This window comes from Muntiacus reevesi, chromosome 9 (genome assembly GCF_963930625.1).
Source record: "Muntiacus reevesi chromosome 9, mMunRee1.1, whole genome shotgun sequence".
Taxonomy (NCBI): Eukaryota; Metazoa; Chordata; class Mammalia; order Artiodactyla; family Cervidae; genus Muntiacus; species Muntiacus reevesi.
This window is the reverse complement of record NC_089257.1, coordinates 33198763-33270851: the sequence shown is the minus strand read 5'-3', so window position 1 is coordinate 33270851 and position 72089 is coordinate 33198763. Positions and strand designations below refer to the sequence as shown.

The following is a 72089-nucleotide window of genomic DNA, read 5'->3' as shown; positions in this document are numbered from 1 at the left end:
TTTTTCATCAAAGAATTACTTATCACATGTGGCATCATCAGCTCTTGATTATACCTGTTAGTGGAGGGGACTGGTGACCCAGATCATCAAGAAATCATTTATTTGATTTTGGAATGTGATGCCTTTTTTTTTCTTTTTTGATCTTGGATATATCTGGAGTTCTCAGGATTAGAAATGGAAACAAAGGAGGAGGTCACACTGACTCAAGGAACCAGGAAAAGCCACCCAGATCCTCGACCTTGAACTTGTCTCCAGCTTTGCTTTCAGTTCTGCCAGAAGTTAAGATTTCTTTGCCAGACTACCAACTTGCCATTTTTCAGCCTGCAATGTTTCTGGCTTATATCTTTCATTAAGTGAAGGAGAAAATACTGTTTAAGAGTAGAAAAACTTCCCTTTCTAGTGCTAATAGGAAGACCACATGATGTATGAAATAAGGGGGAAAAAAGGTACTGAATGATCTTAAATGGGTTACTGCATTCTGTACCCTCACTTTTCTTCCTGCACAAGTTGATTCTAATGAAGGTGAAATGTGATCCAGGGACAAAGCCCTTAGCCTTTATACATATTTAGTACATATTTAGTTCTATATAAATGACAGCTCCATTTTATTGACTTGAGGTTGAAGGAAGCTTTACTTCTGCTAAATCATATGGTGAATTATCAATCTATAAGAGAAGAATTAAATATAATCCTACAGGAAAAATGTAAACATTTTTGCGGAATAAATGAAAGGCACCATTGCTCCACTACCCAAGTGAAACATTTACAAGTGATGTATTTTAAAACTGCAAGATGTCAAAAGGTCACGAGGGAGGAAAACATTGTAATGCAGATGAAAAACACCAGAAAACTCCTGGTTTTTCAAACAGAAAGCCCTCTCTGCTGCTTGTAGTTATTTCCTTTTATTATCCTAAATGTAACATACTTGTTTCATTTTAATTACTGGCTACAGCAAGCAATGTACTGTGTCACTTTTGTTTGGTGATCATTTCATTACACTGCTGGATTACTTATTAATGGTTTATTAATTCCCTGACATAAACGTCTGCATTATCTGAATGCAATACCTCTCAAGTCATCCCAGAACTTGTTCACAATAGCAATAAATGATGCAGAGTTTTTAAAATATCTGTAAACACTAACTATAAATTGGAAGGTGTCATGCAGTAATTCTTCAATTGCATTTTCTGCTTTTGGAAGAGAAAGTAGCATTTAATAATCTAATTATGTCCTAGCAGTAACTTGTGTTGATCATAGACAGTGGTATTTTTTTGATGATTTTATTGTTTCACCTCAGTAATTCTCAGGTTAGTTGGGATTTGTTATGCTTCTACGATATTAACTCCACACCATTAAAACTATACAACATCTGTAATATTCATTTATAGATTCATGCCAAAAGATTAACTTCCCAAATATCAAATTGAAATGATCATTCATTAACCACATGGTTTCATTGTGTACTATCCCTGTATCCAGCTTAAGTTCAACTTCAAAATTAACCTGAATTATTCCAAATGAAGGTATTAGCTTCTTACCAAACATTCTCAGAGGTTCTCAAATTTTACAGTACATAACAGTCCAGGAGAGTTTTTTTAAAAATGCAGATTCCTGGGTTCAACCATCAGACTATATTGGTATATACATTCAGGGGTGGGGATTAAGGGTCTCTGTTTTTAACCAACACCATAGACAATTCTCATTAAGATGGTTTGCAACACATTTTTAGAATCACCAACTTATACATCTATTACTTGTGAAAAGGAACTTAGTTGCCATACCTATAATACAAAACTGTTTTTGAACTTGCTGTTTATTAATCCTAAGGGTAAGTACTACACTGAAATGAATTTAAACACTTTTAAACTTGCTCAGCTTAACACTGAGAAGTTAACCATGCTTAAAGAGACTTTTTTACTTCGTGAGTCACTACTTCAAATATTTATTACATACGCTCTGCACTGAAGCATATAAAAAATAAACAAAACTAGATTCTGTTCAGCAGCGCTTTATAATCTAGTTAGGGAGGTGAGATACAGCTATAAATTACTTAGAGCGCATGATTAAATGGCAAATAAGGGGAATTCAGAGGGGCGCTGGGAGGGATTGAAGTGGGGGAAAAAAGGCCTTCCCATGAGTAGCGGGGAGGAGAGAGGGTGGTAACACAGACCTTGAGGTTAAAGAAAGTCAGAGGAATGTCTATACATTGGAGTGATTATACTCTTGCACTGCTAGAAACACATGACATCTTTGCAATGCATATTTTGCTTCAGAGCTTAGAAATGCCAACCATAATTAAACCCAGATGCATATATCCAGTCGCTGCTTACTGTAAAAGGGGAAAAGTTCTAGGCCCAATTTTAAATTTTCTCAAACTGCCCAATTTTTTAATGTCAAAGAAGAAAATAAAAACCCTCATCCTTAATCAATATTTATCAGAGAATGAAAAGATTGAGGAAGAAAAGGCCAAGAAGTGCAGTGTAGAGACAAGTTTTTAAGAAAAATTAAAAGTTTTCATTAATTCAAGTTTTGTGCAAAGAATGTGTTAGAATGGAGGGGAGATGAATATATCCAACCCCAGGATAGACCAGAAAAGGTAAATGCAGAAGTCAGTGCGGGCAAAGTGAGAAAGCAAATCAGTGAAGCAGGCCAGGGTGGGAAGCAACAGGCAGTGTTAAGACCTTTGGCTGAAATAACCCTAGTGTCCATAGAAAATATCAAAAAAATATATTCATTCAAACAAAACCCTAGATACAAATGTTCTTGGCAGCATTACTCATAATATTGTAGTCAAAAGGTTCAGTTCAGTCAGTTCAGTTCAGTCGCTCAGTTGTATCCGACTCTTTGCGACCTCATGGACTGCAGCATGCCAGGCCTCCCTGTCCATCACCAACTCCCGGAGTTTACTCAAACTCATGCCCATCGAGTTAGTGATGCCATCCAGCCATCTCATCCTCTGTCGTCCCCTTCTCCTCCTGCCCCTGATCCCTCTCAGTATCAGGGTCTTTTCCAATGAGTCAACTCTTCACATGAGGTGGCCAAAGTATTAGAGTTTCAGCTTCAGCATCAGTCCTTCCAGTGAACACCCAGGACTGATCTCCTTTAGGATAGACTGGTTGGATCTCCTTGTCAAAAGGTTAGAAACAGGCAAATGTCCATAACAACATATGAATGGATAAACAAAACCTGGTATGTCCACACAATGGAGTATTATTCAGCCAGAGAAAGGACTGGTGTAGGCTATAACATTGACGGACCTTGAAAAAGTATACTATGTGAAAAAATCCAAACATAAAAAGGCATATATGATATTATTACATTTATATGAAATGTCCAGAAGAGGTAAATCCAAGGAGACAGACAGCAGATTTGCAGATGCTGGGGAAAGCAAGTGATGGGGAGCAACTGCTTAATGGGAAAAGTTATACTATGGGGGGATAAAAAGTTATTTTGGAAATAAAGGTGGTGGTTGCACCATTATGAATTTGGCACGTTGTAAATATACTAAAAGCAACTGAACTGTTCACTTTGAAATGGTTACTTTTGTCATATGAGTTTCATCGCAATTTTGAAAGACTTGTATACAACCACAGGCTTCCCTGGTGGCTCAGATGGTAAAGAATTTGCCTGCAATGCAGAAGACCTGGCTTCAATCCCTGGGTTGGAAAGATCCCCTGGAGGAGGGCATGGCAACCCACTCCAGTAGTCTTGCCTGGAGAATCCCCATGGACAGAAGAGCTGGTGGGCTAGAGTCCATGGGGTCGCAAGGAGACGGACACGACTGAGCGACTCAGCACAGCGTGGTGGACAACCCCAGCATCAACCCAGGAGCAGTGGCGTATCTCATAGCAGGCATCTAACTCCCAGTCCTTGCCAAGTGCTGCCATGTTCCAAAGTCTTCTTGGTGCTGGCAGATCTTACTATTTGAAAGAGACTAGAAACTCAGACTTTTATATAAAAACTCACTATTTTAAATATTGGCAACCGATTCAAAAAATTTGAACTATACCAGCCAATGAAAACATACCCCAGGGCTAAATGCAGTCCATGGATCACCAATTTGTCAGTTCTGGCATTGCCCACTCCGATTTAAATCTGGATATTTTTAATAGTCTGTAAACTCACTATATTGTTTCACTATACAATTAGATATTGTATATTTAATTATTAGAGATGGGTTAATTTAAAAAAAACAATTGAGTTTCCTGAATATATATAAAAATATGTGTGGACTTTTTAAATAGAAGATACTATAATATTAAAAAATGGACTTTTTTCCCTCCCAATGACACCATGAAATTATAGTGCCCTTTCATGTCTTTAATCTGAAATTATGCATTTTTTTTCCTCCGTGGATGATATTCTGTTGGAAATATTCCAAACACAAGTTCTTATCTGCTCAGCAAAAGTATTATGTTGAATGAAATGCAACCATCCATGTGCACTTAAAAACTGACTTCTTAACCTTGATCATTATTCAATTTGATCTTGGTTCTGTTTGACCTACAAATAGAGTAAAGCCCTTATTTTAAATAAATTACAGGTATATATGTGTGTGTGCTCAGTTGTGTCTGACTCTTTGCAACCCCATGGACTATATATAGCCCACCAGGTTCCTCTGGTCCAGGTATTTATAACTATGTTTAAATGTTCTCCTACCAAGTGACAAGCTATCATGTTAAAATATAAGAATAACAAAGCATACAATATTTAGAAGAATAAACCAAAAATTACAAAAGCACTGAATTTATAAGCATGAATCTCAGAGGCCACATATATTTTAATTTTTATGTTAAAACAATTTCAGGTGAGCTTTTCTATATATGCTCCACCCATCTTTTCCTTAGATATAACCACAGTATATTTATCCAACTATTTTAAACATTTATATAACCATGGTACACTTACCAAAACTAAAATATTAACCTTGGTACAACACTGTGAACTCAGGAAATCAGCTATAGATTTTATTCAGATTTTGTTCCAAGGTCTAATCCAGTTCAGTTCAGTCACTCAGTCATGTCTGACTCTTTGTAACTCCATGGACTGCAGCACGCCAGGCATCCCTGTCCATCATCAACTTCTGGAGTTTACTCAAACTCATGTCCATTGAGTAGGTGATGCCATCCAACCATCTCATCCTCTGTTGTCCTCTTCTCCTCCCACCCTCAATTGTCCCCAGCATCAGGGTCTTTTCAAATGAGTCAGCTTTTCGCATCAGATGGCCAAAGTATTGGAGTTTCAGCTTCAACATCAGTCCTTCCAAAGAATACTCAGGACTGATCTCCTTTAGGTTGGACTGGTTGGATCTCCTTGCAGTCCAAGGGACTCAAGAGTCTTCTACAACACCACAGTTCAAAAGCATCAGTTCTTCGGCACACAGCTTTCTTTGTAGTCTAACTCTCACATCCATATGTGACTACTGGAAAAACCATAGCCTTGACTAGATGGACCTTTGCTGGCAGAGTAATGTCTCTGCTTTTTAATATGCTGTCTAAGTTGATCATAACTTTCCTTCCAAGGAGTAAGCGTCTTTTAATTTCATGGCTGCAGTCACCATCTGCAGTGATTTTGGAGCCCAAGAAATAAAGTCTACCACTGTTTCCACTGTTTCCCCATCTATTTCCCATGAAGTGATGGGACCAGATGCCATGATCTTAGTTTTCTGAATGTTGAGCTTTAAACCAACTTTTTTACTCTCTTCTTCCACTTTCATCAAGAGGCTTTCTAGTTCTTCTTCACTTTCTGCCATAAGGGTGGTGTCATCTGCATATCTGAGGTTATTGATGTTTCTACCAGCAATCTTGATTTCAGTTTGTGCTTCATCCAGCCCAGTGTTTCTCATGATGTACTCTGCATATAAGTTAAATAAGTACAGTGACAATGTACAGCCTTGACATACTCCTTTTCCTATTTGGAACCAGTCTGTTGTTCCATGTACAGTTCTAACTGTTGCGTTGTGACCTGCATACAGATTTCTCAAGAGGCAGGTTAGGTGGTCTGGTATGCCCATCTCTTTCAGAATTTTCCACAGTTTATTGTGATCCACACAGTCAAAGGCTTTGGCATAGTCAATAAAGCAGAAATAGATGTTTTTCTGGAACTCTCTTGCTTTTTCGATGATCCAGTGGATATTGGCAATTTGATCTCTGGTTCCTCTGCCTTTTCTAAAACCAGCTTGAACAACTGGAAGTTCACAGTTCATGTACTGCTGAAGCCTGGCTTGGAGAATTTTGAGCATTACTTTACTAACGTGTGAGATGAGTGCAATTGTGTGGTAGTTTGAGTATTCTTTGGCATTGCCTTTCTTAGGGATTGGAATGAAAACTGACCTTTTCCAGTCCTCACAGCATCATCTGTTAGGATTTGAAATAGCTCAACTGGAATTCCATCACCTCCACTAGCTTTGTTTGTAGTGATGCTTCCTAAGGCCCACTTGACTTTGCATTCCAGGATGTCTGGCTCTAGGTGAGTAATCACACCATTGTGTTTATCTGGGTCGTGAAGATCTTTTTTGTACAGTTCTTCTGTGTATTCTTGCCACCTCTTCTTAATATCTTCTGTTTCTGTTAGGTCCATACCATTTCTGTCCTTTATTGAGCCCATCTTTGCATGAAATGTTCCCTTAGTATCTCTAATTTTCTTGAAGAGATCTCTAGTCTTTCCCACTCTATTGTTTTCCCCTATTTCTTTGCACTGATCACTGAGGAAGGTTTTCTTATTCAAATTCAAATGGGTATATTTTTCCTTTTCTCCTTTGATTTTCACTTCTCTTCTTTTCACAGCTATTTGTAAGACTTCTTCAGACAGCCATTTTGCTTTTTTGCATTTCTTTTCCTTGGGGATGGTCTTGATCCCTGTCTCCTGTACAATGTAATGAACCTCTGCCCATAGTTCATCAGGCACTCTGTCTATCAGATCTAGTCCCTTAAATCTATCTCTCACTTCTACTATATAATCATAAGGGATTTGATTTAGGTCATACCTGAATGGTCTAGTGGTTTCCCCTACTCTCTTCAATTTAAGTCTGAATTTGGCAATAAGGAGTTGATCTGAGCCACAGTCAGCTCCCGGTCTTGCTTTACTGACTTCTCCATCTTTGGCAGCATAGAATATAATCAATCTGATTTTGGTATTGACCATCTGGTGATGTCCATGTGTAGAGTCTTCTCTTGTGTTGTTGGAAGAGGGTGTTTGCTATGACCAGTGCATTCTCTTGGCAAAATTCTATTAGCCTTTGCCCTGCTTCATTCTGTATTCCAAGGCTGTTATTCCAGGTGTTTCTTGACTTCCTACTTTTGCATTCCAGTCCCCTATAATGAAAAGGACATCTTTTTTGGGTGTTAGTTCTAGAAGGTCTTGTAGATCTTCATACAACCTCTCAACTTCAGCTTCTTCAGCATTACTGGTGGAGGCATAGGCTTTGATTACCGTGATATTGAATGGTTTGCCTTGGAAATGAACAGAGATCATTTGGTCATTTTTGAGATTGCATCCAAGTACTGCATTTCAGATTCTTGTTGACTATGGGGCCCACTCCATTTCCTCTAAGGGATTTTTGCCCACAGTAGTAGATATAATGGTCTTCTGAGTTAAATTCACCCATTCTAGTCCATTTTAGTTCACTGATTCCTAAAATGCCGATGTTCACTCTTGCCATCTCCTGTTTGAATACTTCCAATTTGCCTTGACTTGTGGATCTAACATTCCAGGTTCCTATGCAGTATTGCTCTTTACAGCATTGGACCAGTCTCAATCACAACTGGGTGTTGTTCTTGCTTTGGCTCCGTCTCTTCATTCTTTTCGGGGTTGTTTCTCCACTGATCTCCAGTAGCATATTGGGCACCTACCACCCTGGGGAGTTCATCTTTCAGTGTCCTACCTTTTTTTGCCTTTTCATACTGTTCATGGAGTTCTAAAGGCAAGAATACTGAAATGGTTTGCCATTCCCTCCTCCAGTGGACCACATTTTGTCAGAACTCTCCACCATTACCCGTCCATCTTGGGTGGCCCTACACAGCATGGCTCATAGTTTCATTGAGTTAGACAAGGCTGTGGTTCATGTGATTAGATTGGTTAGTTTTCTGTGATTGTGGTTTTCAGTCTGTCTGATGGAGAAGGATAAGAGGCTTATGGAAACTTCCTGATGGGAGAGACTGACTGAGGAGGAAACTAATGTTCTGGTGTTCTGATGGGGCCATGCTCCGTACAATACCATGGTACAATACCATGAACTCAGGAACTCAGCTATAGATTTTATTCAGATTTTTGTTCCAAGATCTAACCCAGGATACTGCAATTGTGTTTAGGCTCCTCCCACTTTCCTTGCGTTTTATAACTTCCACTGTTTTGAGACGTGCTCAGGTTTTTGTACCATGTCCCTTTATGAAGGTCTGTCCAACATTTTCTCATGAGGAGACTGTAGTTACTGATGTGAGGGGAAAATGCCACAGAGATGAAGTGCCCTTCCAGTTGTCTAGTTGTATCATTATCAAGGAGTCCATGATGTCAACTTATGTCATTACTGGTGATATTAACCTTGATCACTTGATTAAGGTGCAGTCAGATGTCTTTATATTCTCCTCCCCAAAAGTGAGATGCCAAGACCTGCCCACACTCAGTGGGAGAGGAATTAAGCGGTACATTCTGGAGGGGATTCCCTAGTGGCTCAGAGGTTAAAGCGTCTGCCTGCAATGTGGGAGACCTGGGTTTGATCCCTGGTTTGGGAAGATCCCATGGAGAAGGAAATGGCAACCCACTCCAGTATTCTTGCCTGGAGAATCCCATGGATGGAGGAGCCTGGTGGGCTACAGTCCATGGGGTCGCAGAATTGGACTCAACTGAGCGACTTCACTTTCACTCTGGAGGGAAGGGTATTAAAACATTTATAACTACTACAGTAATGAATGACACTTTGTGGGGAGATAGTGTAAAACTATGCAAATATCCTGTTTCTCCTAAAAGTTCATCTACTCACATTAGCAATCAGCAGTGGATCTTGCCTGTAGCAATTGCTACTGTGGTGTTCTAATGGGAATTTTCTGTTTCCCTCATTCCTTCTATATTTATTAACTGGCATTCCTTTTCGGTGCATGTATGATCAGTTGAGTCTAACACTTTGCAACCCTTTGGTTCCCCTGTCCATGGGATTTTTTAGGTGAGAACACTGGAGTGGGTTGCCATTTTTCCTTCCCTCAGGGAATCTTCCTGATACAGGGGTTGAGCCCATGCCTCCTGAGTCTCCTGCATTGCATGCAGATTCTTTACTTGCTGAGCCACTTTTTAAAATTGAAGTATATTTGATAAATAAGTTATAGGTGTGCAGTATAGTGATTCATAATTTTTAAAGGTTATATTCCATTTCTAGTTATTATAAATAATTAATTATAACCAAGCAATTATATTAAAACCCAGATGCAGCTAATAATATATTTCCCTTGTCCCATGTTGTATCCTTGTAGCTTATTTTATGGGCTTCCCGGGTGTCTCATGGAAAAGTGAACAGCTACCCACTCCAGTATTCTGGCCTAGAGAATTCCATGGACTGTATAGTTCATGGGGTTGCAAAGAGTTGGAAATGACTGAGCAACTTTCACTTTCACTGGTGGCTCAGATGGTAAAAAATCCTCCTGCAATATGGAGGACCTGGGTTTCGATTCCTGGGTTGGAAAGATACTCTGGAGGAGATTACCCACTCCGATATACTTGCCTGGAGAATTCCCCATGGACATGGAGCCTGGCAGGCTACAGTCCATGAGGTCGCAAAGAGTCAGACATGACTAAGCGACTAAGCACAGGACACAGCTTATTTTATACATAATAGTTGGTACCTCTTACTCCCCTCCCCCTTATAATGCCCCTCCCACTTCCCTCTCCTTACTGGTAACCAGTAGCTTGTTCTCTATATGTGAGTCTGCTTCTTTTTTGTTATATTCACTAGTTTGTTGTAATTTTTAGATTCCACATATAAGTCATTCTCTGACTTATTTCACTTGGCATAATGCCCTCCAAATCCATCCATGGACACTTAGGTTGCTTTCATATCTTGGCAATTATAAATAATGCTGTTGTGAATACTGGGGTGCATATGGTGCATATATCTTTTTAATTAGTATTTTTGCTTGCTTCAGATATATACGCAGGAATGGAATTGTTGGGTATTATGGCAGTCTTATTTTAAGTTTTTTGAGAAACCTCTGTACTGCTTTCCACAGTTGCTACACCAATTTACATTCTCACCAACAGTGTATGAGGGTTCTCCTTTCTCAGCATCCTCACCAACATTTGCTATTTGTGTTCTTTTGAGGATAGCTATTTGGACAGGTGTGAGGTGATATATCATTGTGATTTTAATTTGCATTTCCCTGATGATGACTAATGTTGAGCATCTTTTCATGTTCCTGTTGACTATCTGTATGTCCTCTTTGGAAAAATGTTTATTCATTTCTTTTGCCCATTTTTTTGATCAGTTTTTTTTCTTAGTTGTATGGACTATTTACACATTTTGGATATTAACCCCTTATTTGTCATATCATTTGCAAATATTTTCATCAGTTGTGTTTTTATCTGGTGATAGTTGCTGTGCAAAAGTTTTTAAGTTTAATTAGGTCCCATTTGTTTATTTTTGCTTTTATTTCCTTTGTTTCAGGATATGGATCCAAAAAATATTCCCACAATTTATGTGAAAGAGTGTCCTGTCGATGTTTCTCCCTAGGATTTTTATATTTCTAGACTTACACTTAGGTCTTTAATCCATTTTTAGTTTATTTTTGTATATAGTATTAGAGAATGTTCTAATTTCATTCTTTTACATGTAACTGACCAGTTTTTCCAGCACCTCTTATTGAACAGACTGTGTTTTCTCCATTGCATGTTGTTGTCTCCTTTGTCATAGATTAACTATAAGTGTGTGGGTTTATTTCGAGGCTCTCTATTCTGTTCTATTGATCTATTAATATGCGTCTGTTTTTGCGCCAGTACCATACTGTTTTGATTACTGTAGCTTTGTAGTATAGTTTGAAATCAGGGAACTTGATTCCTACAGCTCTGTTCTTCTTTCTCAAGACTGACTCAGCTATTTAGGACTTTATGTGTTCCCATACAAATTTTTAAATTATTTGTTCTGGTTCTGTGAAAAATACCATTAGTATTTTGATAGGTATTGCATTGAATCTGTAGATTTCCTTGGGTAGTATGGTTATTTTAACAATATCAATTCTTGTAATCTAGGAACGTGGTATAGCTTTCCATGTGTTTGTGTCATCTTCAATTTCCTTCATCAGTATCTTATAGTTTTCTGAATATAGGACTTTTATCTGCTTAGGGAGGTTTGTTCCTAGGTATTTTATTTATTTTGATGTGATGGTAAATGGGACTGTCTCCTTAATTTCTCTGAGAGGTTTTTGTTAGTGTGTAGAAATGCAACACTTTTCTGTATATTAATATCGTATGAACTTTACTGAATTCATTGAGTCCTAACAGTTTTCTGTTGACCTCTTAAGAATTTCTAAGTATAGTATCTGCCATCTTACAGAAAAGGGCAGTTTTACTTTCTTTCCAATTTAGATTCCTTTTATTTCTTTCACTTATCTGATTGCTGTGACTAAAAGTGGTGAGTGGCATCTTTGTCTTGTTGCTGATCTTAGAGGGAATATTTTTGGCTTTTCAATATTGAGTATGATGTTAGTTGTGGGTTTCTCATATATGACTTTTATTATGTTGAGGTGTATTCCCTCTATGCCCATGTTCTGGAATTTTTTTTTATAAACAGATGTTGAATTTTTTCAGATTTTTGCATCTACTGAAATGATCGTATGGGTTGTATTCATCAACTTGTTAATGTGGTGTATCATATTGACTTATTTGCATACACTGAAAAATCCTTGGATCCCTGGGATAAATCCTACTCAGCCATAGTATATGAGCTCTTAATGTATAGTTTGATTTGGTTTGCTAATATTTTGTTACAGATCTCAGCATATACGTTCATCAGTTATATTGGCCTATAATTTTCTCTCTTTTTTTTTTTTTTGTATCAGTGTGATACAGATGTCATAGAATGAGTTCAGAAGTGTTTCTTCCTCTGTAGTTTTTTTTTTTGAATAGTGTGAGGAGCATAGGTTTTAACACTTTTCTAAATGTTTGGTAGAATTCACCTGTGAATCTGGTCCTGCACTTTTATTTGTTGGGAGTTTTTAAAGTACTGATTCAATTTCACTACTGGCAATTGGTTTATTCATATTTTCTATTTCTTTCTGGTACAGTCTTGGAATATAGTACCTTTTGAAGAACTTGTCCATCTCTTCTAGGTTGTCCATTTTATTGGCTTATAGCTGGTTCATAATAGTGTCTTATGATCCTTTGTATTTCTGTGGTATTTGTTGTAAGTTTTTTTTCATTTCTGATTTCATTGATTTGGGCCCTCCCCCTTTTCTTGATTCTGGCTAAATATTTATCAATTTTCTTTATCTTTTCAAAGAATTGGCTTGTAGTTTCATTGATCTTTTCTGTTTTTTTTTTTTTAAACCTCTATTTCATTTATTTCTACTCTTATCTTCATGATTTCTTTCCATCTACTAACTTTTGATTTTGTTTGGTCATCTTTCTTTAGTTTCTTTAGGTGTAAGATTAGGTTGTTTGAGATTTTCTTGTTTCCCGAGCTAATCTTCCCTCTTAGAACTGCTTTTGTTGCATCCCATATGTTTTGGATCATTGTGTTTTTGTTTCATTTGTCTCTAGGTATTTTTTAAATTTCCTCTTTGACTTCTTCACTGATCCATTAGTTGTTTAGTAGCATATTGTTTAGCCTTCATATGTTGGTGTTTCTTGCAGTTATTTTCTTGTAGTTTATTTCTTGTCTCATAGCATTGTGGGTTAGAAATGATGCTTGATATGATTTCAGTTTTTGTAAATTTATGGAGGTTTGTTTTGTGGCCTAGCATGTGTTCTCTCCTGGAGAATGTTCCATATGCACTTGATAAGAACATGTATTCTGCTGCTCTGGGATAGAATGTTCTATTACATATCAATTAAGCTTACCTGATCTAATGCATCATTTAAGGCCAGAGTCTCCTTACTGATTTTCTATCTGAATGACCATCTGTCCATTGGTATAAGTGGAGTGTATAAGTCCCCTACTATTATTGTGTTACTGTTGATTTCTCCTTTATGTCAGCTAATATTTATTTGTAACTGGAATTCTTTCATAGGGATATTTCTCCATCCCACCCTGCACATTTATTTATTTACTTAGTAATCTGTTATGCATATAGATCCATGGATATTTAGTCTCTAGATTATAATTCAATGTTATTTTCATTTACTTTGTCATTCACATTGTTCCAGTTTTGGCCATCAGCAGCTCTCTAAGGTTAGCCCCTGTGTCCTTCTGACATGCTCTCATCTCTTCCTCACCCTTTTACTTTGTAATACTATGTGGTGTTCCAGGCTTCTCTAGTATGCTTTTTGCCCTAGCCCTGAAATCAAACAGCCATTTCTCCAAGGAATTTTGGCTTTTTAAAATTGCTGAATGGCATTCAGAAACCAAGGTATTGGGTGTGTTCATTGCTACTGGGTGTCAGTGCTCCTCAGCCCTCTCAAGGAACAGGGTTGGGAATTACATCTATTGTACTAACCAATGCAAACACACCTATCTACATTTATATATATACCTATTTGTTTGTATAGTAAACTCTAATTCTCACCTTCATCCCACTTATTTATCATTTCCTTCTCTACTTCTTTCTCTTAAAAAAAAAACAAAACAACCCAAACCTGGCACCTGGCTCCCATTATCTACAATTACTGGTCCAACCCTGGCAAATACGTAAGGTGTCAGAATTGCCAAACTCTACCCCCAAGAGAAGAAATTTTTACTAGTGTTTTTGTACAGTTCTTTTTTGTCTTCATCCTTACAGGATCTATGCAAAACACTGTTTTCCAGTTATTTAGGCCAACTCCTTTCACTCAACTTCCACTTCAGAGAGACTCTGTCCTGTATTTGTAACATAGTTAGATTCATTTTTCACAGTCTGCATTCCATCTGGATTCCCCTGGTATTCTGAGTTTTTGTGTTTTTATTGCATGCAGTAATAATTTTTCTTATGGTGTATAATTCTATGAGTTTTGAAAAATGTACATAGCGATATTATCTAATACCATAGTACTATACAGACCAGGCCCATCATCCTAAAAATTCTGTTGTGCTGTGGGGGCAGCATTTTTAATTATTTATCTAGACTCATGCCTCTTAAAAATCAAATATGCAAGTGGCTAAAATCATTTTTAGACTAATATTTTTTCATAATATCTTTAGTTTTTTCTACCCAAAGTTGATGTTATACTTTAAGAAATCTCCATTATTTATCAAACTCTAAAATTCTCTCTTGAAGAGATATTAAACCTCAGTTGCTAGTGACACATATGGATTAACCAAAGTACATTCTATAACCCAAGTCCATTTCCCAATGTGCCTCATCCATTCTCCGTAATCAGTGCAAAAACCTTTCCATGGTGAGTCAAAGAATATCAGAAAAATAGGTACAAAAATAACTTTATAAATTATAAATACAGTATTTTTAAAAATTCTCCAGTATTTTTTTGAAGTTTTCATATTGCTGCTCTTCTTTTGGGCTGAGATTGGCAAAAGTTGATTTAACACTGCTCCCTTTCCTCATAAAATTTTAACAACCATGTTTCTATTTCTGAAAGCTGAAGTGTTTTCATTGCTTTCCTAAATTCTTTAATTTGAAAAAGGAATAAATGAGGGTGAGCCATTTAAAAGAGGTAGAAGTCAGAAGCCAGACGGGTAGAAATGAGGTTAAGTCATGCTTGCTGATTAAAATTCTACAAGAGGACTTTTCAGAAGCCAAGGCACAGAGAAGTACAGTGGCTAGCTGGCCTGAATTAGTGACTTGGTTAGTCAACAGAGAGGAATCCAGAAAATATTCAATTGTTTAGAATGGGCAAATTAAAAGCACCAAGGAAAACCTCCACTCAACCTATTGCTCCTAAGATGGGTAAAGTAGAATATTTCTACTAGAAATCTTAGACCAGCTAAGATATGAGTAGGGGGAGGAATAACTCTTAGTCCTCAAATATATCACCTGTCCTCACTGCCTGAGCAAGCTGTGGTAACTGACAGTGGAACTATGCATGCTTATCTGGGAATTCATGTATACACTTGAGTGGGGGATGCATGTAGGGGGTGGTAGAGTGGACTAGGAGAGGTTGTATATAAAATTGTGTGTGCCTGTGTGCGTTTTTCTGAGGACTCATCAGACCTGATGGATTCATCAGATTATCAAAAGTTTCTGAGTCGTGTAAAAAATGTTAAGAAATACATGAGTTTAAGTTCTGGCTGGAGGGGTTGGGATCTCCATAAAGGTGTCCAATCTGATTCTTCCTGGGATGCTACTTCCCAGGAGCAGGTGTGCCACCTGAACTTACAGGAATATCCCAGGACCACTATAGTCTGAGCTTTCCTGGAGAACTGGCCCCATAGCCACTCCCTGCTTCTTAAAACACTCCTGACTCTGATTTTTATAACACTCCTTCTGCAAACCTTCTGTCTCTTGAACTGGCATCTCTTAACCACTTCATGTTTCCTGAAAGCTGAAGTTGTCTGTTAAGTCGCTTCAGTAGCGTCAGACTGTTTGCAACCCTATGGACTGTATCCCTCTAGCTCCTCTGTCCATGGATTCTCCAGGTAAGAATACTGAAGTGGGTTGCTATTTCCTTCTCCAGGGGATCTTACCAACTAAGGGATCAAACCCACATCTCTCATGTCTCCTGTATTTGCAGATGGGTTCTTTACCACTAGCACCAGTCACCTGGGAAGCCCAATGTTGTCTAGCATTGGGTTATCTATCCTTTTTCTTTCTACACTTTTCCCTTGGAGCATTTATCCATCCTTCTCTGTCAGTTTCTCCAGCATGTGCTGTAATTTTGTATTTCCATGCTGGGATATTTCCATCTGGATACATTGCACCTTCCTCAAGTTCACTAAATGTAAAACAACAATAAAATTCTCTGATTGAATAAAATTACCTTTCAGTCAGTTCAGTTCACTCAGTTGTGTCCAACTCTTTGCGACCCCATGGACTGCAGCACGCCAGGCCTCCCTGTCCATCACCAACTCCTGGAGTTTACCCAAACTCATGTCCATTGAGTCGGTGATGCCATCCAACCATCTCATCCTCTGTCATCCCCTTCTCCTCTTGCCGTCAATCTTTCCCAGCATCAGGGTCTTTTAAAGTGAGTCAGCTTTACATATCAAGTGGCCAAAGTATTGGAGTTTCAGCTTCAACATCAGTCCTTCCAATGAACACTCAGGACTGATCTCCTTTAGAATGAACTGGCTGGATCTCCTTGCAGTCCAAGAGACTCTCAAGAGTCTTCTCCAATACCACAGTTCAAATGCATCAATTCTTTGGCACTCAGCTTTCTTTATAGTCCAACTCTAACATTCATACATGACTAATGGAAAAACCAGAGCCTTGAGTAGATGGACCTTTGCTGGCAGAGTAATGTCTCTGCTTTTTAATATGCTGTAAAATCTCCCAATATTGATATTTTATGATTCTAGTTTCTGTTAATTATAATGCCCTATTCTGAATGACTTGGGTTCTTTCAATCTGAGTAAATGACATCAAAGTATTTTAAGAATTTTAAATCAAGAAAACATACAGAATGGTGAATTGAGACCCCTTAAAACATCTAATGACAGCAAAACATTGCAAGATTGAGATAAGTACACAGGGTGCTGGATGATGAAAGAAGGGTCCCAACTCAGCCAAATTGGGGGTCAAGGGAGGCTTTGCTGCTATACCCCCAGAGTTGAGATTTAATGGCTGCTTTCAAAACTTGAAGTCAGTTTAAGGAACAGCATTGCAAGGGAAAGTAAAAGGTGAGGCATTCTTTTAAAAAAAAAAAGGTGGGGGTGATGAAATAATCAAAGGCATAAAAGATAGGAATAACATGGTTTATACTGGGAACTTTCAGAAGTTGGGAGTATAAGGAGTAAAAGTACGAAGGTGAAAGATGAGACTAAGGAGATAGGGCAAGATGAAAAGGTGGTCCTGTAGTCTGTACTAAGGGTTAAACCTCTTGGATGGAAAACACACATAAGGATGGCAGAAGGGGTCGCTCTTGTTGTTCAGTCGCTAAGTCATGTCGGACTCTTTGCGACCCCATGAACTGCAGCACGTCAGACCTCCCTGTCCCTCACTGGCTTCTGGAGTTTACCCAAGTTCATGTGCATTAAGTTGGTGATGCTATCCAACCATATCATCCTCTGTTGTCCTCTTCTCCTCCTGTCCTCAATCTTTCCCAGCATCAGGGAAAGATTTTCCAGTGGGTTGGCTCTTTACATCAGGTAGCCAAAGTACTGGAGCTTCAGCTTTAGCATCAGTCCTTCCAATGGGTATTCAGGGTTGACTTCCTTAAGGATTGACTGGTTTGGTTTCCTTGCTGTCCAAGGGACTCTCAGGGGTCTTCTCCAGTACCACAATTTGAAACCATCTGGAGTTTTTTGATTCAAGTACTGTTGAAGCAGCTTGAAGGGTTTTGACCATTACCTTACTAGCATGGGAAATGAGCACCATTGTCTGTAGTCTGAACATTCTTGAGCACTGTCCTTCTTTAGGATGGGAATGAAAACTGACTTTCTTCAGTCTTGTGGCCACTGTTGGGTTTCCCAAATTTGCTGACATATTGAATGCAACACTTTAACAGCATCATCTTTTAGGATTTTTAAATAGCTCAGCTGGCATTCCATCACCCCCACTAGTTTTATTGACAGCAATGCTTCCTAAGGCCCACTTGACTTCCGAAGTCAAGTGGGAAGGGGACAGGGAGAAAAAGCAGTGGTGTGGCAAACGCATTCCCCAAATTGCCCACGTGGAATGCTTTTCCAATACTCTGACACTCTTCTTCCAGGGGGAACATGTCCAAATAGGTTGCAAATCACCACATACATTGCTCACTGAAGGACATGTCTCATGCGATGAACACTACAGAGGCAGTGGTGATGGTGGGAGTTGGAGGGAGTCAAAGGCAATGCTGGAAGTACGGGGGCCCATGGGAGAGCTAGAAGCAGACCTATGACATGGTCAGATTTGCACTTCTGAGAGGTAAACAGTCACTGAGGATAAGATAAACAGGAGGGGATAAGACTACAAGCACTGTGAGCAGATAGGAAACTGGTGGGTACAGTCATTCACATGAGAAATGACTGGAAGAAGGGATGAGAGATGTCAGATTGGAAAAATATTCAAGACAGTGGTTTCCAAACTTTTCTTCATATTGGAATATTGGGGGGAGCTTCAGAAAAAGCTTATGATTTCATTGGTCTGGACTTTGGAATTTTTAAAATCTCCCTGGATGATTCCAATGTACAGACACAAGACGGGAATGGTTGATTCATGGAGTAAAATCAGCAGAAATCAGTGACCGATTAGACAGAGATGAGAATGTGGGAGAGGCATGTGAGGGATGGCTGAAGCCTGGGATTCTAGCACTGGGCCCCTGGCAGAGCTGGGAGAATAGGACCAAGGCCTGACCCCTACCCAAGCCTCAGCTTGCAATTGAAAGTGCTTTTAGAATATTGTCAAGCATGTCACAATACAGCAATGTATGTTCCTTTTCAATTGTGTTGTGACTCTAACACTTGGGAAAAACAGTAACTGCCGAGGCCACCCTTCCCACATGCTGGTCCCTCCTGACCAAACATGGCAGGGCTTCTAAGGCAGATGAGTAACCGCAGCTGTGGACTCCTCTGCAGGGCAGTTAGGAGTGGGGGATTCGTTGTCCTCACTGAACTTTTCTTAGAACTGCAGTGCAACCTAAGATCCTTCCTTCCCTCTCTCCTCCACAGCGGTCAGACCTACATCATGGTGTGATAGCTTTCCTGGCCAACTCTGAATCCTTCCCTGTTTTCTCTCATAGGCTATTACTCAAATAATCCCTTGCTTAATTATGTCTTGGTGTCTATTTCTCAGAATCCAAACTAACATAAGATTATAACTTTATTGAATTTTAATTTTTCTCTTTGTATCTTAATGAAATACGGGAAACAACTCCCCCTCATTTCAGCCAAAGACAACCTAAATAAGTTTCCAAGGAGCACACTGGCAGCACTTCAAATTTAATTAAGCCAACCAACCTAGCCAGAAAAAAGCCAAGACATACCAAGACTTTCCCTCATCAGAGTCACATGGAAGATTTCTGCAGTCTTAACAAAGAAACCAATTACATTAAAGTCTCCACATCTTGAAACGACTGACATCCCATAAAACATACACGTATCTGAAAGTACTTCTGCAACTTTCAAAGACCAAATGTTTCATAAAGCGCTGGCAAAAAACCACAATGCAGAAAACATCACAGGGAGAATTCCACGAAGAATTCTCCTTAATTATGCAGCTTGTTAGAAAATTTGTAGCCTCATATACTGCCAGGAAGTATGTTACTTCTACCCATAAGTAAGTACACATAAGTAAATGATATATGAAGCATCTTCCATGTGTCAAACATTGTACAAGGTACTTTACATGGTATACTAATCTTAGCAACCAACTTATGGAGAAAGGATTATTAAGTCCTTTCTTTTCTTTTTTTTTTTTTTTTAAAGAAGAAAATACTGAGGCTTAGAGAGGTGGAGATACACCTAGTTCCCATGGCCTAGGTACCAGACCATATATTCAAACTCAGGGGGATCTCTATTGCTCCCTGCAGTCAGGCTGCCTTCTGGCAGAAGTTGGACATAGCCCATAGGAAGACTTCCTGAAAGCAGTTGTTTCTAGGTCACATTCTAAGAGGGAAGGGACGTTGCCCTCATCATCCTTACCAGGGAATAAGCAGTGATCTAGGTCCACACTCTAAAAATACAAAAATGAACCACACAGAATAATAGAAGCCTGGAGCAGAAAAGAGCCTTCAAGATCATCTAATGTTAGACAGTGAAAGAATCTGAGAATTTCCTCTAGATTATGAGACAGACATCTTTTAGATTTACCTCTGTGAACACTTTGCATCTCAGTCTGTACCCAGAGGGGAAAGCCCTTGGCTGGTGGAGTGGGAGGTACAAACCGGTAGGCGCTGGATGGCTGTTTGGGTAAATTTATTCAAACTAAGGAAACATTCTGCTCCCACGCTACCGGTACTGCATGGTGGCCACCAAAGAGAAACAAAGATGGCTCCAATCTCCTTCTGGCCCTTGGGTGGTTCTCAGGACTCTGGAGTTGGTGGCAGGGAACAAGCTCCTCCTTTTTTCCAGGTTCCTGTGCTACTTCTATCAGCTGAGAGCATAAGAGTGAGAAGAGGAAGGGAGGTGGCTCTGTGGTTTCAGGGAAAGAAAAGGGCAGTGTTCCTTGCTGACTTTTTTCTCCTGCCCATGGGCTTTCTCCCTACTGACAGATAATTGAGCATTTTCCCTTCTCCACTGCTCCTTCCTCCCCTTCCAATTTTAAAAGGAAATTCAAGATACCACCACCCTTTCTGAAAAAGTTTCTTTCTCAGGCAGGCTGCCATTATCAACAGTAGTAGGTAAATATTCACTATAAAGCTACTTTGTATGTATTTTTTTTTCTCAAGCCAACTTATGAATTTAATTTAGAATATTAATGGGCATGGTAAACACTTGAACATATGTTGCGTTTTCTTTTTTGAATCAAAAAAAAATTTAGTTTAACACATAAAGTATAATTTATGAGCACAAACTACTCGAAGCTTTGTTATGCACCTGGGCCATGGGTAGCAGGAGAAGAAAGTCTGAAAGTCCAGTCTTTGAATTGCTAATAAGATCACCAGTGATTTATTTTTTAAATAAACAGCCCCATCTGTATTCAGATGCTGAGGCCACAGAGGGTGCATTTTTAACATCAAACTTTAAGGTTTACTTTCCCATGGAAGTATAAAGATTTTCTTTAGAAATGACTAAGATTTTAGAAATTTCCCTTGTAACCTTGTAGCTGTGTATTCATGTATATGAGCCATCTGAAAGCCCCTTTGATGTTCAAAAGCTCTCATATCACCTGTCCTTGGTCTTGGAAAGAAAGGTTACACATGGAATCACCATTGTTCTAAACCCATTTCTTACTCTCCAGTACCAACATGATTAAATGCTGAGCCTTGTTTATTCGGGCTATTTGAGCCTCCAGTCAAAACTGAGTCTCAGCTTAATCACTTCCTCCTGGTAGTTTTTCCTGACCCCAATAAAGGTTAGCTTCCTCCTGAGGTAGCCTCATAGCTTGTGTTTTAGGATAAGGACTGGTTTACTGGTCCTGTCCACTAGATTGTAAGCTCTGACAGATTCAAGATTAGGCCTTGAATTAGGTGTTGACCACTGCATCCCAGGATCTAGCAGTGCTAGAAATGCAATAAACACTAGTGGAATAAGCAAACAGAAGGCTTCCCATATTCCATCCAAACCCTTAGGCAGCATTTAAAAAACAATTTTATCTTTATTTACCGCTCTGCCGGGTCTTCGTTGTTGTGTGGGCTTTTCTCTAGTTGTGGCAGGTGGGGGCTACTCTTTGCAGTTTGCGGTTTCTCACTGCAGTGGTGTCTCTGTCGTGGATCAGGGGCTCCACGGCATTTGGGCTTCAGCAGCTGTGGTGCATGGGCTCAATGGGCTGCAGAGCGCAGGCTCAATAGTTACGGTGCACGGGCTTGGCTGTTCCAGGGCATGTGGGATCTTCCCGGATCAGGGTTTGAACCTGTGTCTCCTGCACTGGCAGGTGGATTCTTTGCCACTGAGCCCCCAGGGAAGCCCCACAGCATTTGATATAACATAACCATGAACTCTGCCTTAAAACTTCCCTGTCTCACAGTTAGAGCACCTCCTTGTACCCTCTTCCTGCCTTCCCCATTGATTTCCCAGTGGCTTCTCCTCTTCTTTATATCCAAATCCCTACAGTTTAAAATTGAAGTATAGTTGATGCATAATGTTATAGATGTACAATATGGAGATTCACAATTTTTAGTTTATGTTCCATTTATAGTTATTATGAAATGTGTAGTATATCCTGCATACTGTACAATATATCCTTGTAGCTTATTTTATAGGTAATGGTTTATTCCTCTTTCTCCTCTCCTCACTTCCCTCTCTTGACTGGTAACCACTAATTTGCTGTGTCTCTGAGCTGCCTCCTTTTTTGTTATAGTTCCTAGTTTGCTGTATATTTTAGATTCTCCACATAAGTGATATCATACAATGTTTGCCTTTCTGTCTAATTTTACAGCATGGTGCCCCCCAATTTCATTCATGTTGCTACAGATGACAAAATTTCATTCATTTTTTATGTTTTTTTTTTAATGTGTGTGTATGTATACCATATTTTTGTCCAATGATTGCTTGATGGACACTTAGGTTGCTTCCATATCTGGGCAACTGAAAATAATTCTGCCATGAACACTCAGGGGCATGTTTATTTTTTAATTAGTGTTTTTTTCAAAAATATACACAAAGGAGTGGAATTGCTGGGTATATTTAGAAATTAATGGTATTTGGAGGGCCCTCCACAGTTTTCTATAGTGGCTGCATCAATTTACATTCCCCAAAACAGTGTCCTAGGGTTCCCTTTTATCTATATCCTCACCAATATGTTACTTGTGTTCTTTTTGATAAAAGCCATTCTGATGTGATGTAATATTTCACTGTGGTTTTGATCTACACGTTCCTGCAATGTTGACCCTACTATTCATGTGCATGAATATTTTTGAACCAGTCATCGAACAATGAACTGGTTCAAAATTTGGGAAAGGAATATATCAAGGCTGCATATTGTCACCCTGCTTACTTAACTTACATGCAGAGTACATCATGTGAAATGCCAGGCTAGATGAAGCACAAGCTGAAACCAAAATTGCTGGGAGAAATATCAATAACCGCAGATATGCACATGATACCACCCTTACAACAGAAAGCAAAGAGGAACTAAAGAGCCTCTTGATGAAGGTAAAAGAGGAGAGTGAAAAAGCTGGCTTAAAACTCAACATTCAAAAAACAAAGATCATGGCATCTGGTCCCATCACTTCATGGCAAATAGACAGGAAAACATGGAAACAGTGACAGATTTTATTTTCTTGAGCTCCAAAATCACTGCAGACAGTGACTGAAGCCATGAAATTAAAAGACGCTTGCTCCTTGGAAGAAAAGCTATTACCAACCTAGACAGCATATTAAAAAGCAGACACATTACTTTGCCAACAAAGGTTCACATTGTCAAAGCCATGGCTTTTTCCTAATCATGTATGGATGTGAGAGTTGGACCATAAAGAAGGCGAAGTGTTGAAGAATAGATGCTTTTTAACTGTGGTGTTGGAGAAGAGGTTATTGATATTTCTCCCAGCAATCTTAATTCCAGTTTGTGCTTCCTTCAGACCAGCATTTCTCATGATGTACTCTGCATATAAATTAAATAAGCAGGGTGACAATATACAGCCTTGATGTACTCCTTTCCCAACTTGAAACCAGTCTGTTGTTCCACGTCCAGTTCTAACTGTTGCTTCCTGATCTACATAAGATTTCTCAGGAGGTAGGTAAGGTGGTCTGGTATTCCAATCTCTTTAAGAATCTTCCAGTTTCTTGTGATTCACAGTCAAAGGCTTAAGCATAGTCAATGAAGCAGATGTTTTTCTGGAATTCTCTTGCAAGCTTTTTCTATGATCCAACGATTTTGGCAATTTGATCTCTGGTTCCTCTAAATCCAGCTTGTACATCTAGGAGTTCTTGGTTCAAGTACTGCTGAAGCCTAGCTTGAAGGATTTTGAGCTTCACACCTTAATAGCATGTGAAATGAGTGCAATTATGTGGTAATTTGAACATACTTTGGCATTGCCTTTCTTTGGGACTGGAATGAAAACTAACGTTTTCCAGTCCTGTGGCCATTGCTGAGTTTCCCAAATTTGCTGGCATACCAAGTAGAGCACTTTCACAGCATCGTCTTTTAGGATCTGAAATAGCTTACCTGGAATTCCAGCACCTCCACTAGCTTTGTTCATAGTGATGCTTCCTTAAGGCCCACTTGACGTCACACTGCAGGTCTGCTCTAGGTGAGTGATCACACCAGCATGGTTATCTGGGTCAATAAGGCGTTTTTTGCACAGTTCTGGGTACTCTCGCCACCTCTTCTTAATCTCTTCTGCTTCTTTGAGGTCCATACCATTTCTGCCCTTTACTGTGCCCATCTTTGCATGAAATGTTCCCTTGGTATCTCTAATTCTCTTAAAGATATCTCCCGTCTTTCCCAGTCTATTGTTTTCCTCTATTTCTTTGGATTGGACATTTAAGAAGGCTTTCTTATCTCTCCTTGTTATTCTTTGGAACTCAGCATTCAAATGGGTATATCTTTCTTTTTCTCCTTTGCCTTTCACTTCTGTTCTTTTCACAGCTATTTGTAAGGCCTCCTCAGACAACCATTTTGCCTTGTGTTTCTTTTTCTTAGGGATAGTTTTGGTCACCGCCTGCTGTACAACGTTATGAGCCTCCATTCATAGTTCTTCAGGCACTCTGTCTATCAGATCTAGTCCCTTGAATCTATTTGTCACTTCCCTGCATAATCATAAGGGATTTGATTTAGGTCATACCTAAATGGTCTAGTGATTTTCTCTACATTCTTCACTTTAAGTCTGAATTTGGCAATAAGGAGTTCATGATCTGAGCCACAGTCAGCTCCCAGTCTTGTTTTTGCCAACTGTTCGGAGCGTCCCCATCTTTGGCTGCAAAGAATATAATCAATCTGATTTCGGTATTGACCATCTAGTGATGTCCATGTATAGAGTTGTCTCTTGCACTGTTGGAAGAGGGTGTCTTCTATGACCCGTGCGTTCTCTTGGCAAAACTCTATTAGTCTATGCCCTGCTTCATTTTGTACTCTGAAGTCAAACCTGTTACTCCAAGTATCTCTTGACTTCCTACTTTTGCATTCCAGTCCCCTATGATGAAAAGGACATCTTTTTGTGGTATTAGTTCTAGAAGGTCTTGTAGGTCTTCATAGAACCATTCAATTTCAGCTTCTTCAGCATTAGTGATTGAGGCATAGACTTGGATTACTGTGATGTTGAATGCTTGCCTTGGAAACAAACCGAGCTCATTTTGCTGTTTTTGAGATTGCATCCAAGTACTGCATTTTGGACTCTTATTGACTATGAGGGTTACTCTGTTTCTTCTAAGGGATTCTTGCAATATCTATATATTGCAAGAATATATATATATTGCAATATCTATATATTCTAGATATAATGGTCATCTGCATGTGAGCTTGTTGATATTTTCCCTGGCAATCTTGATTTCAGCTTGTGAGTTATCCAGCCCAGCATTTCCCATGATGTACTCTGCATATAAGTTAAATAAGCAGGGTGACAGTATACAGCCTTGATGTACTCCTTTCCCAATTTTGAACCAGTCTGTTGTTCCATGCCCAGTTCTAACTATTGCTTCTTGACCTGCATACAGGTTTCTCAGGAGGCAGGTAAAGTGATCTGGTATTCCTATCTCTTAAGAATCTTCCGCAGTTTGTTGTGATCCACTCAGTTAAAGGCTGTAGCATAGTCAATGAAGCAGTAGTAGATGTTTTCCTAGGATTCTCTTACTTTTGGTGTGATCCAGTGGATGTTGGCAATTTGATCTCTGGCTCCTCTACCTTTCCTAAATCCAGTTTGTATATTTGGAAGTTCCTGGTTCACATACTGCTGAAGCCTCGCTTGAAGGCCTTTGAGCATGCTAGCATACCTTGCTAGCATGTGAAATGAGTGCAACTGTGCAGTAGTCTGAACTTTCTTTGGCATTGCCTTTCTTTGGGATTTATCCCACTACTCTGTTTTATTTTTTTTATAGCACCCAGAGACAAATAATTTGTTTACATATTTTAATATCTGTTCCCTATCACTGTCATATAACTTTTGGGCAGCAGGGATCCTCTCCTATTCACAGGTGAACCTTTGACATCTAGAATATTAACTTGCACAGTATTCAGTAAATACTTACCGATGCAATTTGAAGACATCTTCTCTTTTTGCCCTTAGCACAGTTGTTAATGAAGTTCACCCTAAGTGCTAACAAGTTAACTTATTTTTGATATATCAAGAGTCAAGATTGGTATGTTAACCAAAGTCAGGTATTACATAAATCAATGATCACTAAGGAAAGAATACTGGTGCATCTTATCAGAATTGTCACCATCCAAAAAGAAACAAACTTGCATTTTTTGGTACTTCCACTTATTTTACATTTCCACAGTAAGCTTCTATAAGTTAGATAAGGTATTGAACATTGAAAAAACATGGTACCTTTGAGATAAGCAAACATAAAGCCAGATCTGTAATGCCTGTATTCTTTTCTATCAGATCACCAATTTGCTGACGCTATAGGTTATCTAGATATTTTAGAGCAGTTCCAATCAAAGTAGTAGTAGAAGCCAAAGAGACAGTTTAAAAACCTCAATAGAACTTTCAAATATTGTTACTATAGTTTATAATGCCTATTATACCAAGTATCTTGACTTTAAGAAAAATTGATTCCATTTAAAAACACTAATCTAGTATTCAGTGTATTGACTGAAGAAGTCTTTGATGAACAAAAAGGGACTTTCAGTAATAAATGCTTGGCAGTCAAACATCTTTTAAAAATGAACCATTCGGGTAATAAAACAGGTTATCACAAGTCCACAGGATCAAGTCGGAATTCTGCAGTACACAGAGCCTTTTTACTCTGAGCCCTGCTTCTTCCCCAGTTACTTCTCATCACGTATTCATGAATGTGGTCAGCCTCATAACCATCTAGAAAATTCCTGCTTATCTCTCACCAACTCAAATGCTACCTTCTCGCTGTAGTTTTTCTTAATCCTGTCTCAAGCTGAACTATCTTCTATCTGTGTTTCCAGTTGAATTCTGAGCGTGATTTTAAGTAAACAGTATTATAGCATTTACTCTCTTTTCCTGGCTAGGTTACAAATCTTTGCTGGATAAAATATATCATTCCAATTGCTAAATCAAGATGCAAACATCTGCCTCACATGTTCAACTAATATTGGTCAAACTAATACTGACTGAATGAAAAGTGTTAGTAGGATTAAGGTTATATCTAAAAAGAGCCTAAACGACTTAATCTGCTGTGTGAAAATAAAGATTTTTTTTAGATAGAACAACTGTACCTAAAACTCCCAGGAATACTGGCCTATGTATGCTATTTTTCACATGCAAATTTATTGCTCCCCTGGCAAACTCGACAGTCTCAGGACGCAGGTAAACTTAGTTGAGTAGAATGATCACCTGGAAGTTGCACTGTATCTAAGAGGTTATGAGAAGGAAGGTCGGGTTTCTAAATTTCAGCAACATTTTGACGCAACAAACTCGACTGACTTCCTCCTAAACTGTTCTCCACTTAGAAGTGAAAAAAATTAAACAAAACCAAATGAAGATGGCTGAACTGAATGATCATTCAGACTGAGCGCTCAATCCTTATGGGGCTCACAGACGTACATGAACAATAAATTTTTTTAAAAGTGCATTTTTCTTGATTTCTGATGATACGAATATCCTTCAAAAGATCCCATTGCTGTTTCCTGGCATTGACCAATACCATTGGAGGTTAATCACCAAAAACTTGGTAGATGACTAACCTTGCAGAAACATGGAATGTATTCTAAATAGGAATCACTTTTAAATGAACTTACTGAACTTTTATATTGCCACCACAAATTTTCATTTCTTGATGGCCCCCTAAAAAAAGATACAGACTTTTAAAATTTAATAAGGGCTGAGTGTTATTTTAGTAATCTTTTGATCTACTTTCCTTAACAAGTATTTATTAATAAAGATTTTTTATTTCAACTTTAATAAAACATGACTTAACATTTTACATTAAAAAATAAAGCACATGTTCCTAATTTCAAAATTAACAACCTAATTATAATGTGTAAGTATATGTACAAAGTATAGCAAAATATATTAGTGTCCAAAGATTACTACAATCAATTAAGATTGAGAGCCCAAAACAATGTTTGTAAATTGTCCTTTCAAAACCCAATTCTCCATTACCAAACATGATTCCAGTTAGTGATTTACAAATATTTATAGAGGGAAAAACATACTAAAAGTCATCAACAAAGGCTGTTTTTGATTACTCCAGGATTCTAACTCATTTTAGATTCTTCTAAGAATTGTTTTGAGCATACAGTTTAGAAATGCTTGTTTCAATGACTTATTCTTACTATGTTCATAAACACAAACACATAATGTGTGTATGAAAGAATACACGAAAAATTGTTTTATTGGTATTTAGAGGGTAGTTTTAATATAAGCTAAATATAAACACAATTGTTAGATATTTTGTCACTTATCTTGCAAAACAATATTCCAAGATCAACCTTGAAGCATTTATAAAAATAAAAATGAATAAAATATCTTCCCAAATTAACTCTAAGGACTCCATATACAAATGCAAAAACGTGAACTTAACAATAATACATCAAATTTTGAGCTACTAATAGTAGAGCAACAAAACAACAATTTCTGATGTTAAAATTAAGTAGCTCCAGGTAAAAGCATGCAATTTCCCACATCTACTATCTTTGTATTCTGCATAGAGTTCCAAGGCAAAGATTGCTTCTAGCTTTATGCATTACCAGAGAGGATGCCCTATGAGGCTGGCTTATCACAGGCCTTTTAGTCTTCTTCCCTGATAGATCCTTCACTTCTTTAGAAGGAGGCATAGGAATTGGTTTCCATGGAATTGGGTTATAAAAGGCTGGTTCTGGATAAGAATTCCCACTGTAAAAACCTAAAATTATTTAAAAATCAGAATAAAACAAGAAAAACTTTTTGAGATCAAAGAAACTATTTTAAAATTCATAGAAAAATGTTAAAATGTTAAAAGGGCAGAAATATCACTGACAAACCTGACTCATTTAAAACTTGAACTACATTTTCAAACAATACTTACAGTTAATGCTATAGTATAAGTTAAAATATAAATGATAATTCTGAAAATTCAAAGAACACTAATGTTCAAAACTAAAAATTCATATAAAATTTCTTCTAAGAAGTTAATTTTAGAACCCTTAAATTGAACAAAATCTTCATTTTCTTATTTCAGTAGGGGAAACTTCTGATTATGTACTAGTTTCCCCTAGTTGGACACTAAAGCTTGCAGGAAAAAACGTATGTTGCATATGTAGCTAAAGTGAATCAAAACTGTGGTTCAGAACCACTGAAATTCTAAATCACTGTCACTCATTAAGCAGATTTCATACACTCTAGTTTTGTAATTAAGAGCAGTAGGGCATTTTTGGACTATGATGTTTATTATAATACTTATTTAAACACAAATTTGGTAAAATAATCCATTATTTAGCAATTAAGTTCTAGTCAACACATATTCCATCTAGGTTTTAACTTTACTATCCAATCGTTTTGTTGAAACCACTACTTATTTCAAACAAGAGAGCAAAATAAAGGCACAGACTCTGCTCAGTAGCTGTAATGGATGACCTTTGCGACATGTGGGAGAGGCCTAAATCCTGACAGAAGGAATGTGTCATTCAGACACTGGCAATCCACTTTGACTGCATACATATGTCAACACACACTTCACCACGATGGTCAAAACAAAGTCTGGAATATGTTCTATTGTGTGAACAAAACAGAATGGGAGTATTTTTAATAATAAATCACTTAAACAAGTGAAGGCAGCTGTCAGCAAGGTATGAGCTTCCAACGTGGAAGTACAAAGGAAAACACACATTGCCATTTATAATCAGACCCAGCCAAAAAAGCCAACCAGGTCTGTGTCTGGCTCGTGTGCCATCTAGTATTCCACCCTGCAAAATAATGAGCCAAAGACACTGGGAACTCTGCCTCAGAGAGGCTTAGAAAAGGGAAAGAAAATGACCCCTTAAATATATCCTGATTAAGGCTTTAAGATCCAAGGAATGTAAAAATTTTACTTATTTCTTAAGGTTAGAAATCATTACTTTGCAGTTTTGCCACTGTTGCCTTTAAAATGTATCTGATTTTAGAGAATGACAACAAATTTGTAGTATCTCCACAGGAATACAATATGTTATAATCTTCCAGAAAATAGTAATTTGAAAGAAAAATGATTTTTACACACTTCTATTTCTGTCAAAAGGAAACATAATGTATAATATTCGCTCCTGCAAGCCATATTTATGTAAGCCACATAACATAAAAACCAACCTGTCAGTTTTCCATTGGCATAACCATAGCTCTTCGCAGCTGGACGAGGTTTATTTTTTGCATTTTCCAACCATTCCTTAAACTTTTTTTCTGCTATTTCCTTTTTCTCCTGTAATTCAGCCTGCCGTTGTTTTTCTTTTTCCTTAAAATGACAAGACCAAAGAATCTCCAGGGATATTCTGTAACTAAAAGTTCTATTCAGAGTCTACTGACTTGCTCCACAGTAGCTCCCCATCCCAATGGCTTACTGATCAGAAACACTGAATCATATTTCTATAATTAGAGAGCAAAATTTAACATGATCAGGGATGTGATATGAAAGTGGCTGCCTCTCAACAATGATATTAAATCTAAGAAGAAAAAAGCAATTTGTTGTTTTAAAATAGAACAGTAATTTACAATAATGTAATAAAACTTTCCATAAAAGTACACTAAATCATATTTAAAATCATAAACAACAGTAAAAAGCTTGCACCTGACTGCAGGAGTATCAATAGGCTTATTAACAATTTTCAGTCTAGCTACATGTATTTATATTACGCTAAGATAAAGCCAATTTTCCATTAGAAATTCTTTACACAATATAGTTGGCACATATAAACACCAAGTCATGTATTCTAACTGAGCACCTTAGTGAAAATACCTTTTCTTTCTTCTTCTTCTCACATTCTTCAGCATTTTTTTTCTTTAACCATTCTTGATATTTTTCCTTTGCTTTTTCTTGTAAATGTTCTTTCTCCAGTTCCTTTGCTGCTTTTTCTTTCATTTCTTTATTAATTTTTTGTTCCCTTTCTTTTCTTTTCTTAAATAAAAATGAAGGAATTTTCATTGGAATCTGTAATCATTCTCATACAAGGAAAGTGCTATAGACAGTAATTTTCTAAAAACAGGTGGTAACATAGTGCTTGACACAACGTGGCTTATGAAAATATATAACATGCATGAACTTACCTGACCAATTTTAGTGTACCAGCTTGAGTATGTATTTCATGATGGCCTAACAAAGATCTTGTTCAACAAAGTATATTCAGAGCCTGGAACAGTGTTAAGTAAATAGTAGGTGTTCTATAAAGATTTGCTGAATAAATTAGTGAACAGAAATGACAACTTGTTAGACTGTCTTGAATCTTAGTGGTTTTTTCTCTTAATATATATATTTTATTAAAGTATAGTTGACTAACATGTTTCAAGTGCACAGCAAGGCTATTCAGCTATGCATATACACGTATATTATTTTTGAAATTATTTTCCATTGTAGGTTATTACAAGATATTGACTAGAGTTACCTGTGCTATACAGTAAACCTTTGTTGCTTGCTGCATATCTATTTTTTAAAATTAGAAATCTAGCATTCTAGTCATACTAAGTCAAACAAGTGGAATCAAAATGGCATAAGTTTTTCAGTTCAGCAAAAATTTGTAAATTTTCTAAAATATATATATTATACATATTATTTATATATATGTATACAAAAGCTTTCCTACCATGCTTGAGAAAGAACATCAAAAAAAAGAGAAGAGATGAAGAAATTGGAAAACAAACTAAATGAAATGGGAACACTGAATATGAAACAGAAAAAATGAACAAACTAGATAAAAGTAAAAGATAATCACATAGTCCAGTTGCTTTTAAACATGACTGCTTATTAGAAACATATCTGGAGCTCTGGAGAGAAAAAAAGCAATACCTGGGCATTTGTATTTTTCAAAAAATGGATAATTCTGATTTTAAAAAGTGATTACAGGTTTTTCTATTGAATCCTAGTTTTGGTGATATAGGTTCTATTATTTTTCTGTTGACCAATCATGATACAATGGTATTAAGTAATAGCTACATAATCACAACAGTAAAGATGTTTATCAGTTTTCATAATCAATAGCCAGACAAAAAAATAAAAGGTAATTACAACTGCAAGCCATAATAGGAATATGATTAGCTTAACAATATAAAATAATTACATACATTTGGGAAGTCAAGCAGAACAATGTGGTAAGTGGAAATGCATACATGCACATGTTTTCATCCACCCAGCCAGTCTGTCTTTTGGTTGGTGCATTCAATCCATTTACATTTAAGGTAATTATCGATATGTATGATCCTGTTACAATTCTCCTAATTGTTTTGGGTTTATTTGCTGTAGGTCTTTTCCTTCTCTTATGTTTCCTGCCTAGAGAAGTTCCTTTAGCAACTGTTGTAAAGCTGGTTTGGTGAGGATAAATTCTCTTAATTTTTGCTTGTCTGGAAAGCTTTTGAGTTCTCCATCAAAACTGAATGAGTCTTGGTAGGTAGAGTATTCTTGGTTGTAGGTTCTTCCCTTTCATCACTTTAAATATATCATGCTATTCCTTTCTGGTTTTTAGCATTTCTATTGAGAAATCAGCTGATAGCCTGATGAGAGTTCCCGTGTAAATTATTTGTCATTTTTCCCTTGTTGCTTTTAACATTTTATCTTTTATTTTTGTCAGTCTGATTACTATGTGTCTTGGTGTGTTCCTCCTTGGGTTTATCCTGCCTGGGACTCTCTGTGCTTCCTGGACTTGGTTGAATATTTCCTTTCCCACGTTACAGAATTTTTCAGCTATTATCTCTTCAAATATTTTCTCAGGAACTTTTTCTCTCTTCTACTTCTGGGACCCTTAAAATGTGAATGTTGGTGTGTTTAAGGTTGTCCCAGAGGTCTCTTAGGCTGTCTTCATTTCTTGTCATTCTTTTTTTTTTTAATATTCTGTTCTGTGGCAGTGATTTCCATCATTCTGTCCTCCAGGTCATTCATCCATTCTTCTGCCTCAGTTAACTTTGCTGTTGATTTGTTCTATTGTATTATTTATCTCTATTTGTTTTTTAGTTGTTATAGGTCTTTAGTAAACATTTCTTGCATGTTCTTCATTGTTTTCCCGAGATACGGATCATCTTCACTATCATTATTCTGAATTCTTTTTCTGGAAGGTTGCCTATCTCCACTTCATTTAGTTGCTTTTCTGGAGTTTTATCCTGTCCCTTCACCTGGGACATAATTTTCTGCTTTTTCATAGTGATTAACTTTCTGTAATATGGTTTTTGTTTTAGCTACTGTGGGATTATGCTTCTTGCTTCTTCTGTCTGCCCTCTGATGGATGAGGCTAAGAGACTTGTGTATGCTTCCTGATGGGAGGGACTGGCAGTGGGAAAAACTAGGTCTTGCTCTGCTGAGCAGGACCTGCTCAGTAAAGCTTTAATCCAATTATCTGCTGATGGGTAGGGTTGCACTCCCTCCCGGTTAGTTGTCTGGCCTGAGGCAACTCAGCCCTGGGGTCTGGGCTCTATGGTAGGGTTAATGGAGAAGTCCAGGAGGGTTTACACCAAGGGGGGCCTTCCTGGCCTGCTGCTGCCAGTGCTCCTGTCCAGGGGTGAGACCCTCCTGACCCAGGCCTCTACAGGAGACCCTCCAACACTAAGCAGGTAGTTTTGGTTTAGTCTCCTGTGGGGTCACTGCTCCTTTCCTCTGGCTCTTGGTGCATGCAAGGTTTTGTTCATGCCTTCCAAGACTGGAGTCTGTTTCTCCCAGTTCTGTGGAAATCCCATAATTAAATCCCGCTGACCTTCAAGGCCAGATTCCCTGGGGATTCCCAGTCCCTTTGTCAGATCCTCAGGCTGGGAAGCCTGACGTGGGGCTCAGAACCTTCACAACAGTGGGAGAACTTCTTTGGTATTATTGCTCTCTGGTTTGTGGATCACCCACCCGGCAGGTATGGGATTTGCTTTTATGTGATTGTGCCCTCCCTATCACTCGCTGTGGCTTCTTCTTTGTCTTTTAACATGGGGTATCTGTTTTTGGTGGTTCCAGCATCCTCCTGTCTATGGTTGTTCAACAGCTGGTTGTAATTCTGGGGCTCTTGCAGGACGAGATGAGTGCACATTCTTCTACTCTGCCATCTTGAACCAGAAGCCTGAATCTTAGTGTTTCTTAATGGATGTCTACCCTCACTCTAAAATAGGAGCCACATTGGTATATATTTCCCAGACAGTTTGCCAGTGTGAATACTTGGATAAATCTTCACCACAAAAGAGTTACAGAGGACAAATTTTAGCCCATTAAATACTGTTATAAGGGCACATACAGACAAATCTCTGGCTATGCAATTCTTGTTAGTCTTACACAGATCAAGGGTTGGCAAATTATGGCCTGCAGGCCAAATATGGTCCATTACCACCTGTATTTGTAATAAAAGTTTTATTGAAATGTGGCCATACATATTTATTTACATATTTATTGTCTATGGCTGCTACTGCACCACAACAGCAGAGTTAAATAGTTACAACAGAGAATGTATGGTCCACAAAGCCTAAAACTTTATTTGACCCTTTGCAGAAAAAAACCTGACACAGATTCTAACAATATTTTTTCCTTTTCTCACTCAAAAGATAATCTTCCAACACAGTGAAATTCTAAACAACTAATAACATGGCTAGCTCTCTTTATCAAAGGTTTAGAAAATAATCTGCAAGGCATAAAGTGTATGTAATATGAATGTCATATGTATCACCCTTCATGGAGCAGAGAAATATGAGCCAAGAAATTCTTCCCTTGAAAGCATCTTGTAGAATACTTCAATACAAGCAATTCAAATAAGATCCAAGTAACAAACATTAGTTATATTCAACAAATGTGCAGTCCTGTGCAAGAAATAGTGACAGTGAAAGTCACCTAGTCATGTCTGACTCTTTGCGACTCCATGAACTATGCAGTCCAGGGAATTCTCCAGGCCAGAATACTGGAGTGGGTAGCCTTTCCCTTCTCCAGGGGATCTTCCCAACCCAGGAATTGAACCCAGGTCTCCCGCATTGCAGGCAGATTCTTTATCAGCTGAGCCACAAGGGAAGCCCGAGTATACTGGAGTGGGTAGTCTATCCCTTCTCCAGTGGATCTTCCTGACCCAGGAATCAAGCCAGGGTCTCCTGCATGGCAGGCGGGTTCTTTACCAACTGAGCTATCAGGGGAGCTCCTGTGCAAGAAAGGCAAGGATTAAAAATCAAAGTCCAGGAATCCCCTGGCAATTCAGGGTTAGGGCTTTGAGCTTTCACACTGAGGGTACAGGTTTAACCCCTGGCTGGGGCACTAAAGTTCCCCCAAACCTCGCGGCAAGGCCAAAAAAAGGAAAGAAAATCAAAGCCCATCATTCCCTAAGTTACTATATTTCCTTACTGTTGGGTAGCAATACCTGTAAAAGGAAATCCTTTCTTGCTGAGAACTCAATATCCATTGAAATAACACTCGAATTTAACTACTTCCTACAGTCAGAAAATCCACAAGATTAAAAAGGATCTTGCAGCTCTATCTGACTCATAAGACTCCTCCACAAGCTTATCAACAAGGAGTCATCCAGTCTCTACACTATTTTCAGTTTTTGACAGCTAACATTTATTCAGTGCTAACTCTGCCTGTTACTATTCTGTACATTGTATACATATACACTATGTCAGTTAATTCTTAAAACCACAATATGAGAAAGATACTATTAAGATCTCATTTTATAAATGAGGAAACTAAGGCACAAAGAAGTTAAGTAATTTGTCCAAGGTCACACAAATGGCAAATGACAGATCACTACAGATCTCTCAGAAACATATGAGATAACACTGAAAACAATTTTTTTGGCCAATAAATCCAATTTAAATGAGACATTAAAATTCCTTTAAAATACACCACTTTTCAAAACTGATTCAAAAAGAAATATAGTAACTGAAGTAACTATTATAAGTAATTCTACTTACTAAAAATAATTCAGAATTAAAAACTTTCATATAAAGAGAACTCCAGCTTCCAATATCTTCACTGGTAGATTCTATCACACATTTAAGGAAAAAACAGTACCAATTATCACACAAACTATTTTAAAAAACAGAAAAAAAGAACACAACCAAGCTCATTTTAGGAGTCCAGTATTTACCTAATATCAAAACCAAATATGAAATAAGAAAATATTAGGAATAAGGCAAAATAACTCTTTTTCAAAACATGAAATACTCAGGGATACATTTAACAAAAGACACTTAATACACCTGTATGTTGAACTTAAAAAAAAAGTTGATTGAGATAAATATGACCTAAATAAATAGAAAAGAAAAATCACGCTTATACATTTATATTATTAAGATAGTAATTTTCTCCAGAATGATCTATGTGTTCAATGGAATCCCAATAAGTATCAGTCACTATTCAAGCAAGCATGATTAGGGAAATTGATAAGCTAACTCTAAATTGTATATGGAAAGGGTGCAGAGCAAATAAAACAATTCTGAAATAAAGAAAAAAAGATGGAAGACTTACAGTATTTGATTAGAAGAATTTTAAATTAAAAATTACTCTATAAAGCTACAGTAACCAGACAGTGTGGTACTGGCATAGATCAAAGGAACAGAACAGAGTCTAGAAATAGACCCAAATATATTGCTCAATTAATTTTAAATGAAAGTGCCAAGATAACTGAATAGGGAAAAAGATTATCTTTCAATAGTGTTAAAATAACTGGATATCCATACTCTGAAAAAAATGAACCGTGATCCTTAATGCATGCTATCATTAAAATTAACTCAAAATACAAACACAGGCAAATGCTGAAGTTATAAAACCTCTAGAATAAAAAAATGGAGAATATTTTTACAACCTTGGCACAGGCAAACATTTCTTGAACAGAAAGCAAAACCCACAAACTGTAAAAGAAAAAACAGAAATACAGAACCTACCAAAAATTTTAAGTTTTTGCTCTTAAAAAAAAAATACCATTAAAAATTAAATGGAGGAAATATTTACAGTACATGTTACAGGACTTAAAGGAATATAAAAAGAACTCTTACAACTTACTATTAAGACACACAAAATGGGTAAAAGTTTAAATACAAAACAAACAGAAACTCCACAAGAGACACAGAAATAGTCAACAGTGTTATGGATTGAAATCTGCCCGGCCAAAATTCATATATTAAAGCTCTAATCCTCAATGTACTGGTTTTCGTTTTAATTGGAGTATGAGTGATTTACAATGCTGTTCAGTGTCAGGTGAACGGATGAGTGATTCAGCTCTACATGTACATACACCGTTTTTTAGGTTCTTTTCTCACATAGGTTATCACAGAATTTGAGTATGGTTCCCTGTGTTATACAATAGGTCCTTATTATATATAGTAGCACGTGTATGTTAATTCTAAGCTGCTGATTTACTGTCCAACCCCCAGGTTTTACCTTTGGTAACCACAACTTTGTTTTCAAAATCTGTAAGTCTGTTTCTGTTTAGTAATAAGTTCATTTGTATCTTTTAAAAAAATTTTGATTCAACATATGAAAATATGTAAATCTTTATAGGTCCGAGCATGTTGTTTCAAACAGCATTATTTTATTCTTTTTTATGACTGAGTAATATTCCATTGTAAATATATACCACATCTTCTTTATCCATTCATTTATCCATCTAAATGTCAATCGACATTTAGGTTGCTTCCACATCTTGGCTATTGTAAATCGTGCTGCAGTGAACACTGGGGTACATGTATCATTTCAAATTACGATTTTATTCAGATATATGCCCAGGAGTGGGACTGTTGTATCATACAGTAGTTCTATTACTAGTTCTTTTTTTAAGGAACCTCCCGTACTGTTCTCCACAGTGGTTGTACCAATTTACAGTCCTACCAACAGTGAAGGTGGATTCTCTTTTCTCCACACCCTCTTCAGTGTTTTTATTTGTAGACTTTTTGATGATGGCCATTGTAACTGGTGTGAGGTGATATCTCATTTGTAGCTTGGATTTGCATTTCTCTGATAATTAGTGATGTTAAGCATCTTTTCCTGTGCTTTTTCACAATCTGCGTATCTTCTTGGGAGAAATATGACTGGCACAGGTGATTCTCAGGTCTGTGAGAATCACTTGTGGCCATCTATATATCTTCTTTCAGTCTGTATGTGTCCCTAGATCTGAAGCAGATCTCTTAGAGATAGCATATATAAGGGTCTTATTTTTGTATTGATTCAGCCTGTCTTTTGGTTGGAGCATTTAATTCATTTACATTTAAGGTAATTATCAACATGTATTAATAGCTTCTTATTGCCATTTTGTTAGTTGTTTTAGATAAGTTTTTGTTGGTCTTTTTTCTTTCCTTCCTCTTTTGTTCTCTTGTGATCTGATGACTAACTTTAGTGTTGTGTTTGGATTCCTTTTTTTTTGTATATCTCTTGTAAATTTTCAGTTTTTGATTCCCATGAGATTTTGATATAGCAGTCTATACATATATAAGATTGCTTTATGTTCCTAGTCTTTTAATTTCAAAATGCATTTCCAATATCCTCCATTTGTACTGTCCTCACAATCGCTGGTTATGGTATCCTATTTGTGTGTGGATGATTTCCTATCTTTACTGTAGTTTGCCTTTACTGGTGAGCTCTCCCACTCATAGTTCTGTTTCTAGTTGTTGCCTTCCATTTTCCTCCTAGAGAAGTTCCTTTGGCATTTGTTGTAAAGCTGGTTTGGTGGTACTGACTTCTCTTAAATTTGGCATGTCTGTAAAACTTTTGATCTCTTCATCAACTCTGAATGACAGCCTTGCTGGGTAGAATATCCTTGGTTGTAGGTTTTTCCCTTTCATCAATTTAAATATACCATGGCATTCCCTTCTGGCCTGCAGAGTTTCTGCAGAAAAATCAGCTGACAACCTTATGAGGATTCCCTTGTTGCTTTTCCCTTGTTTCTTCTAAAATTTTCACTTTGCTTTAATTTATGTCAGTTTGATTAATAGGTGTCTTGGCATGTTCCTCTTGGGTATAAGCTGCCTGGGACTCTCTGTGCTTCCTGGATTTGAGTGGCTGTTTCCTTCCCGTGTTAGGGAAGTTTTCAGCTATTTTCTCTTCAAATATTTTCTCAAGCCCCCTCTCTTCTCCTCCTGCGACCCTTATGATGCAAATGTTCATGCTTGTAATGTTGGCCCAGTGGTCTCCGAGACCGTCCTTCCTTTCATTCTTTTTTCCTTTGCTCTGTTCCACAAGAGTGATTTCCAACACTCCATCTTCCAGCTCACTAAATTCATTTTTCCACCTCAATTATTGTGCTATTGATTCCTCCTCTTGTATTTTTCATTCTAGTTATTCTATTTTTCATCTCTGTTCTTTAAATCTTCTTGCTCTTTGTTAAAAATCTTTTTTTATCTTCTTAATCTGTGCCTCCGTTCTTTTTCCAAATTCGGGCATCATCTTTACTATCATCACACTAAATTCTTTTTCAGGTAGGTTGCCTACCTCCATCTAGATGTCTTGTGGGTTTTTATCTTGGTCCTTCATCTGGAACATATTTCTCTGCTCTCATTTTTGTCTGACTTTCTGTGTTTGTGGTCTCCTTTCTGCTGGCTGCAGGATTTTAGCTCGTCTTACTTCTGGGGCTTGCCCACTGGTGGGAAGAGTTGGGTGTGTCTCTCTGGTGAGCAAAGCCATGTCAAACTGTGTTTAGAGGGAGCTGTGAGCTCAGTACAGCTTTAGATAATTTGTCTGCTGATGGGTAGCAATGTGCTCCTATCCTGCTGGCTGTCTGGCCTGAGGCATTCCAGCACTGGAGCCTGTAGGTTGTTGGATAGGGCCAAGTCTTGATGTCAAAATGGTGACCTCTGTGAGAGCTCATACCAATCAGTACTCTCTCGGACCACTGCCTCCAGTGTCCATGCCCCCAGCTCAGTGATCCGCAGCCAACCCTCACCTCCCCAGGACACTCTCCAAGACTCACAGGGAGGTCTAGCCCAACCTCTTCTGCTTTGTGTTGGATCCCAGTGTATGTGAACCCTCCAAGAGTGGAGTCTCTGTTTCACCTAGTCCTGTGGAGCTCTTGCACTCAAGCCTGCTGCTCTTCAAAGCCAAGTGCTCTAGGGGGGGTTTCCACCTCCTGATGCCAGACGCTCAGCCTCAGGAGCCTAAGATGGGGCTTAGGACTTTCACTCTGGGAGGAGAACCTCTGCAATATAACTATTTTGCAGTTTGTGGGTCTCTCACTCATGATGTCACTAAAGCATCTCTCTTATTGTCTCTTTTCGCTGCTTCTGTGTCTCTGAATGTGAAATACCCTTTTTGGTAGTTTCCAGTCTCCTTTGTCAGTGGTTGCTCAGCAGTTTGTTGTGCTTCTGGTGTTTTCATGAGAGTGGGTGAGCTCAAGTCCTTCTGCTCGGCCATCTTTTCCGGAATCAAGGGGCTGCTTTTAGTTTGGATGTCTGCTGTCTCTCTCCTCAGGATGAGCTGGATGCTATCCCCTTGATATGGGGGGTGCAGGCGTAGCAGCCCTTGCACACTCCCGGACAGCAGGGGCAGTGCCTGGCACCAGCCTGCAGATCTCATGGTGGCTGCCCAGGCCTGCCTCTGGAGCCTACCATGGCCGTGATAATCGCGCCCACGCCCAGAGCGTCTGTGAGGTGGTGTCCTGTTGCCTGGGAGCGTTTACAGGGGGAAAGGCTCTCGTGGTAACCGCCCCCCCCCCCACCTTTGTGTGCCCCTAGTAATGGCACCTGGCCTCTCTGGCAGGTGCTGGCTGCTACTGAGCACACCCTCAGGTACCACAGTCCACCCTCTTCGGGCTGTCTCCGCACAGCCTACCCTGATCTTTTCCCTGGATCCGATCTCTGAAGCCTGGGCTTCAGCCCCCAGCCCTCTCCTGTATCAACAGAGGAGCATATTAGGCTGCGGAACAAGGGCAGTGATGCTGACCTTCTGTGCAGGGTACAGAAGGTCTCCGTTTTGCCTTCTGCAAACCAGCTGCTGCGCTCTCCTCCTAGGCTTTGAGTGTCCCTCTCCACCCAGGCTGATCCCCTGGTGAAGGCTCTCCCCCGGGAATGGGAATCTTTCCTCATTCATAGCTCCCTCCCTGGGGCGCAAGCCTGTCCTGATTCATTTCCTTCTCTTTTTCCTTTGTCCTACCTGGCCACGTGGAGGTTTTCTTGTCCTTTTGGATGTCTGAGGTCTTCTGCTGGCATTCACTAGATGTTCTGAGTAAATCATTCCACTTACTGATGCGTTAATATTTTTGTGAGAGTAGGTGAGCTCCCCTACTACTCCTCTACAATTTTGATCCCCTGGCCTGATGTTGTATTTTGAGATAGGACTTTTAAGTGGTATTTTTTTTATGACAGCCCCAGTAGACTAATAAACTTATGAAAAGATGCTAAATATCATTAGATTTCAGGAAAATGGAAATGAAAACAATGACATACTGCTGCTACTTAGCCAGTCATGTCTGACTCTCTGTGATCCTATGGACTGTAGCCCACCAGGCTCCTCTGCCCATGGAATTTTCCAGGTAAGAACACTGGAATGGAGTGCCATTTCTTACTCCAGGGGATCTTCCCGACCCAGGGATTGAACCTGCATTTCCTGCACTTGCAGACAGATTCTTTACCACTAGTGCCTCCTGGGAAGCCCAATGACATACTACATGTAACAGAATGATTTAAAATGAGAAAGACTTAGAATCTGGCAAGGATACGGTACACTTGGAACTGTCAGACATTAGTGGCAGGAATATAAAATGGCAGAAGCGCTTTATAAGAAATTGCCAATTTTTTTTTTAAAACCTAAAAACCTACCATACAACCCAGCAATTCAGTTCCTAGGCATCTACCCAAGAGAAATGAAAGCAAGTATCAACAAAAAGACTTGTCACAGAATTTTACTCATATCTCCAAACTGAAAACAACCTAATTATCCATCAGCTAGTGAATGGATACATGATTTGTGACACTGAGCAATAAAAAGGAACAATCTTAATACAAGAAATACTAGCAATTTTTTAAAAACAGAAGTAGCCTGGGACTACCCTGGTGGTACAGTGGATAAGAATCTGCCTGCAGGGGACACAGGTTTGACCCCCGGTCTGGGAGGATTCCACTTGCAGAGGAGTAACTAAGCCCATGAGCCACAACTACTGAGCCTGAGCTCCAGGGCCCATGAGCCACAACTACTGAGCCTGCTCGCCCGAAAGCCCGCACTCTGCAATAAGAGAAGCCACCGCAATGAGAAGCCCATACACTGCAACAGACAGTAGCCCCTGCTTGCCACAACTAGAGAAAGCTCGTGCACAGCAACGAAGACAGAACACAACCAAATATAAAAATATATTTTTTTAAAAAGTAGCCTGATGCTAAGGAATATACATTTAGTGACTCTATCTGAAATTCTAGAAAAGGCAAATCTATAGGAACAGAAAGCAGATCGATGGCTTCCTTGGAGCTGGGGTTAGTTGGGGGTTAGGAAGCAGGGGTTAAACGCAAAGGAGCACAACGGAGCTTTTTGGAGTGAAGAAAGCGTTCTCTCTTTTGACTGTGGTGCTAGTTTTACAGGTACATATCTTGTCACACCTCATCAAACTTAAAATAGGTGTATTTTATTGTACATAAATTATAGCTCAATGAAGTTGATTTTAAAACATCATCAGGCTCTCTGCAGCATTTAAACTGCAGAAGAGGGAATGGAATGTCTTTAGTTAGCAAAAGGATACCAGAACAGGCACTCAGAGAGAAGTACTGAGAGGGAACAGCCAGCCACTAAGTGGCTTCAGATTTTCTGGCACTCCATTTCTATACCACACAGAGCACAGCAATCAATCTTCTTTTTTTCTTTTTTAAAGATGGTGCCTTGAGAGAACCTTTGTTTCTTCCAACTAAAGGAAACTAACAAACCTGGATTTCTATTTTGATTCCTTCAATAGTACCTGGCACATAATAAAAGTGTTGAAGGCATGAATGAGAACTGATGACAGTTATCAATCATATGCTTGTTGGCTTGAATTAATTTTTTACATTAAAAAGCAGTTTCTTGGTTTAAAAAAAAACTTTAAAAATAAATTTACTTTTAATTCTCAATGAAGGCAAATACCCTTTTACAAAATATGTGGTAACACACAGTAAAAAACAATCTAAAAAATAAATTAGTATGGCAACACAAATATCAGAGTTCTAGATGAGAGAAGACCTTTATTTGAAAAAAGATTTACAATAAAAGAAACCAGTCACAATAAAAGAAACCAGCTTTGTTAATGGATACATAAATTCTTTTTGTCTGATTTTTTGAGAGAACACAGTGAAAATGACTTAGAGAAAATAATGCCACAGATATAGCTAAAACGTGAATGAGGCTGGAGGCAGCAGAGGACCACACACCATGAAATGTAAACAGAGGAGAAAAAAAGCTAGATGCCAGACAGGAAGAGAAGAACCAGAGAGCAGTCTTTACAAATAGAGGTAAATGTAACCAAGCCTGAAATAAGAAACCTGAGAGTTCTTAAAGAAAAAAAAAAAAAAGAGTATCCTAATTATTCCTTAGCATGCATAAGAATTCTGCAGAATAATTTAATTTTAATTTCTCAAGGTTCATTTTTAAACTCTTCTCAACCTTAGGGAATCTTACTTTTGCTAATTAGTGATTTATGTCAGGACAAGGCACTTCCCTCCAAAAGAAAGAAATTTTTTTCTCAAATAATTGGATTAGATCTACCACCACTAATTAAAACAGGGAATGTATCATCTCTGCATTCTTAGACAAACAACAACTATGTTTGATTGGCATGGTAAAATGAGCTTAATGGAGTCAGAAGATAAGAGAAGCTTTTAGAGGAGAGAATATACTTATACAATACACACAAAACTGTTTTATAATTATACACTTCAAAAAAGTATCACTCAAGGCTTAGTAGTGGTCACACAGGCTTATTTTGATTTTGGCATTTATTCACAAAGAACTCTCTCATTGTATTACGGGATATAGCAAACTTTAAAAAATAATTTACTTAAGAACAGATATATTTATGGTAATAACACACACATCTAGTCAATTCCTTCTTATAATACTTGGATGAAGAATGCTATGCAATCTTCAATTTACTGGGGAAGTTTTTACTAGGTACTCTTATTAATAACACTAGGCATTACATTCAACAATAGCTAGGAACCAAAAATTAGAAATAAGTTAAAACTTTTGGTTTACAATTTCAACATCTAACTGCATTCATGAAGCTGGACATCAATAATAAAAGCAGTGCCGTTCCAAATATGCAAAAACTCACAACAGGAAACAAAGTGACAAGATAAATACTTTTTAACTTTCTAACCTGTGATCCGATAGAAGAATGTATTACAGTTCAAAGGAAGATGATACATTCATTCATTCAATAATTTATCACCTCCAAATGCTCTGTATATGCTTTCGTAGTACTCTCCCAATTCGACCCACCCTGCCTTCCCCACTGTGTGCACAGGTCTGTTCTCTGTACGTCAGACAGCCAGTGGGAATGTCCTGTGTGACACGGGGGGCTCAACCCAGTGCTCTGTGACAACCTAGAGGGCTGGGATGGGGTAGGAAACGGGAGGGAAGTTCACGAGGGAGGCGACATATGTATACCTGTGGCTGATGGCAGAAAAAGCATTATGTCAGATCTTACACTAGATAAAAAGTAATACAAAAATAACTCCTTAGTTACAAAACAGAGACTCACAGAGAACAAACTTATGGCCTCCAGAGGGGATGAATGGGGGGAGGGATGTTAGCAAGTTTGGAATGGACATGCACACACTGCTGTATTTTAAATGGATAGCCAACAAGGACCTACTGGATAGGGAACAAGGAACTCTGCTCAATGTTATGTGGCAGACTGGATGCGAGGGGAGTTTGGGGGAGAATGGTTACCTAAATATGCATGGTTGAGTCCCTTTATGTTCACCAGAAACTACCACAACATTGTTAATCAGCTATACCCCAATACAAAATAGAAAGTTACAAAGAGGGGGAACCACCTAAAAAATAACTCCTATCCTGAAGAGTCTTAAAATTACATGAGAAGTGAAGACATATGCATAATACAAAGCAGCCACAAAATATATACACAATACATGGCAGTATATGAAAAAGTGATGTCAATTAAAGAAGGATTCAGAGAAGAAAAGAATTTCCAGCACGTGATCAGAGAATACTTCATGTAGGAAATACTCTGAGTTGGATAACAAAAAGAGGTGAGTGAAAATCGGCTCAGTCGTTTCCAACTGTTTGTGACCTCATGGACCAGGCTCCTCTGTCCACGGAATTCTCCAGCAAGAATACTGGAGTGGGTAGCCACTTCCTTCTACAGGGGAACTTCCCAACCCAGGGATTGAACCTGGGTCTCCTGCACTGCAGGCAGATTCTTTACCATCTGAGCCACTAAAGGTAGGGGGGAAAATGTGATGAGATCCCACATTGAGGACATAATTATTTAAAAAGATGAGAAATAGAACAGAAATGTTCTCAAAAGTTCTTGTGAACGTATATTCCTAGGGGCTGGGGAGCACAATCCAAAGCCCAATATTTCTTTGAATTCTATTGTGTATTTTAAAAATACTATAAAATTTATGTTCTATACTATTAAATATCTGTGCTTGCTTTAACATAAAAATAACATTCTTCTTCTCAATATTTTCCAGCAAAACTAATACGCCAAGAAGACGGGCCATGCTTATCCTGAACGTGCTCCCCAGAGATACCAGTCAGAGGCTGCTAGTGTGGAATGAAGAATAGCACAGGTGAAGGAGACATAGAGAGCAGAATTTAACCAGCCAGGCCAGAACAGTTCAAATGTTATTCAGAGGAGAGTAGGGAATGACAAAAGATGTACTTTTGAACTGAGGAATGACATTTGGCTTTTTGGCAAGATTTCTCTGGCAAGGATACAGAGGATGAAGTCACATCTTGGGTGGCTTTTAAGCATCAAGATACTGATTTATCTGCTGGATAACTGAACAAAGAGGCACAAACCCCTGCCCTCACGGGGCGTACATTCCAGTATGGGAAGTAAACAATGAAGTGAAGTGAAAGTCTCTCAGTCATATCCGAATCTGAGACACCATGGACTGTAGCCACAGGCTCCTCTGTCCATGGAATCTTCAAGCAAGAACACTGGAGTGGGTAGCCATTCCCTTCTCCAGGAGATCTTCCTGACCCAGGGATCCAACCCAGGTCTCTTGCATTACAGGTAGATTCTTTACCATCTGAGCCACCAGGCAAGCTAATAAACAATAAATAAACTGAAAAATGTAATGAGTCCAGCCAAGAAGAAAGCACAAACAGGAGAGAGGTGATCATAAAGGAAAGGCATCGGCAATTAGAAACAAGAGAATTCCAATTACGTCTTGGTGCCTGAGAAGCTACACTAAGATCAGAAATCAAGGAGTCAGGATGATGGTTCTGTCAGAGGAGAATGGGTAAAAATGGGTGGTTTTAGATTTGCAGGCGCAGAGGTGCCTACCTACTGAAGAGATGAAAATCCAAGGCTCTGGGAGGTCAGTTCTGGAGATAACAGACTTCATGACTACCTGCAACCACATCCAAATGGAAGCCACATGATGGAAAAGGGAGAGAGCAGAAAGCAAAGGACAAAAGATCTGACAGATGTCCTTGGCGGGGAGAGGGCTGGGGTGGGGTGGGGAGGGGGCAGAAACTAGGTCAGAAAAGAAAGAATCTAAGAGAAAATGAGAAACACGCAGGTAGTGACTAGGAGTAACGGGATGAAGACTATAAATGGGATGCGGTACGTGTGTGCCCTTTTTTCTCCTTACCTGCTCATTCTTTTTCTGAACCCATTCCTTGTGCTTTTCTTCAGCAATTATCTTTCTCTTTTCACGGTCTTCCACTTCTTTCTCTTTTTCTAGCTGTTGATTTAATTCCTATAGATTTTATTCAAACAAAAGGCAACATTTAATAGAAGTATTCAACCTTGCATATTAAAAGTCTGAGGTTAACCGAATTAAACAAGAATATAGTTTCCTTTATAGAAATACACCATTAGTGACAATAACTTACTTAAGTAACTAGTTTATGACGAAAAGAAAAGTAAAAAGTATAAGTCATTTTTTAGAAATGCAAATAATTGCTTGGCAGCAAAACACTAGTTTCTTAGACTAAACTTCAGCTAAATTACCCTCATTGAAATCAACTTTCCCACACATAAATTTTGGCATCACCGTATGCTACTGGCAGAAGCTCAAGAGAGTTACAACTTTTTTACAGTTATAAAAAGCTTCTAGATTCTTGATGAAGATAAAGGATAGGAATTAAATAATCCCTAAATTAAACTTTTAATTCAGAGTTATACCAAAGAAGAAATGTAAAGAAGCCATTCAATTTTTTAAAGGGAGTTAAAAAAAAAAAAAAAAAAAGGATCCAGATTTTCGTTCACTGATTTTATAGCTGTTGGAGTGTAAAACAAAACCACATTCATATCCTAGATGATTTAACTGCCTTGCTGTCACTCGAATCTACACGTTTGGGCATTTCCTCAGGAGAAAGAATGTGGGAAGTATGGCCAAATAAAACTACAAGCTGAATGCCACCACTCTGTCACTCATCAGTTAAATTACTGCATTAGCTGAGAATGCTGTTCAAACTAGACTCCTAGGACTCTACTACCATAATTACCAGTTACTTTTCTTCTCTCTCCTTAGATACCAGCAATCGGATACTTTTACATGTCTTCCACTGGACTTCGCTCCCCATCCTCATGCCTCCCTTTCCCAAGTACCTACTTACCTCAGCAGTGGGTGGCAGTGGGAAGGACATTTTTTCAGCTCTCAGACAATTCCAGTGTGTTAAATGAAATGAAGATAAAACTTGACACCAAGAACATTTCTTATGCATTTTAGAACAACTGGTCTCAGGATACCTGTCTTCCATGATCTCTCATCCCCAAATCGTTCAGCATAGGTAACAGCTGTCCTCACTCATTCAGTCTTCCAACTTTTCAACACTGTACTCCCCTACCCCCAAGTTAAATATCCATCTTGGTTTTTAAAGGATTCTTCATTACCTCTGTGGCTGCTATCCCTCGATTATCCATTTAATTTTTTTTTTTTTTAATGGAGCACCTACTATAATGATAGCAAGAACTGAGGTGCAGGGATGAAATTCCAGAAGTCTCTGACCTAATCTGATTCTGTATACACAAAAGAATTAAGTGCTGCGTTGTGAGGTACTGTGTAGAATAAGAGGTCAGAAAAGGAAAAGGAAGATGAGAAGAGAGAGTATGGTCCAAAGTAGTAAAAGGAAAAAAAAAAAGCACCATGAGAGGAACAATGAGGAAATAGCTTGACTACAAGGGGGAGGAGTGATGACTAGAAACTCAGAGTGTGGTATTAATACTAACTAGACAGGAAAAGGTCTTTTGAGACAGGAAGAGTAAATTAAACACTGTAGAACAGGAATATTTGGCAAAGGGAATGATTCAGAACTCTTAATGAGAAAGGATGAAAACTGCATTTGAAGGGATCAGAACTATTCTGAGGGAGACAGACTAGGAGGTTGCCACAGTATATGAGTCGGAAGGAGATATATATGAGTCTGGACTTGGGTCAGAAAATAAGGAGAGGATATACTTCTATGTGTATGACAGGCCAGATATAGATTTGACAACCACATTTTCCAAAGAAAAGTCTTAAAATTTTATCATGAAGAAAAGTAATGATTTTAAATATACAACTAAAAATAGGATTGATTACTTTTATGAACCCTTTCAGATTCTTCATATAATTAAGCTCAGAAGTAAGGAAAAAAAATCAGACTTTGTATTCTGAATTTACGGTTCACAAATTTTAAAGTTGCTATAAGAGCTAAAGATGAAGGAAGGGTCAGAAGTATCTAGAAAATGCTGCCATTGACCCAAACAGTGCTCTAATCTCAGAGTGTCTGTTCAAGTAATTGGCCACCTCAGAATACACATCACACTCTGAGAAACAACCCTCCTTCCAAGGCCGGCCCCTCTTAGAATTTCCCACCCTGAATGCCTCCATCTGTCTGCCACCAAAGCAAGTCTCTACCAGACACTGCTGGAGCCTTCTCTCATAAGGCCCTATGTCGTCTTCTGGTACACCACTGAATTTCAACAGAATTATGCATCTTCCCACAGAGCCAACACTTGATTATAGGAAACCAAAATCCAAAGAGGATCCTATACATGGATTTTTTATTTCACTAACTTTTGCCAACTAAGGTAACAATCAGAAAAACTGAGTTTCTAAGTCTCACCAACTCTATATCCTGCTCTATTTCTTAAGCACTGATGAATGAAAAGGGCAAAAGCAAGATGGTGGGGAAAAAAAAATCCTGGATTACTCACAAATTAGATAACTTTTATAGTTTAGAATAGACTGTACTAAAATGTTAAAGCAAATGTTAAAAACAAAAATTATCCAGAGGCCATAGAGAATTTAGGTCAGTCTGCTAAAGAATTTTTTTAAATAATAAAAATTTAAGTAAAATTTATATGCCCTACAAAAACAATATACTAGCTTTTCACAATACTAATGTTAAATATTTACTATTTTTATCACTTCAACAGTTACAAATATTAAAAAAAAAACCCATAAACATAATTTTGATGCGTTAACTCAATCTTACAGGGACATGTGAAACAAATCAAAACATTGCTGAAATCAAATTTATGAAAGGCAATGAACTTTTTAATGATTTAACTACCTTTAAATTTTCCTTTAAGATTTCAAGGAAGAATATATGAAAACCAGTGTATACTTAAACACTGGGTCTGACCCATTTATTTCTAAAATGTGCCTTGGTATTGTGGAAAGAACACTTATTAAGTTGGAAGTCAAAAGAACCAGGATCCAGTCCCAGTTTTGTCACTAACTGAAACACTGGCAAAGCTACTCTCTGGCCTTCATCTTTTAATAGGGTTCTGAGATGAATTGTTCCTTGTGGTTAAAAATCTGAGACTTTAATGATATGACTTATAAATAAACCAGAGAATACAGTAAATAAGAACAGAAAAGTAAGGAAAGCATGACTTAGAAAATTAAAAGGAAAGGCATGAAAAAAAAATGTGAATACCACAATAGCTCAAAATAAGTTTATATCAAAGTGAGTAATTTATCTGTATGTTATGATATCTTTGGAATGACTGATAGTTAAGACTCATGCTAACATACTTTAACTGCTTCAGAATTAAGTAATGATGTAGCCATACGAAACGTCCAGCTACTAAATATATGAAAAGGTTTTAATCTTTCAACCAAATACAATCTGCTACATGCTTAATCACTGAGGTAGGAACTTTTCTTATTCATTATTCTAAACTGTTCTCAAGTCTTCAGCAGTTATTATCATCTCCCTTTAACACATAACAACAACTGACTTTTACTAAGTGATTCCTATATATTAGGCCACATCCTGCTGTTCACTTAGTTCCCAAAACACTATGAGGTGAATGTCACTCTCCCCTTTCACTGATAATTCGACAGAGAGAGGTTAAAGATCCAAGATCTTAGTTTTGAATCCAAGATGTACGACTCAAGAATTCGTGCTTTTAACCACTCTAATATTGTCTAACATCCGGCTTACAGATGAAGAGACTGAGGCTCAGAGAAGCAAGACTAGAATTTCAGCTTAGTTCCATGTTATTTCAAAGTTCAGAGTTTCTTATAATTTCTGTAATTTAATTACATTCATTCATGGTATGCTGACTCTAAAAATGGCTTGAAGTGACCCTCCGTTTCTTAGGATAACAAGTGACTTCTAGTGAGGCTGGAGATAAAGCTAAATAACATAAACTGAGCTCCACAATACCACTGATTCACTAGATCAGTGTTTTGTAAAACTGTGAGTCTACAATCAATGCATGGGTTATGATTAGCTTTAAAAAAAATTAGAATATTTCCAAGTTCTCCACAAAATTAAGATATTTCAGATATGTACATAAGTGTATATATGTATGCATTTGTGTGACATGAAGAAAAGTAGATTTCTCAGTGTGAACAAATATTTTGAAAGCTACTAAATTAAATAATCCCAATAGTCATGTATGGATGTGAGAGTTGGACCATAAAAAAGGCTGAGAGCCAAAGAACTGATGCTTTTGAATTGTGGTGCTGGAGAAGACTCTTGAGAATCCCTCGGACAGCAAGGAGATCAAACTAGTCAATTCTAAAGGAAATCAAGTCCTAAATATTCACTGGAAGGATTGATGCTGAGGCTGAAACTCCAATAGTTTGGCCACCTGATGCGAAGAGCCAATTCATTGGAAAAGACTCTGATGCTGGCAAAAACTGAGGGCAAGAGAGAAGGGAGCAATAGAGGATGAGATGGTTGGATGGCATCACTGACTCAATGGACATGAGTTTGAGCAAACTCAGGGACAGTGAAGGACAGAAGAAGCCTGGTGTGCTGCAGTTCATGGGGTCACAAAGAGTAGGACTTAGCAACTGAACAACAACAACAAACTAAACAATGGAATTAGTAACATTAAAACTTAAGATTGAAGTAAGAAAATTAAAAGTCTGGGGCCTTAATAACAAATGAATTCTGAAAATAAGTGAAAAAGCTATTTCATTTATTAAAAATCTAATTAAGAAGGCTATGACTAAAGAGAGAGGCCAAGATGGTGGAGTAGAAAGGCCCTGGGCTCACCTTTTCTCATGAGTACACCAAAAACCACAACTATCTACAGAAAAACTGTAGATGAAAAAGACTGGAACCTAACGACACAAAGAAGGAACCATAATGAGACCGGTAGGAGGGATAGACTCATATTACCCCTGAGGATGGGAAACCCACAAAGTAGAGAAAAAGTATACTACAGAGGCTCTTTCAGGAATGAGAGTTCTGAGCCCCATGTAAGGCTCCAAACCTTGCAGTCCAGCACTAGGAAGACAAGTCCTGAGAGCATTTGGCTTTCAAGGTCAGTGGACTTACTTGCACGAGCCCCACAGAACTGGGGGAAAAGAGATTTCACTCTTAAAGGGCACATACAAAATATCATGTACAATGGGACCAAGGGCAAAAGCAGTAATCTGAAATTAGCTTGGGCCAGACCTACCTACTGGTCTTGGAGAGTCCTCTAGGCAGGCATGAGGCGGCTGTGACTAACCCAGGGGCATGGACACTGGCGACAGGCATAGTTGGGGCATTCAGCTGCATGAGCTGATGGCGGCTGCCATCTTGGCTCAGTATCGCCAAGACCTGGACCCACCCAAGGGTCTGTAGGATGCCTTAGGCCAAACAACTAACTGAACAAGACACAGCCTCACCCACCAACAGGCTGCTTAAAGACTTCCTGAGCTCACAGTCACCACCAGACAAGGCCCTAAACATAGATTTCCTCGCCAGAGGGCCAAGAGCTGAGCCTGGGCCCTTTGCACTGGGAAGCTCACACGAGCCTCTCGACCACCCTACAACATCAGGAGGGCAGACACCAGAAGCAAAAAACTGTACCACAGCTTGCACAGAGTCCAGCAACAGCAGGTCAGACCCTACCCTGGGACCCTGCCCACGAGCAGGCCAACAACCTTTGGGACACCCAGGCCCCATATCCAACTGTGTCAGGAACCAGCCTCCAACACCAGTCATCTAAAATGAGCTCTGGGATCCCTGGGCCCTAAACCAGGCTCTAGGATGCAGTTCTGCCTGCCAGTGGTCCTGCACTAACCCCAGGATCTGGCTTCACCTGCCAATAGGTGGGAATAGCCCCAGAGTCTTCAGGATCCTAACTCTAGCCACCAGTGAGCCAGCACTCCCCCCAGCACTCCCTAGGGTTCTGCAACAGCTGCCTCATGGCCAGCTGACACTAAAGAGTAGCCAGCAGCATTCACACAAGGCAGTGCCTGGCAACCAACCAGACTAGCAGCCAACCAAGCCTACCAGACCACTCACAGTCAGCCTGCCACAGCAGAAGGGCCTGTGCAGGTATATGGCTTAGCTAACAGGAGGAGGGGGCACTGCTGGAACAAGAAAGACATCTCCTACAGAAGGCCACTACTCCACAAAATGAGACACCACAGAAATATGTTCCAGATGAAGGAAAAAGATAAAACCCCCAAAGAAGAACTAAGTGAAGAGGAGACAGGCAACCTACCTGAGAAAAAGTTCACAGTAGGATCGTAAAGATGAGGGAAAGAATTGGGAAGAAAATGGATGCACACAGAGAGAGAGAGAGAAGTTACAATTTTTTTTAACAAAGAGAAAACATAAAGAACAGCTGAAGAGAGATGAAGAATACAATAATTGAAATAAAAAATACACTAGAAGGAAACAACAGTACACTAAATGATATGGAAAAATGAACTGGTGAGGAAGACTGAGTAGTGAAAATCACTGTCACTAAACAGACATCTGGGACAACATCAAGCATACAGACCCTCATATTATAGGGGTCACTGGAGGATAAGATAGAAATGGCCAGAGGGAATATTTGAAGATGTAATAGCTGAAAACTTCCCTAACCTCAGAAAGAAAAATGTCACACAAGCCCAGAAAGTGCAGAGTTGTCCCATACAGGATAAACCTAGAGGAACACACCAAAACACACTCTAACCAAAATGACAAATATTAAAGACAGAATATTAAAAATAGCAAATAACATACAAAGGAACTCCCATAAGGCTATCATCTGAGTTTTCAGCAGAAATTCTGCAGGCCAGAAGGGAGTGTCATGATATATTTAAAGTAATGAAAGGGGAAAACCTACAACCAAGAATGCTATACCCAGCAAAGCTCTCATTCAGATTAGATGGCAAAATCAAAAAGCAAAAGTTAAGAGAATTCAGCACTACCAAACCAGCATTACAGCAAACGTTAAAGAAACTTCTCTAGGCAAAAAAGAAAAGGCCACTACTAGAATCAAGAAAATTACAAAATGAAAAGGCTCATTGGTAAAGACAAACATACAGTAAAGATAAGAATCCATTCACAAAGTTAGTAGTGAGGTTACAAGACAGGAGTAATAAAGTCATCTGTATCCACAATGAGCAGTTAAGGGATACAAAAAAACAATTAGATGTAAAATATTACATCAAAAGCAGTAATCATGAGGGAAGAGTACAAATGCAGGGTTTTTTAAATGCATTTGATTCTTTTTTTTTTTTATTAGTTGGAGGCTAATTACTTCACAACATTTCAGTGGGTTAAATGCATTTGAAATAAAAAATCAGTAACTTAAAAAAAAGACTGCTATACAAAAACTTCATGGTAACTGCAAACCAAAAATGCATAATAGATATATATATATGCAAGAAATAAGACGGAATTCAGAGAAAACTCTAAAAACAGTCATCAAATCCAGAGAAAACTCTAAAAACAGTCATCAAATCCCAAGAAAAGGGGAAAAAAGGCCTACAAAAACAAAAACAATTAACAAAATGACAATAAGAACATATATATCAATAGCTACCTTAAATGTAAATGGATAAAATGCTTCAACCAAAAGACACACAGTGGCTGAATGGATACAAAAGTGAGAAGCATACATATGATGCCTACAAAAGACTCATTTCAGAATCAGAGATGCACGCAGACTGAAGGTGAGGGAATGGAAAAACATATTCCCTGCAAACGGAAATCAAAAGAGAGCCAGAGTAGCCATACTCATATCAGACAAAACAGGTTTTAAAAGTAAAGAGACAAAGAAGGATACTACATTATAATCAAGGGATCAATCCCAGAAGTAAGATATAACAATGGAAAATACATATGCACCCAAAATAGGTGCACCTTAACATATAAGGCAACTGTTAATAGCTATAAAAGGAGAAATCAACAGTAACACAAAAATAGTGGGGACTTTGAAACTTCACCTATATCACTGAACAGATCATCCAGACAGAAAATCAATAAGAAAACACAGACCAATATTTTGGACTCTGTGGGAGAAGGCGAGGGTGGGATGTTTCGAGAGAACAGCATCGAAACATGTATATTATCTATAGTGAAACAGATCACCAGCCCAGGTTGGATGCATGAGACAAGTGCTAAGGCCTGGTGCACTGGGAAGACTCAGAGGGATTGGGTAGAGAGGGAGGTGGGAGGGGGGATCAGGATGGGGAATACATGTAAATCCATGGCTGATTCATGTCAATGTATGGCAGAAACCACTACAATATTGTAAAGTAATTAGCCTCCAACTAATAAAAATAAATGAAAAAAAAAGATATATTAGACAAGACAGCCTTAATTGATATTTATAAAACATTCCATTGAGAGCATCAGACTATACATTCTTCTCAAGGGCACATGGAATATTCTCCAGGGTAGATCACATGCTAGTCCAAAAAGCAAACCTCAGTAAATTTAAGAAAACTGAAATCATATCAAGCATTTTTTCCAGTCACAACACTAAGAGATTAGAAATCAACTATAAGAAAGAAAACAAAAAAACACAAATACATGAAGCCTAACAACATGTTACTAAACAACTAATAACACTGAATAAATAACAGAGAAAATTAGGGGAAAAAACCTAGAGACAAACAAAAACAAAAACATGATGATCCAAAAGCTCTGAAGCTTTCTGCCGAAGCAAAAGCAGCCATAAGAGGAAAGTTTATAGCAACACACCTGTACCTTAGGAAACAAGAAATATCTCAAACAACCTAACCTTACACCTAAAGCAGCTGGAGAAAGAACAACAAACAAAACATAAAGGAAAGAAATTAAATAGATCAGAATAGAAATGAAATAAACATGAAGAAATCAGTTTAAAAAAAGATCAATGAAACTAAAAGTTGGTTCTTTGAAAAGATAACAAAATTGATTTAGCCAGAATCATCAAGAAAAATGAGAGGGATTTCCCTGGTGGTCCAGCAGCAAAGACTCCACACTCCCAAAACAGGAAGACTTGCTGCAGGAACTAGATCCCACACGCCGAGTTTACATGCCACAAGTAAAGGGTTTGCATACCACAACTAAAGATCCTGTATGCTGAAATAAAGATCTGGCATGCTGAAATAAATAAATATTTTTTAAGAAGAAAAAAAGAATAAAAAGATAGAGGGCTGAATTCAATAAAATTAGAAAAGAAAAAGAAGTCACAACTGACAATACAGAAATACAAAGGATCACAAGAGACTACAATAAACAGCTATATGTCAATAAAATGGACAACCTAGAAGAAATTAACAAATTCTTAGGTACAATCTTGCAAGACTGAACCTGAAGAAATAAAAAACATGAACAGATCAATCACAAGTACTGAAATTCAAAACCATGATTTAAAAACTCCCAACAAACAAGTCGGGACAAGATGAATTCACAGGTGAATTTTTTAGTATTAAACATTTGTGGTTGTTTAGTCACTATGTCATGTCCTCCTCTTTTGTGACCCCCATGGACTATAGTCCACCAGGCTCCTCTATCCATGGGATTTCTCAGGCAAGAATACAGGAGCGGGTTGCCATTTCCTTCTCCAGAGGATCTTCCCAACACAGGGTCAAATCCAAGTCTCCTGCATTGGCAGGCAGATTCTTTAACACTGAGCAAACATGTAAAAAGAGAGTAAAGAGTTAAACTAATCTTTCTCAAACTATTCCAAAAAAACTGAAGAGTAAGGAACACTCCCAAACTCATTCTATGAGGCCACCGAATACCAAAACTAGACAATGATACCACCAAAAAAAAATTTACAGGCCAATATCACTGATGAACATAGATGCAAAATCCTCAGCAAAATATAAGCAAATCAAATCCAGCAACACATTAAAAGGATCATGCACCATGATCAAGTGAGATTATCCCAGAGATGCAAGAATTTTTCAACAACTGCAAATAGTGTTAACATTAACAAATTGAAAACTAACAACCATATTATCATCTTAACAGATGCAGAAAAATCATTTGATAAAATTCAACATTCATGTATGATAAAAAAAAAAAAAACTCTCTAGAAAATGTGCTTAGAAAGAACCTACCTCAACATACTAAAGTCATATATGATAAACCCACAACTAACATCATACTCAACAGTGAAAAGCTGAAAGCATTTCCTCTAAGATTAGGAACAAGATAAGAATGACCACTCTTGTCACTTGTTCAACAGAGTTTTGGAAGTCCTAGCCATAGTAATCAGAGAAGAAAAAGAAATGAATCCAAACTGGAAAAGAAGTAGTAAAGCTGTCACTGCAGATGACACAAGACTACACCTAGAAAACTCTAAAGATGCTACCAGAAAACTACTAGAGCTCAGAAAGGAATTCAGCAAAGTTGCAGGATACAAAATTAATACACAGAAATCACTTGAATTTCTATACCCTAACAATGAACTATCAGAAAGAAAAATTCAGGAAGCAGTCCCATTTACCATCCCATCAAAAAGAAAGAAAATACCTTGGAGAAAATTTTCCTAAGGAGGCAAAAGACCTTTGCTCTGAAAACTGTAAGAACCTGATGAAAGAAATTGAAGATGACACAGAGAGGGAAAAATATACCAAAAGTATGTTGTTGGATTGGAAGAATCAGTATTGACCAAATGATTATACTATCCAAAGCAATCCACAGATTCAATTCAATCCCTATCAAATTATCAATGACATTGTTCACAGAATCACATCTAATAATTTTAAAATTTGTATGGAAATACAAAAGACCCCAAAGAGTCAACGAAATCTTGATAAAGAAAAATGCGGCTAGAACAATCAGGCTCCTTGACTTCAGACTATACTACAAAGTCACAGTAATAAAAACAGTATAATACCTGAACAAAAACAGAACTACAGATCAATGGAACAGGACAGAAATCCAAGAAATAAACCCACACACCTATGGTCAATTAATCTATGACAAAGAAAGTCTTTAATATATAATGGAGAAAAAGTCTATTCAGTAAGTGGTGGTGGGAAAACTTGACAGCTACATGTAAAAGAATGAAATTACAACAATCTCTAACACCATGTACAAAAATAAACTCAAAATGGATTAAAGACCTAAATATAAGACTGGATACTATAAAACTCAGAGGAAAAGAAAGGCAGAACACTCACTGACATAAACTGCAGCAAGCTTTTTTTCAATCCACCTCCTAGAATAATGAAAATAAAAACAAAAAGAAACAAAAAGCACCTAATTAAACTTAAAAGCTTTTGCACAGCAAAGGAAATCATGAACAACAAAAAACCACATAGAATGAGAGAAAATATTTGCAAGCAAATTGACCAACAAGGGATTAATTGCCAAAATATATAAACAGCTCATGTAGCTCAATAAAAAAAACTAAATATATAAATCAATCAAAAAATGAGTGGAAGATCTCAATAGACATTTCTCCAAAAAAGACATACAGAAAGCCAAAAAAGCACATGAAAAGATATTCAACATCATTAATTACTACAGAAATGCAAAATCAAAGCTACAATGAGGTATCACCTAATACCAGTCAGAATGGCCATCATCAACAGGCTGAAGCATCATCAATAAACGCTGGAGAGGGTATGGAGAAAAGGAAACCCTCCTACCCTGTGGGTGGAAATGTAAATTGGTACAACTACTATCACAAACACTATGCAGGTATCTTAAAAAACTAAAAATATAATCATGTGACCTACCAATCTGATTGTTAGGCATATAATCAGAGAAAACCATACTTTACAAAGATACTTGCACCCAATGTTCACTGCAGCACTATTTACAATAGCCAAGACACGGAAGCAACCTAAATGTCCATTGACAAATGCTGCTGCTGCTGCTACGTCACTTCAGTCATGTCTACTCTGTGCAACCCCACAGACGGCAGCCTACCAGGCTCCCCCATCCCTGGGATTCTCCAGGCAAGAACACTGGAGTGGGTTGCCATTTCCTTCTCCAATGCATGAAAGTGAAAAGTGAAAGTGAAGTCGCTCAGTCCTGCCCAACTCTTAGTGACCCCATGGACTGCAGCCTACCAGGCTCCTCCATCCATGGGATTTTCCAGGCAAGAGTACTGGAGTGGAGTGCCACTGCTTTCTCCGCCATTGACAAATGAATGGATAAAAAAAGAGGTAGTACATATACACAATGGGATATTACTCAGCTACATAAAAGAGTGAAATAATGCCATTTGAAGCAACATGGATGAACCTAGAGATTATCATTCCAAGTGAAGCAAGTTAGACTGAGAAAGACAAATATATGATATCACTTATATGTGGAATCTAATAAAAAAGATGATACAAATGAACTTATTTACAAAACAGAAACTGATTCACATTCTTTTGAAAACAAACTTATGGTTACCAAAGGGGAAAGAATAGGGGGAGGGATGAATTAGGAGACTGGGGTTAATGGTCTCCTAATTTATATACATGCTAGAATATTCAAAATAGCTATAACAAGCACCTGCTGTACAGCACAGGGAAATTTATCCAAAACTGTGCAATAATTTATATGGGAAAGAATCAGAAAGAGAACAGATATATAGTATAACTAAAACACTTTGCTGTACACTTGAAAATAACACAATGTTGTGTATCAACTATATCCATAAAAAATAAAGATTAAAAATTAAGGATCATACACCATAATCAAGGAATACTTTTCCCAGCTATCCAAGGACTTTTTAATATCCACATCAATTTGATACACCCCACTAACAAATTAAATGATAAAAGCTTTATGATCATCTCAGTAGATGAAAAAAAATCTTCTAATTAAATAAAACATCCTTTTACAAAAAAAAAACAAACTCTCTAGAAACAGGGCATGGAGGGAACATACCTTCAACATAATAAAGGCCATGTATGACAAACCCTTTCATCAAGAGCCTCTTGATGAAAGTGAAAGGGGAGAGTGAAAAAGTTGGCTTAAAACTCAACATTCAAAAAACGAAGATGGCAGCATCCAGGCCCATCACCATGGCAAATAGATGGGAAAACAATGGAAACAGTGACAGACTTTATTTCTGGGGGCTTCAAAATCACTGCAGATGGTGACTGCACCTATGAAATTAAAAGATGTTTGCTCCCTGGAAGAAAAGCTATGACCAACCTAGACAGCATATTAAAAAGCAGAGACATTACTTTGCCAACAAAGGTCCATCGAGTCAAAGCTATGGTTTTTCCAGTAGTCATGTATGGATGTGAGAGTTGGACTATAAAGAAAGCTGAATGCCAAAGAAGTGATGCTTCGAGTTGGCGAAGACTCTCGAGAGTCCCCTGGACTCCCTGCAAGGAGACTCAACCAGTCCATCCTAAAGGAAATCAGTCCTGAATATTCATTGGAAGGACTGATGCTGACGTTGAAACTCCAATACTTTGGCCACCTGATTGGAAGAACTGACTCACTGGAAAAGACCCTGATGCTGGGAAAAAATGAAGGTGGGAGAAGAAGGGGACAACAGAAGATGAGATGGTTGGACGGCATCATTGACTCAGTGGACTTGAGTTTGAGCAAGCTCTGAGAGTTGGTGATGGACAGGGAAGCCTGGCATGCTGCAGTACATGGAGTCACACAGCGTTGGACACGATTGAGCGAGGGAACTGAACTGAATGACAAACCCACAGTTAACATCATACAAAATGGTGAAGATCAGAAAGAAAACAAGAGTGTCCATTCTTGCCACTTTTATTCAACACAGTTTGGAAGTCCTTGATGTAGTAATCAGATAAGAAAATGAAAGAGAAAAAAGGGGAGGGGGATTTGAATTGGAAAGGAAGACATAAACTGTCACTGCTAATGACAAGATACTATACATAGAAAACCCTAAAGATGCTATTATACCAGAAAACTACTAGAGCTCAATGAATTCAGTAAAGTTGTGGACACAAAATTATTATACAAAAATCAGTTGCATGTCTATACACAAACAAGGAATTATCAGAAAGTGGAATTAAGGAAACAATCTCACTTTCCATCACATCAGAAAGAAAAAAATACCTAGGAATAAGCCTACCCAAGGAGGCAAAAGACCTGTATTCTGAAAAGTATAAGACATTGATGAAAGATACAAAAATGACACAAACATATTGAAAGATATACTGTGTTCTTTGATTGCAAGAATCAATATTGTTAAAATCACCATATTACCTTAGGGAATCTAAAGATTCAATGCAATCCCTATCAAATTACCAATGGCATTTTTCAAAGAACAACAACAAAATTAAATTTATATGAAAAGACAAAAGGCCCTGAATAACCAAAACGATCTTGAGAAAACAGAACAGAGCTCGAGGACTATGCTCCCTGATTTCTGACTATACTACAAAGCCACAGCAATCAAAACAGTATTGCACTGCGGCAGAAACAGACTCAGAGCCACAGAAGAGAAAAGGCTGTGGAATAAACTAAAATACCTAGGGTCAATTAATGTATGACACAAGAGGCAAGAATACACAACGAAGAAGACATTCCTTCAGTAAGTGCTGCTGGGAAAACTGGATAGCTATCTGTAGATAAATAAAATTAGACCATTCTCTGATACGATATACAAAAATTAACTCAAAATGGATTAAAGACCTAAATGTAAAGCAAGATACTACAAAAACTCTTAGAAGAAAATGTAGGTAGAACACTCTTTGATATAAATTGCAGCAATATTTTTTTAGATCCATCTTTTACAGTAATGAAAATACTAAGCAAAATGTAGTAATAAGCAAAAGCAATTGTTTAAACTTAAAACCTTTTGTACATCAAAGGAAATCATAAACAAAATGAAAAGACAACTCACAGAATGAGAGAAAATATTCGCACCTGATACAACCAATAAGGGATTCATTTCGAAAATATATACAAAGCTCATACAGGTTAATATAAAACAAAAAGAAACAACCAAATCAAAATATGGGCAGAAAATCTAAACAGACATTCTCCAAAGATATAAAGATGGCCAGCAGGTACATGAAAAGATGCTCAAAATCATTAATTATAGAAAAATGAAAATCAAAACAACAATAACATATAACCTCACACTGATCAGAATGGCCATCATCAAAAAGACTACAAATAATAGATGCTAGAGAAGATGTGGAGAAAAAGGAGAGAATAGAATAGAGAGAGAGAGAATAGAGGGGAGAATAGAATTGTTGGGGAGAATAGAATTGGCGTCCCCACTATGGAGAACAGTATGGAGGTTCCTTAAGTAAAAATCGAGTTGCCCGCAATTCCGCTCCTGGGTATATATCCAGAAAAGATGAAAACTCAAATCTGAGAAGATAAGGCATCCCTATGTTCACAGCAGCACCATTTACAACAGCCAAGACATGGAAGCAACCTAAATTGTTCATCAACAGATAAGTGGAAAAAGAAGATGTGGGGTGTGTGTGTGTATACACACACCAAGGGGGTATTACTCAGCCACAAAAATAAATGAAATAATGCCATCTGTAGCAACATGGATGGACCTAGAGTTTCACTAAGTGAAGACAGACAGACTGAGAAAGACAAATATCATATGATACCACTTATATGCAGAATCTTGAAAAATGATACAAATGAATGTATCGGTCTGGTTAAAAGGTTTATTCAGGTTTTCCACAAAATGTTATGGAAAAATCCAAATGAAATTTTTTGGCCAGAACAATATTTACAAAACAGAAATACACAGAAAACAAATCCATAGTTACCAAAGGGAAGGCAGGGGGAGGGAAAGATATGAAGTTTAATTTTAATATACACACTACTATATACAAAACACATTAACAGCAAGGACTTACTACATAACAGAGGCAGTTATAACCAGCATCTTATAATAACCTAAAGGCAAAATGCTTGTCTGAGGAGGCCTTACAAATAGCTGAGAAAAGAAGAGAAGCTAAAGGCAAAGGAGAAAGGGAAAGATACAAGCATTTGAATGCAGCGTTCCAAAGAATAGCCAGGAGAGATAAATAAGAACGTCTTCCTCAGTGATCAGTGCAAAGAAATAAAGGAAAACAACAGAATGGGAAAGACGGGAGATATCTTCAAGAAAATTAGAGACACCAAGGGAACATTTCATGCAAAGATGGGCACAATAAAGGACAGAAATGGTATGAACCTAACAGAAGCAGAAGACATTAAGAAGAAGTGGCAAGAATACACAGAAGAACTATACATAAAAGATCTTCATGACCCAGATAACCACAATGGTATCACTCACCTAGAGCCAGACATCCTGGAATGCAAAGTCAAGTGGGCCTTAGGAAAGCATCACTATGAACAAAGCTAGTGGAGGTGATGGAATTCCATTTGAGCTATTTCAAATCCTAACAGATGATGCTGTGAAAGTGCTGCATTCAATATGTCAGCAAATTTGGAAAACTCAGCAGTGGCCACAAGACTGGAAAAGGTCAGTTTATTCCAATCCCAAAGAAAGGCAGTGCCAAAGAATATTCAAACTACTGCACAATTGCACTCATCTCACACGCTAGTAAAGTAGTGCTCAAAATTCTCCAAGACAGGCTTGAACAGTTTGTGAACTATGAACTTCCAGATGTTCAAGGTGGATTTAGAAAAGGCAGAGGAACCAGAGATCAAATTGCCAACATCCGTTGGATCATCGAAAAAGCAAGAGAGTTCCAGAAAGACATCTATTTCTGCTTTACTGACTACACCAAAGTTTTTGACTGTGTGGAATACAACAAACTGTGGAAAATTCTTAAAGAGATGGGAATACCAGACCACCTGATCTGTCTCCTGAGAAATCTGTACACAGGTCAAAAAGCAACAGGTAGAACATGGAACAATAGACTGGTTCCAAATCAGGAAAGGAGTACATCAAGGCTGTATATTGTCACCCAGTTTATTTAACTTATACTCAGAGTACATCTTGAGAAATGCTGGGCTGGATGAAGCACAAGCTGGAATCAAGATTGCCGGGAGAAATATCAATAACCTCAAATATGCAGATGACACCATCCTTACGGCAGAAAGTAAAGAATTAAAGAGTCTCTTGAGAAAGTGAAAGAGGAAAGTGAAAATTTTTTCTTAAAGCTCAACATTCAGAAAACTAAAATCATGGCATCCGGTCCCATCACTACATGGCAAAGAGATGCGGAAGCAATGGAAACAGTGATAGACTTTATTTTCTTGGGCTCCAAAATCACTGAAGATGATGACTGCAGCCATGAAATTAAAAGATACTTGCTCCTTGGAAGAAAAGCTATGACCAACCTAGACAGCGTATTGAAAGCAGAGATATCACTTTGCCAACAAAGTTCCGTCTAGTCAAAGCTATGGTTTTTCCAGTGGTCATGTATGGATGTGAGAGTTGGACTATATAAAGAAAGCTGAGTGCTGAAGAATTGATGCTTCTGAACTGTGGTGTTGCAGAAGACTCTGGAGAGTCCCTTGGACTGCAAGGAGATGAAACCAGTCCATTCTAAAGGAAATCAATCCTGAAGATTCATTGGAAGGGCTGATGTTGAAGCTGAAACTCCAATACTTTGGCTATCTGATGCAAAGAACTGACTCACTGGAAAAGACCCTGATGCTGGGAAAGAATGAAGGTGGGAGGAGAAGGGGATTAGAGAGGATGAGATAGTTGGATGGCATCACCGACTCAATGGACATGAGTTTGAGTAAGCTCCAGGAGCTGGTGATGGACAGGGAAGCCTGGCATGCTTCCATGGGGTTACACAGAGTCGGACACAACTGAGCGACTGAACTGAAAACAGAAAAGAATCTAAAAATGTATATGTGTGTGTGTTTGTGTGTAAAGAGAGGCTTCATTGTATATGTGTGTGTGTGTGTAAAGAGAGTCTTCCCAGGTGGCTCAGTGGTGAAGAATCCGCCTGCCAAAGCAGGAGATGCAGGAGACACGGGTTTGATCCTTGGGTCAGGAAGATACCCTGCAGGAGGAAATGGCAACTCACTCCAGCATTCTTGCCTGAAAAATCCTGTGGACAGAAGGGCCTGGCATGTTACAGTCCATGGGGTCACAAAGAGTCAAATACTACTGAGCAACTGAGCACACACGCATGCATATATATATATAAACTGAATCAGCTTGTTATATATCTGAAACTAACACAACGCTGTAAATCAACTATATTTCAATTTAAAAGATGGAAAAAAAGACTGTGACTAGCAATGATATCAATAACAATACCAATAAAATCACTAGCTACCCTTACACTTTGTCTCATTTAATCCTCTAAAAAACTGTGACTGAGTAGTATTATTTTATCCTTACTGTAAAGATGAGGAAATTGAAGTGTAAAAGTTTAAATAAGCCTATCTGACATCAAACCATTAGGTTTTTCTCAAGTCCTAGCCCTTCTAAGTAGAAACAAGCACTACAGTATACTTTTCCAGGAATAAATTTGTATTTAGAATACAAAGTATACTGTAGTAGGGAAAAAGCAGAATGTATTGGTTTCTACAATTATGTCAAGAGCCTGGCTAGAAAGCCATCACAGAAAGAACTAGTTTCAAAACTGAAATGGAAAATTTACTCCAAAAAGATCATGGAGGGCAAAGTTTTAATTCCAAGGATTTTTACAGCAATAGGGATACTAATAGGTTAGTTGTTGTTTTTATCACTGTGTTTTTATTTTGCGACCCCATGGGCCATAGCCCACCAGGTTCTTTTGTCCATGGGATTTCCCAGGCAATAATACTGGAGTGGGTATTGCCATTTCCTTCTCTAGGGGATCTTCCCAACCTGGGAATCGAACCCATGCCTCCTGCATTGGCAGGTGGATGAGACACCAGGGCCCCCTAATAGATGAGACCAAACTTAAACACACAACAATAGCGAACGGGTTAATTATGTTCTGTTATACATATGATACATTTTAAATATATTTTAGTAATCAGCCATTTAAAAATAATATGAAAATATTTAATGATATAGAAACATATTAATAATGTAATAGGCAGAAAAAAAACAGGTTACAAAAGAGTGATCCTATTTATTAAAAACAAGATATATCCCTCACCATGCGCATCTACCTGGTTTCTGTGTTTGGACGGAGAGAATTCAGATAACCTAGACACTGGAGGATTTCAAACTACCCAAATCTATTTGGCTGCTACATTCTAAAGAGCAAACAGTAAGAGTTGAAAGAATGACGGATTCATGTGAAAATGTATCTTTTTGAGTTTGGAGAGGGAGAGTTCAGAGAGAATTAAAAATAGAAAAATGTCCAGAAGCGAGGCAGGGAGGTAAAGAGAAACTAAGAAAACCTGAAAGCCCCTCAGACTCCCTTCTTCCAGCACAAATCACTCTGGGGCACAAGCTTTGAATCACAGGGTAGACTTCCTGCCTCTACTTCAGTTTTTAGTTCTCTCCTCTCTTAAAAATTTTACCAAATATATGAGGTTGACTTGTACCTTAGTAAAACATACATATGGTAACTCTCTGTATGAATATACATTTGCACATATGTTTTAAAAAAATTTACAGAGAAGAAAATCTGGAAGGCTACACTCCATACTTATTAACATTAGTTGTTTTCAGGGAACGAGGTTGGAGATTTTAATTTTCCAAATTATGCTTAGCTGTATTTTCCAAATGTTCTTATAATCTGGAACACGTATCATTTCTCCAGTAAGCTATAAATACGGATATAGCAAACTGATACCAAAATATGCTAAAACTTTGTGGTGAGGGATAATAACATCCTGATAATAACATTCTGATTTTGACAGCAGCTCAACTTTGTGAGCTTGTGGATTAAATAGAAAGAAGACTGTCTAGTTTTACCTCTAGAGCCTTCTGTTGCAGACGGTCACGTTCTACTTTTTCTTTGCCAACAAACCACACTTCCCACGGTGTCAGGCTGCTTTCTGGCAAGTGCACCTGCTTCTGTTCTTCTTGGTTATCTTCGGATCCAACCGTACTATTACAAAAGAGACGATACTATAGACCTTGCACTCAAAGCTCTTTTACTTAGCAGTCAAAATGATTTGGCTGCACAATAAAAGTAGAATTCCATGATACACTGACAATACTGTGATTTTTATATGTAAATATACACTTTAGAAACTAAGAACAAAAGAGCCCATTGTTTAAATTAGTTTATCCTTTAGACAGCCTCTGAACTCTCTCATCTTCTAAAATCACACTCTGTCCATTTGCCTCAATTACAGTAATCTTTTTCATTCTTAAACATCTTATGCCTGGACAACTAATTACAACACATGATCCTAACCAAATCCTGGTGCAGACTTTTCCCTTTTCCTCCCTTAAGTAGTTCACAAGGAAAGAATACATATCTACACAGTGAGGATGGTAATGCCAATGTGGTAACAATTACGGTTTTGGTGTGAAGGGTGGACAGAGTTCTTTATACCCTCGATCTTTCTGTAAGTTTGAAGTTGTTTTGAAATAAAAAGGTACATAAAATATATGGCCTTGTGTTCTTTAATGGTTTGGTGGACTCCTTTTTGCCAGTTCTCAGACAAAGTGGCCACAATTTCCCCAGAGTTGTCAGTCTCTCTCTTCTGGGTACATGGAAAAGTAACCATTCACTCAAGCTCAACAGCAAAGGGAAAGGGAAGTACTTGTGAATACATATATACATAAAGAACACAAGGCCTTGGCCAGGTACAAGACCCCCATAGGAAAAGTTGAACCATGAGTGCCCATGGAAAGAAAGGCTGTTCAGGACATGAGGCAGTTAGAGAAAGACTGGGTTATTATAGATTCAGCCCCTCTTTGTCTCTTTAACATTCCTGCTTCAGGAAACCAACTGCTTCCCCTATGGCATGCTCAGCTTTTTCTGCCTTGTAACTTCCATTTACTTGGTGGTGGTGGTGGTTTTTTCCCCTGTTTTTCCATTCATTCATGCAATTATGGAATTTGTGTTCTAGTGGGAAAGGAACACTGTTGGTATGTTGTTTACACCCTATATATCTTTGTCTGGCAGAACACGACCTCATCCTCCCATAGCTTCCCTGGTCATGAAGGTGCTGATGAGGCCCACTCAAAGGCATTTCAGGCTAGATCTTACTCCTGAGCTCCAAACTTGTGTTTTCTACCATTGGATAGATGGCTTCACTTAAATATCAAACTCAATCAATACAAAACAAATCTAGTCATTTACCACTCACTCACTACCCTCCTCCTATAATCCTACCTCAGAGAACAGTATCAACACTCACCCAGTGAGCCAAGCCGGAAACACAGATCTTTGACTCCTGCTCCCCAACCACATTTGGTACTGCTCCCTCCCACACCTATACAATTCAGTTTAGTTGCTCAGTCATGTCCAACTCTTTGCGACCCCATGGACTGCAGCACACCTGACTTCCCTGTCCATCACCAACAACCAGAACTTGCTCAAACTCATGTCCATTGAGTCAGTGATGCCATCCAACCATCTCATCCTCTGTAATCCCCTTCTCCTCCTGCCTTCAATCTTTCCCAGCAACAGGGTCTTTTCCAATGAGTCAGTTCTTCCAATCAGGTGGCCAGGAGTTTCAGTGTCAGCATCAGTCCTTCCAATGAATATTCAGGACTGATTTCCTTTAGGATGGACAGGTTGGATCTCCTTGCAGTCAAGGGTCTCTCAAGAGTCTTTTCCAACACCACAGTTCAAAAGCATCAACTCTTTGGCGTTCAGCTTTCTTTATAGTCCAACTCTCACATCCATACATGACTACTGGAAAAAACCACAGCTTTGACTAGACGGACCTTTGCTGGTAAAGTAATGTCTCTGCTTTTTAATATGCTGTCTAGGTTGGTCATAGTTTTTCTTCCAAGGAGCAAACATCTTTTAATTTCATGGCTGCAGTCACCATCTGCAGTGATTTTGGAGCCCAAGAAAATAAAGTCTGTCACTGTTTTCATTGTTTTCCCATCTATTTGCCATGAAGTGATGGGACCAGATGCCATGATCTTAGTTTTCTGAATGTTGAGTTTTAAGCCAGCTTTTTCACTCTCCTCTTTCACTTTCAAGAGGCGCTTTAGCTTTTCTTCCCTTTCTGCCATAAGGATGGTGTCATCTGCATATTTGAGGTTATTGATATTTCTCCCAGCAATCTTGATTCCAGCTTATGCTGCTTCCAGCCCGGTGTTTCTCATGATGTACTCTGCATATAAGTTAAATAAGTAGGGTGACAATATACAGCCTTACCATAATCCTTTCCCTATTTGGAACCAGTCTGTTGGTCCATGTCCAGTTCTAACTATTGCTTCTTGACCTGCATACAGATTTCTCAGGAGGCCCCAACTATCAGGGCCCCAACCAAAGTTAAGAGGTAGAGAGGTGGAATAAGGAAATGTTCTAAATACTTCTCTTTCCTGAAAAGAGATGGTCGATTTTCTGAAGCATTTGAGAACAATCACCACATCTATCTGTTCTCTAGGAAGTGGGAATAAACACTCCCTCAGCAAGCGTTTAGTGAACACCTCACAGGCATCTGACACTTCCCACATACAGGCCTGACTATGCCTGCAATTTTTCCAGACCACATCCTACCTATTCTTTGAATCAGGGGGGATGAACTATGATAAGGAAGGCAGCTAGAGCCCTGGGGTGTTACCAATTCATTTAGGCTTTGGCTGAGGTTTCACATAAATACAACTAGCTCAAAAAAAAAAAAAAAAAAAAAAATACAACTAGCTCCTCCCGTGGTGAGCTCCATTTGGTCAGGGCTTTGGTTCTCCAAAGCTAATGCAAGGTCTCAGCAGCAGAGTTGTGGATGGCCTCTGGATAGCCATCATTCCCTGGGTTGCTCAACTGTCTACATAGCTTAGTCCTGCTGATTAAGCTCAGGAGTTATTTTGCAAAACCTTAAAATATATTTTAAAAATCACTGAGACCAGGAATCCCCTGTTGGTACAGGGGCTAAAGTTATACTCCCAATGTAGGGGACCCAGATTCAATCTCTGGTCAGGGAACTATATCCCACATGCTGCAACTAAGATCAAAGATCCGTTGTGCCACAACAAAGACCCAGGGCAGCCAAATAAATAATAAATATCTTCGTAAAAATTACTGGGACCAACTCAGTCCTGAAGAATCTGTACAAAGGCCCACATGAAAAAGGACTCCTTTGAAACGGTTTCTTGTTGCTACAAACTGTGTAGATAAGTGGCTTGCTTGCTTACTGTTACTGATCTCCATTCCTACCAATGTACTTACTATTACTTCTCGTTCTTAAGAGACTCACTGTTACAACTGTGTACGCGAGTCATTTCATGTGGCTTCATATTCAGTTTACTCACCCCAGGCATGCATGCCTTACAGCAACAGGGGCTAAATGGTTGCCTACACATAAAGCATGGGTTCTCTGGTCTGTATTTCTTAGATCTCCTGTATAGCGCCTTGTGCAGCCTGACAATCAGAACCTTGTAAATGCTTTCTGAAGTTGACATAATGAATCTACCTCCAAATGCACCTGCATCACCAAGCCTCTCTCAGAAAAAGATATTCCTGAAAGGATAGGCCCTTTGCTCATATTTCTTCCCAACAATAGGCATGTAGCATAGGCAAGAGAAAACATGATCAGTATACCCTGGTACTAGGCCCAGCTCCTCTGATGACTAGGTGGAAGCCTTCGAATTAGACTTTCTATTTGTCTTCTGAGCCACAGTTTTGTTATCTGTAAAATGAATGGCTTGACCTAGCCTTTAATTCCAAGAGAGTAGAGACCACGCCTGTCTTATTTATAGGCCCTTACCTGGTGGCTCACACACTAAAGAATCTGCCTGCAACGTGGAAGACCTGGGTTCGATCTCTGGGAAGATCTCCTGGACGAGAGCATGGCAACCCACTCCAGGATTCTTGCCTGGAGAATCCCCATGGGTAGAGGAGCCTGGTGGGCTACAGTCCATGGGGTCGCAAAGAGTGGGAGACGACTGAGCGACTAAGCATATATGGCACAAACTAAATGTTTGCTGAAAGAACTGTAGAAATAAATTAAGATGACTTTAATAATCCCTTTGATTCTAGCATTCAATGGCTTCTACTCTTACTAACTGTTAAGAGCATCCCTGACATCGTCTCTGGATGCTGAAGTCATTGCTAACCTCAAAGCTTCAGCTTTTAATCTGACATAAAAAGTATACTGCTTACGACAACCTACTTCACTGACAACCAGATTTTTTTCATAATCGCTACAGGTATTACTAAGATGCAGTAAACCACATGTGGGTGTTAAAGATTTGAACAAGAGTTATAGTGTCCCCACTCTGACCTTTGAGTCTTCATGAAATGCCTGAAACTGTACCAATTTCGTGTGTTTAGTGCTCGCTGCTTGTGTGTTTAGGTGTATTTCTCTGGGGAGGAAGATTGTAGCAACCATCACACACTCAGGAAAAGGGACTAAGAACGATGGAAAAATCTGTAGTCATGAGTAAGAACCGGCCCAAGGCTCTGGGCCAAAAGGAGCAGCACCTGCGGCTGCAGGTGCCCGCGCTGCCTTTTGAGAGGGGAGACAGGAGGGTATCTGGTCGCCAGACGCAGGTACTTAGTGGGGTCTAAGGAATCTTGAGGGGCCTGTATCTCGGATTTACCTGGTGCACCCCTGTAACTCCACTCCTCTCAGGCTCTCCACCTTGGCCTCTGAGTCATAAGCATCTTCGTCCACATCTTCCTCCTCCTCCCCGTCACCATCGTCGTGGTCAAACGGGAAGCTCTGGTGGCCGAGGGGAGACAACAGCGACAGGGTGGAATTGCTGCAGCTCAGCGGTGGCGACAGCGAGCATACCTCCACCGCCTCCAGGCCCGGCCCCCGGGGGCCTGCCATGAGAACAGAGAAGCCAGAGGACGGCCGAGACCCGGACCTGCAGTCGGCCATGAAACGGGGTTCGAGAAGGGGAGAGGCAAGCCCCCACCGCCCTGCGGCCCACATCTGGCCCGCCAAGTTCAAACCGGCGGAGCGGCGGCCGGGACGTGCTCTCCCAGAAGGCCTTGCGCGCGCCGGCGCGGCCAATCCGGGCGGGCGCGGACTTCGCGTTGCCGTGGCGACGCGTGGAGGCCTCCTGGGCTTTGTCCCGGCCTGCAGAGGGTGGCTTCCTGCTCCCGGCAGTCTTTTGGGTGCCCTCCTCCTTCCCAGCCTGGATCTGCGCTGCTGCCTGTGAATTAACCTCGCGCTCGGCTCTCGCTCGCAGACGAGGTCCCCCCTCCCGATTCACAGCCAGGAGGGCCCGTCCGTTGTTTGCTGTGGTTCGTTTGGTACAGAAAATGTGCTGTTACTGAATAAGGCAGATTCTTTAAAGGGGAAAGTGGCAGAAGCCAAAACTACCTCCATATCATTACAAGGT

General features: G+C 38.7%; 1 protein-coding gene across 1 annotated transcript; it reads right to left on the bottom strand.

Annotated features, from left to right (window-relative positions):
• Nucleotides 1-27890: 27890 nt before the first annotated feature.
• Nucleotides 27891-71712, bottom strand: CCDC34 (coiled-coil domain containing 34). The gene is made up of 6 exons (XM_065944298.1): nucleotides 71340-71712; nucleotides 66582-66717; nucleotides 46777-46884; nucleotides 30842-31000; nucleotides 30199-30340; nucleotides 27891-28780 (listed from the first exon to the last, which is right to left on the bottom strand). Exons 1-6 carry the CDS (start codon nucleotides 71675-71677, stop codon nucleotides 28566-28568), a joined length of 1098 nt encoding a protein of 365 aa, XP_065800370.1. The 5' UTR covers nucleotides 71678-71712; the 3' UTR covers nucleotides 27891-28565.
• Between the last annotated feature and the right edge of the window lie 377 nt (nucleotides 71713-72089).

Excerpts from the sequence above, each read along its gene's own strand:
- CCDC34 (XM_065944298.1), bottom strand. The coding sequence starts at position 71,677 with ATGTGGGCCGCAGGGCGGTGGGGGCTTGCCTCTCCCCTTCTCGAACCC. Across the intron at positions 46,885-66,581 it reads TGCAACAGAAGGCTCTAGAG|GAATTAAATCAACAGCTAGA; the intron begins GTAAAACTAGAC and ends TAAAATCTATAG. Across the intron at positions 28,781-30,198 it reads TGCCAATGGAAAACTGACAG|GTTTTTACAGTGGGAATTCT; the intron begins GTTGGTTTTTAT and ends AAATAATTTTAG.